At 40.8% G+C, this 72,089-nt stretch overlaps 2 protein-coding genes across 2 annotated transcripts; both read right to left on the minus strand.

Annotated features, from left to right (window-relative positions):
• Window positions 1-1,259: 1,259 nt before the first annotated feature.
• Window positions 1,260-4,947, minus strand: OLIG1 (oligodendrocyte transcription factor 1). Its single transcript, XM_039319173.1, has one exon. The coding sequence runs from the start codon at window positions 3,446-3,448 to the stop codon at window positions 2,744-2,746; it is 705 nt and encodes a 234-aa protein (XP_039175107.1). The 5' UTR covers window positions 3,449-4,947; the 3' UTR covers window positions 1,260-2,743.
• Window positions 4,948-28,141: 23,194 nt separating this feature from the next.
• OLIG2 (oligodendrocyte transcription factor 2) lies at window positions 28,142-33,537 on the minus strand. The gene is made up of 2 exons (XM_039319187.1): window positions 33,383-33,537; window positions 28,142-32,041 (listed from the first exon to the last, which is right to left on the minus strand). The coding sequence occupies exon 2, from the start codon at window positions 32,017-32,019 to the stop codon at window positions 31,072-31,074; it is 948 nt and encodes a 315-aa protein (XP_039175121.1). The 5' UTR covers window positions 32,020-32,041; window positions 33,383-33,537; the 3' UTR covers window positions 28,142-31,071.
• Window positions 33,538-72,089: the final 38,552 nt, after the last annotated feature.

Genomic DNA, 72,089 nt, shown 5'->3' on the forward strand with positions numbered 1-72,089 from the left:
CTGAATGAATGGTTGTAAATCATGCTCTCCCAGAAAAAAACAGATAAAGTAACTGATCCTGCCTTTCATCATAGAGATGTGTCAAATATCTATCTTCAATGTAATTTATCTCATTCATTGTGAACCTAATGAATGCTTTAGAGAAACTACATTGAAATGAATGGGAGGTAGTCTCTACAGCATTAACTATACAGCACCCACATCCTGCTTTTAATATAGTCTGTTCTAAAAATGATTTGATTAATTTTGCTCTGTATTACCTTTTCACCTAAGCATCAGCAATTCTTCAGATATCCAGTGTGATTTTCTGACTATGCAGTTTTTAGATATGATGCAATATTCTTATCTTATTGAAAAGCTTAAGTTGTATTATTATTGGGATTGCTATAGAGCAGGGGTAGCAAACTCGCAACGTCAGGTGACATGTTGCGACATATTGTAACTTTTTTGCCATTGCCGGCAATGGGGTGGGCGCAGTTTCACTATGATGCATCCAGCCCACAGGGCCGGCAGTTTGACACCCCTGCTATAGAGGTATATTCATTTTTGCTGTTACAGAAAAAATATTAAAAATCATTTATATTAATCCATTACATTAAGACAATAATAATGCATCAGAGTACTGTGCATGCAAATTGAAGACCACAATATTGGTAAGAAGCCTACAATCACTACACTCAAAGTTGTGAAGTCAGTACATTCATTTCTTTTTCTTTCTGAGTGCAGAAGCGTTCTGATAAATTCTGTTCCTGGTTCCCTAAAAGTAAGGCTCACTAATTCAATGGATCTTATTTCCTAAAGGGTGTGCTTAAGATTGAAACTCTAATGTTAAAAACGTTATTGCTATATAGATATTTCAGTTGCTGGCATATGAACAAAAGTATGTGAATAACATGGTGTTTAAACTAGTTTAAACAAAATCAGTGAAGAACCCATAACACTGGGATATTAGCTCATTAAATGAACTAACTAATCTATAAGATTTAACTTCTCCATAAACAGATAGGTTGTTTTAAGTAATTTTTGAAAACCAAATTGCATTATTTTCAAACAATGCAATAACTGTGGATTGTCACTGATAGACAATCTACAACTAATATAAGGAGGCAATAAATATACAAATGTCAGTTTCAAAGTTGCTAAGACTTTCACCAATACAAGAGAGACTAGTCATTGTATTGGACAATGGAACAGTAGGACTTAAGCATGGTTAAGTTTCACTGATTTCATGGGAAAAAAGCCTGAGTACACTGAGAAATTAGGAACACAGATGTGATCTTATACATTTTTACTGAAAGGAAATTCCACTACACTAGGAGCAACAAAATTTCAAAAAAATATTACATGATATTTTGATTAGCTAAATATTGGCTGGCTGGCATATATGTTGAAAACATTGCTCAAAGAATACTCATTGAATTGCAGTTAAGTTTCAAGTGGTGTGCCACAGGGATTTAGTCCTAGACTTGACTCATCATTATTTTCATTAACATGGATAAGTAGGTGGAAGCAGTGCTTAACAGATTTGCAAATTACACAACACTCAGTAGGACAGCTAATATATTAATATACAGGAAAAAAATCAAGACAATCTAAATAGATTGACTGAAAAAAAGAATGACATTTAATAGAAAGTTCTTCATGTAGAAAATCAAATACAAGATACTGAATAGGGGAATCAGTTGCTAAATATGAATCAGCTGGCATAGCTGCTGAAAAGGCAAATGCAGCTTAGTATATTTTTCAAATCCCTATAACATTCTTAATATCACACAGTTTCTGGGGACTTGAGAGAGAAAGAGAGAGAGAGACTCTGAAATATTGGAACAAGTGCCCACTATAAAGCCTTACCAAGATTATCCAAACACTGAATATTTAGTCAGGATCTTAACTAGAATCTTATGACATTTCTGAATGTCACTAAACCATCACTGAAGTTTGAAAACTTTTCTCCTTGCTGTATTAATGCCAAAAGTCACTGCTGTAGTGTGAATCCTGCTCGCCTTACAAGAAGAGCCCGAAAGAGTTGGGCATGTTTAAGCCTTCAGAAATAACTGAGGATAGTAAGACTCATAGTTTTCAAGTGCCTGAAGATGGTTCTTATAGAAGAATGGCTGGTTCTCTGCATCCCAGAGTGTGGGACACAGATTAAGATGTCCAATTACAGGAAGTTATTCCAACTGACAAAGCAGTTTAACAATGGAACCAATTGCCAAGGGCTGCGACTCTCCTCTGTTGAATGTGCTCAATGAGGCTGGACGGCCATTTGCCTGGAATGCTTTTTCATTTGGATTTTGCACCAAGAGGAAAGCTTCTTCCAATTCTGGGGTTCCATGATCCCTCTTTTACAAATCTTAACAGGCTTGGTATTGATTTCAGGTCCCGTGCACAGCTACATCATCACGTGGTAGGCTTGGGTTAGCGTTGGACTATTTAACCTCTTTAATACAATTGCCCCATTCTGACCCTCTTCTTCAAATTGTACCCGAGGGCCAAAATCAGACTTTTGTCCCAGCGATCGCGCACCCGATTTGAGGGGAAAACTTGCAAAACCGTCCCTTTCAGGGTCTTGAACATTCTCGCCTATCTGCCCCCAGCTGTCGCTCCGTGCAGACCGTGTAATAAAAAAGGAGAAGCCACCAGGCTCCTCGATCCTCCGGGCCCCCGCCGTCCCACCAGTTTCCATCGCCGCCTGCTGGGCCCCCTCCATCTCCATCCCCCCCTCAGCTCAGGAGGGCCAGGCTCATTTGGAAAACTGCGTCTGCACAGCGGCCACCCCGAAGCCGGAAGGAAACAAGTGAGGGAACTTGCAAGCGGCGCAGGAGCAAAGGGTAGCCCCATCGGGGACGGGCACGTGGCCGCACTGTTGCTCCTCCAGGGCCGCCGCCGAGGGGTATTTGCTGGCCTGTCGGAGCCTGTCCGGGTGGTGGTGGTGGGGCAGGTGGTGGTGGCTCCCGATCCCCGGCGTTAGCAGCACCGGGCCCGGGGCGACCGCGGCGGCGGCGGCGGCGAAGAGAGGCAGTCCAGCCAGTAGCAGCCTGGGACCCGAGGAGCCGCTAATCTCCCCTATGATTCTCCGGAGCTCTTGCAACGAGCTTCCCAACAAAAGAATGTAATTCCGCGCCAAGAGCAGCGTGGCGATTTTGGAAAGCTTCCGCCCGGGCGAGCTCTGGCAATGAGCCGTCGAGTAAGGCAGAATCACCTCTCGCAGCGCGTCCATGGCCAAGTTGAGGTCCTGCATCCGCTTCCGCTCGCGGCTGTTGATCTTTCTCCGCAGCAGCTGCTGCTCGCTCTTGCTCCCGCCCGCCCGGGTGGTCCCGGTTCCGGATCGCATCTGGAACTGCTCCGCCGCAAAGTCCGGCCTGCTCTCCTCAGCTTGTTTGGGAAGCAAGGCGGAGGGGGCCTGCGTGTAGCGAACCAGCTCGTACGAAAAGTGTTGCCTCAACATGATAATGGCCCTGCGGGGTTTTCAGATCAGGCAACGGGCTGTCATTGCGTTAAAAAGCTCGGGAGAAGAAAAGGCGGCAGGGAATTGGGAGCCGCTCGGATTTGCGGTCAGCTGGATAAGGAGAAATAGTTGAAAAATTAACTGTTTTAATCTCCCTGCTGTGATTAGCGCCGAGATGTGAGGAAACCGATTGTTGAACGCAGATCCTCTAACTCCAACCTTGTCTTAGACGAGCAAAAGAATGACAGGCTGCAACCAATGGGAGTGCAGATCTGGAGGAAAAGAGGCGCTCATTGGCTGCCACAAGATGCTCAGGGAAAACGTTACAGTAGACAAGACCTTTATTGTGAAGTTTGGTGCTCCATTTTTTCAGCGTTGAGTCTCCTGGTAGCTTAGTCCAAACTTCCAGACAAACCCGCCCTTCACCTGTGTTTTCTAATTATTGCTGATATTATTAATGCCCTTTTTTTTTGCAGGTCCAGAATTTATAAACGGGCATTTCAGATGACAATTTTAAAATAAAATAGGACCAAGATCACGTGCACTTCAAAGATAGGTTCACACATACTCTTATGTACTTTCCTGGATTAATGTCTGCCAGTTTTTGCTTCCTTCTGCCCCGTGGTTTTTTGTTTTTTTTGCATTCAGAATCTCTTTTTGTAGAGAAGACAGTTGTGAATAAAAGTTCTTCACATGTTACGTGACCCATTTGTGTAGGGTACAGAACTGGCAGAGTTGAATCTGCCAACCTCTTATTACATAAGATAGCAAGAAAGCAAGATATGTCTATCCAAGTCACCTGCTTTTCAGCAGTGGATAATATAATGCCATAGTAAGCGAAGTGTACAGATATTTTTTCCTTCTCTAGTCCTTCATAATTGGAATTAAGAAATATCCAGTTCTCTCTGGCCTCACTCCATGTTTATGTCCTTGCTTCTTGAGTCCCTGTCCTTCATAGTTGAATACAGTCAGAACTAGGAATAATTGGTAGAACCCTCCTGGATCAGATGTTAGGCCATCTAATTCAACATTCTTTGTCAAACAGTAGCAATTGGATGCGCACCTGGGAATATCTCAGATGTGGACCAGGGAGCAATAGCCCCCTAACAGCCATCAAAGAAGTAGCTACTCATAGCCTGATCTTCTATAAAAGTGTTCAGTCCCCTTTTAAAATCACTCATATAAACTATTTGCACACCTGCTACCAGTTTAACTATATGCTGTGTGGAAACAATTTCCTTCTGTCCACCATTAATCTTCTTTTCAGTTTCAGTGAGCTCTAACATTGAGGGAGGGAGGAAGATCTTACCTCATAAATCATAAAAACTAATAAGATGGGTGGCAAAGAAATGACTGATAAATAAATATATGCCATGGTTTTATGTGTCTTTATTATATGTCCTCTTATGTAACTTCCATTCCAAATTAAAGAATACTGCTACTTTAACTTTTATATAGGAACTGTTGTAGCTCCCTAATTGTTTTTGTTGTAATAGTTGCATAATCTTTAACAATATAATATGTCTAATATTCTGTGTGATGTATGGACAGTGTTATTTTGGCAGTTCAGTTTTCAATTTTCTTCCTAATGATTTTAAGCATGGAATTTGCCTTTTTTAAAGCAGTCGCAGGCTTGGTTGACATTTTATTGAGCTACTCACATGACTTCAAATCTGTGGTAAGTCCATACTAACTCAAATCCATTAATTAATTGATCTCATTAAATCCAGATGTTTTGTGTCAGCAATATCACTTGATACTAAAGTGCATTTGCCATGTAAAACCTGTTCCTTCAATTGGGAAAGGACCTATTGCAGTTTCTTACAGTCCCTTTTAACATGATCACCCTAAAGATTTTGATATAAACTGCTAATATGGCCTCTTCACTATCAGCCCTCTAGATCACTAGTACATCTGTTTTTTCTCCTAGTTTGTACCTAAATTTTAATCAGGAAGGTATACGGTCAATAGCAGATAATCAGTCCAAATAATTCTCTGCTGCTATTATAACTGAATTCCGTAGTGAAATAACCAACTGTTAGGTATATAGGAAAGCACAATAATCTAGCTGCAATACACATAGGGGGGAAAAAACTACAAAAGTTTACTCAGTGACTTTAAACAAAAACATTAAAACATACTAAAAAGATGTTTATAAATAAGTTTATAAAAAATGTGGATAACTGCTTACTGCAATTAAGAAAAGGAACAATATAATGAATCATGACAGATTTTCTAGTTTTAAAATTAAATGCCTTAATTTCTATATCTTCTGGCCAAGCCTGTTTTTTTTTCCAATGAGAAGAAAATTACAGTCTGTGTTGACACAGAAAAAAATGCCTCTGTATGTGTGTGTGTGTCTGTCTGGAAAGAGAGCGCGAAGTCTCTTTCCTTTTCCTTTGTAAATGAGTTTAAAATAGGCCATTAACATTGATTTTAAATTTTGGAATAGGTTTAAAAGTATCCCTGTGTATAGGACAGCTAAACAGTCTTAAAACAATGTGATTCAGTGTGCTGTGAAATTGCATCCACAGATCTATAAAGCTGATTTCAAAGAGTGAATTTCTTTGGAAATTAAAAAAAGACAAAACCCCAACTCAAACTCTTAAGCCATTCTGTAGTTAGCAGTTTAAGCCAATTCCTGTGCAAGCTTTCTCTGATGCAATAAAAGAGACAGTTTGCTTAGAAGGCGCTGACTGATTTACAGCACAATGACCAATGGCAGAGTCAGGGCTGTTTTTTCTGGGGGCGGGGGTATCCTTTTATATTTTGTTTTTGTTGCAACAACACCCTGCAAAAGTCTCAGGAGTCATCAAAAGATGTGAGCGATTCTGCTCGCTTCTGGGATGTTCCAAACGGTTCAAACAAACCCGTTCACTGGGAGGCAGGGCCAAGCGTGTTCCAAGGAATGAAAGGAAAAACAAAGATTGCTCTGAAGTAATTTCCCTGCACTGAATCCAGCCATCCGGTTTTACTCTTTCTTCATTGAACAGTCAGAATGCAACAGGAAGAGCAAGGCTGAAAGAGAACAACTGGCCAAATGTACTGGCAAAGGGAACGGCAACGGACGGCAGGGGCAGCTTGGTGCAAAATGACCATTCTTTGCTCTTGGAAAGGAATGAATGATCAATGTTCAAGTCCCCGAGGTAATAAATGTGTCTTGCTGCAGAGCCAGGGCCAAGTTCCTATGACACCTGCAAAGACAGGAGAAGCTTTATAGATCCAAGCAGCAATCTCTTTACTGGAAACAGACGGGAGGCAGGGGATAGAGAGGATACTGTTTGACATTCGCCTCATTCCTTTACTGCTCCTGGCTCAATCTTCCTATCTATTTATGCAGCAGCCATGCCTGCTGCCCTTCTGCATAAAGCACCATTGAGGGAGCTGGACTGGGGGGAGTGCACAATTGGCTGCAGAAAAGTAATACCAAATCTGCATTTCTCCCTGGCTGCCCCAGGATCAGTCTGTTGAAGACAGAAATAGGGGACCTGCAGCATTCCAGATGTTCCCGGATTATAACTCCAAGCTGCCCTGCCAACAAAGCTAATGAAAAAGGAGGCTCAGCTTGTAATAAAATCTGCTTGGGGGAAGAGAGTGCCCAAGTTTTCCGCCAGTAGTTTAAGGGTTACTGTACCCCATTATTAGAAAAATGTGAATGGAGGCCTAGCCTGAAATCCCCACCTTGGGTGCAGGCCTGTCATTCCTGATCCCTTAATAATGTTAGAGCCTGCAGTGGCACAAAGCATCCTGAAAGACCATATAGGACAGTGTTTCTCAACCTTGACAATTTTAAGGCACGTGGACTTCAGCTCCCAGAATTCCACAGCCAGCATTGCTGGCTGTGGAATTCTGGGAGTTGAAGTCCACATGCCTTAAAACTGTCAAGGTTGAGAAACACTGATATAGGATGACATGAGCACATGGCTAACTGTAGAGAGTAAGCCTGGTCTGCTTAGCGGGGTTGACACCAACCCTGCTGTCTTTGGTAGCTAGTTCCATCAAGCGCTTCTCTTTAGGATTCCAGCCAAAACCTCAATAACAAACCACAATTGGGGTCACCAGGATACAGCACTTCATGTAGGTGTTTCTACAGGATATGGTCAAAACATTCAAGATGATGGGCAACTGTGGCAGTGTGATTGAAACTGACTGCTCACGCAATCCTCCTAAAAGTCACACCATCATGGCAGCCCTCTTATGAACCACCCTACACATATCTCTGACTCTATGCATGAAAAAGGGGAAGATTTTGCAGTGGAATGGGATGGTTCCCAGTTAGATTGAACTCTGAGGAGCTCTTGGAGAACATGAGATAGATGAATTTGGAACATCAGGGATTTATTGGTTAGCCAACAGGGGTTGGAGACACAGGTTTGAGGAATATTAATGTTGGGAACTCTTCCCCATTGAAGAAATTATTTTTGCTACTTGTCTGCTAAACTGGCCTTGAGTAAGCTTGTCTTTGTAATAAATGGGGCTTATTGTTACTAAGTTGGCCTCATTTGTACTTGGGAATCTAATGGATGGCTGTTTAGTCAGAATGGAGTTAATCACTTTGGAGTATATGTCCTTAATTACCAATGTAAATAGTTTGGGGTTTTATAAATATTTTGATTTTTTTTAAATAGCATTTTGTTAGCAATACCTTGTTTTAGCTATAAATACAGTTTACAAATGGAGATCCATCTTTGTATTTGCCATTCCTCGAGAATCAAGGGAGTTGGAGAGGGATCCAAAAAAGCAAGAAGGGGGTTGCGACCATCTAGTCAAAGCCCTGCCTCTTTCTAGTGTGTGTGACATGTGTTATGCACCTAAAACAGGGGTAGTTTTCAATTATGTGGTGCGAACCCCCATCTTGACTTCTATGATCCCATTCCCACAGACATCTCTGTTGGGGATATGGCTTGGTCAAGCTTTCCAGACATCTTCAGTGCTTTGATATCACTTTAACTATCCGAGATTTGGAACAAAAGCAAGGAAGACTCTATTTGTTGGTATAAGGCACAGGTCGGCAACCTGCGGCTCCAGAGCCGCATGCGGCTCTTTGAGCCTTCCCCTGTGGCTCCCAGCCTCCTCTGCCTTTGCAGAGAGAGACAGAGACAGAGAGAGGCACTTGCGCTTCCCTGCTTCTCTCTCTCTCTCTCTGTGTTTGTGGTTTTTTTTTTTTTGTGTGTGTGTGTGTGTAAAAGAGAGTGCACTCACAGTGTTCTCCGAGGAGCTGAAAAGCTTTCTGAGCGGAGCTCTTCCCTTTGCTGCGTCTCTGCAGGAAGCAGGAAGCAGGAAGGGCAGGAGAGAGCTAGCTAGCCCAGCTAGGCTGACTCAGGAATTCTGGGAGTTGAAGTCCATGAGTCATAAAAGAGACGAGGTTGACTACCCCGGAGGTTGTTGGACAACAGCCTGAAGCTTGTCAGGTGAGCAGCAGATAGGAGAGGGGGGGGGAGAGAGAGAGAGAGAGAAAGAGAGAGAGGAAAGAGAGAGAGAGAAAGAGAGAGAGGAAAGAGAGAGAGAGAAAGAAAGAGAGTGGGGGAAGAGGAATGGCAGACCAAGGGCAGATAGAGAGGGAGGGAGGGAGAGAGACAGAGAGAGAGAGACCCTTTTGACATCTAAGATGAAGATAACACTGCATATATCCTTTTTTTACCTGTGTGTGTATGTAATTTTATTCTCTTAAAGCATTCTCTTGGTGATCATTGTTTTAATAGTATGGATATTCCCAAGAGTCATATTTTTACTTTTATTTTTAATGTGTATATGTGTAAGTGTGTGTGTGTGTGTGTGTGTGTGTATACATACACACACACACACACACACCTATAATAAAGGTAAAAAAGGATATATGCAGTGTTATCTTCATTTTAGATATCAAAAGGGTTTTGCGGCTCCCAGTGTTTTGTTTTTGGTGGGAAACGGGTCCAAGTGGCTCTTTGAGTGTTTTGGGTTGCCTACCCCTGGTATAAGGAAAGCTGTACTTATTCACGTGTTTATAATCTTCAGTATTTACATCTGAGAAATGATGGCAGCTACAAATAGTCCAAAAGCCCATACCCAGGTGCAAGTCAATTTTGTTAGCCTTCCAGTGACGGAGACTCACAAGGGGTCTGCTAGAAACCTGTCTCTCCTTTCTCTCTATTGGAAGTTGAAACCATTTTCTTCTAGCTCTCTTTGTCCACATTACTGAATATGGAAAAGGTGAGGTTTAATATTGGGATGCAAGAAAGATTGTCAGCTGACAATTGCTGAAGTTGTTGAAAAAGAATGTCACTTCTTCCAAAGTGACATTCCAAACTTCCCAACTTCTTCCAAAGGGCACAGATGATTGTTCAGGAATTCATGGTCTAGAATGGGTGTCAAACTGCCGGCCCGTGGGCCATTGCATCATATGGAGGCCACACCCACCTCAGCTCCGGCAATGCAAAAAAAGTCACGATATGTCATATGTCACGTGATGCGGCAAATTTGACACCTGTGGTTTGGAGTGTCCTTTCACCCAGATGTTTGGTAAGCATACACCATCTCTTTATCCTCTTCTGGAGGTGTTGCTTCTATTATTGTTACTACATTAACAGTGAAGAAAGATTTTATTTGTGGTGCAGATGAGAGAAAATCTGCTTTAAAATCTTGGCACTCTTTTATCTCCAGTTCCCATATGGACAAAAGTGACATGTAGATGAATCAGTATACAGAATCTTATATTGAAGAAGAAAGATATGTTATCTATGGTATCGCAAAAATATTGGACATTTTCGGAGTTGCTATTTCAGATACCTGACTCTGAGATCAAATCAGGCTGTTCTGAATTCCTGTTTTTCTTTCCTTAGAACATACTAGGAGAATCAAATACAGTACTGAGCAGAATGTCTATGGAGATTCTCAATCATCCAGGTCATAGTTATCCCAAAGGTACTTTTTCAAGAGGCAACTGGACTTTCTTGTTTTTCTTTGAAGATGTTTCGCTTCTCATCCAAGAAGCTTCTTCAGCTCTGACTGGATGGTGGGGAATGGAAGGATTTACGGAAGGAGTATAAACCCTTCCATTCCTCGCCATCCAGTCAGAGCTGAAGAAGCTTCTTGGATGAGAAGCAAAACGTCTTCAAAGAAAAACAAGAAATCCAGTTGCCTTGTGAAAAAGCACCGTTGGGATAACTATGACCTGGATGACTGAGAATCTCCATAGACATTCTGCTGAGTACTGTACTTGATTCCATGCCCCTCATTGCAGAGTTAATATGCAGAAGTCGAGGCTTGGTTTTTCTTCTTGAAGTCCTTTTGGCTTTTTTGTGAGGAGGGAGCTTGTCAGTTTTGAAGAAAATAACTTGTGAGTGGGGATAGAGGGATCAAGTTTTCCTCTCTGATTTAGTCTTAATAATCCTGGCTTCCTCTTATGTAAAGTAGGTCTTACCTAAAGCTTTTCAAAATGAATTATTTTGTACTTCCAGAAATGGTAAGTGTTGGAATTATTGGGTTATCTTGGCCTGTTAGGCTGAGTCATCAGCTGCAATAGGCCAAGATATGAGGAAGTCAGAAGTGAAAAAAGATTGGCGTAAACAAGATAGTGCCGTGCGGTGCAAAGGAATGTGTTTTGGTGTTTGTTGGTGCCGTGTGTAACAGCTGTATAGTAGCGTGTGCAAAACAAAGTTAGCACGTGTAATATGCTAATATGCTGTGTCATAACAAATGTGGTTGGTGTAAGGTGGTCACCAGGTGCTTATAAACCCGCCTTCTGATAACACAATAAAAGGGATGCTTCGTCTTTGTTCGAGGCTCCCATCCCGAGGAAACCACGTGTTCATGTCTGTTCTTCAACACCCATGGGAGACCGCTGGGCGCGTGAAAGAGAAATGGATGATACAGATCAGATGAATTCATAGATGAATTCATATTGTGCAAAATGATAAGTATATTCAATATTCACAAGAATTTGTTGCTTTTCAAAATCTCATTACTTAAGATATTAAGATCATACTTCATTTAAATTGAAACTTCCAGCCCTTCCTTACCACTGAATTAAAGTGCTGTCCAACATTCTTGAATTAGCACAAACAATGTGCTATTCCCAGTTGCCAGTTCCCATGTGTCTCTATTTCATCTCTTCTGAGTCACAATCAAATGGTGGTGCCTTGCTTTGTGAGTGTGCTATATATTGTTCATACATTCCCCTAACTACGATTGAAGCCACCTTATCATTATCAAGGACACATCCTAAGACCCTTCCTGTCCTATTCCTACCTCATAGTAAGGCTGACCAACTTGGTCTTTAGCTGCTCCAGTATCAAAGTGGTATTTTCTACCTTCTAACACAAATCTCCTTCTATGCATGATCTCTGGTGTTTCAGCAATGATGGTGACATGGTCAGGAGTCAAGATCTGGCCAGTTTCCATTGGTCAATTTGGCTGCAGTGCACTAGCACTCTCCCACTTAGCTGTTGAGTGTTGCCTTCTGTGGCCATTGAGGTCCATGTGGTTGAACTGACATGATACCTCGCTACTGCAAGCAGTTGCCCATATAACGGCTGACTGGCACTTTCTGAAGCACTGTCGGGTGTAAGGCAAGCTCCTCATGAATAATATTCACTGCTTTTGTGAAATAGCACTAGACCTCTTTCGAGCACCAGAGAGACTATTAAACTATTAGAAAACTACACCGTACAACACAAGATCTTTTTCAAAATTAACTCTCTGACAGGTCAGCTTTAGAAGATAGAGAAGTTCATGTTACCTGTTGCTGCTGTCGATGAAGGGGCATTCCTTTGACTGTTTTTAATGTGTTTAGAAACTGGATCATCCTTTTCTTGCTTGCCTGTCTTTCACAGCCAGCAAGATGGCTATAAGTACCATGGCAAGACTGCCATGAAGGCAGTTTCTACTGCTACTTTAGTTGCATGCCGGGCAATGGAAACAATTGTGGAAAGAAACCTTCACAGTGGCCTTGCTCTTAAACTTTCCAGCAATCTGTCAAAAGGGTATTCAGCTGTGCAATGAAGTGGGAGGCAGCTCAGCTGGAGGTCTTTTTGGGTTCCCTCCAACTTTATTCCATGCCCCTCATTGCACCCCTGACCCATTAACCTGAGGATCTTTTGAGATGTGTGTCTCCTGCTCTCCTGAATAAGCTAGATCCAAGTTTACAACTATTCCATGTGACAGCCCACCATCACAGAACATCCTCTTTTGGGAAACTTGAAAGCAGGTACATGACATGTGTTTTCTTTCAACCTGATAGTCAACAGAGCTGTATCACAACTTCTGGTAAAGAAAGAGGGCCAAGCCTCTGATAGGCTCTCATCACTCAGCCCACCCCACCACAGCATCAAGGAAGACAATTGGTGGGTTGTTTTCCCTGACTAACAAGTGCAAGGACGAACACTCATGAGAGGGGCAATGCAGCCACAGGCCCAACCCTTAACTTGTTTCTCCTAAAAACTATAAGGACAGTGCCATTCATCCAGTTTTCCACTGAGCCAGACTAGAGATTGGTCGTTGGCACAGCATGTTATATCAGCATATTTTGCACTGCTTCACAGAAAGGAGGAGAGCATATTAAGGCAACTGTGTGATTTAACCCATGGCCAAGCTCTTTTCTCGATGTTTTCCTGTGATTTCACTAATTAACTCATTTCAAAATGAGAGGGGCAGGGAAAGGGGAAACAGTGAAACTGGCAAATACAAACATGTCCTTTTTCTTTCACAAATAACATCATGGAGGGGTCTACTTTCCCTTCTCTAGCCTGTTGGAAGTATGAAGAGAAATTGATGCCAAGAACAGACCGAAGGGTAAACATAAAGTGCTAATGGAGATAGCAAACACAGGGAGAGAAATGGGTCTGATGGAAACTTGGCTAGTGACCAGAGGGGAGAGGGAGAGAGCCATGCTTTTCAGCACATCCAAAACATACTTCTGATCATCCCTAGTATTAAACAGTCTGACTTTATGTCTAAAGTAACGGCAAGTAGATTGAAGTTGCCCTTGGATGTAGCCAGAATAAGAGGGAAATAGGCCATACAGGTCATGAGGCCACGTGCACCTCTCATTGGCTGGGGATGACATAGAAGTAACATCGGCAAAGAGGCATCCTGGGATGCAAGAGAGGACAGTGTCTTTGATCGCCGTTATGTGCATCTCTGGCTCATGGCTTAGTATGCGTGAACAGTTATTACGATTTGATCAGCCAATTATGCTGGTCTAGTTCAGTGTGTGAACGTGAGGGGAACGGATCCAATTTCCAGCTAGGAAATGCCTTCTAAGAAAACTCCTTTTCTCTTCCTTTGCATTTCAGCACTTCTATAATGGATATAGACAGATAGGTCCTCGACTTACGAGCCCCAAACATCTGTTGCTAAGCAAGACATTTCTTAAGTGAGTTTTGCCCCATTTTATGACCTTTCCTGCCACAGCTGTTAAGTGAATTATGGCAGTAAAGTTAGTAACACGGTTCTTAAGTGAATCTGGCTTTCCCATTGATTCCGCTTGTCAGGTCACAAAAAAATGATCACCTGTTTCCAGGACACTGCAACCGTCATCATGAGTTAGTTGCCAAGCATCTAAATTTTGATCATGTGACCCTGGGGATGATGCAACGGTTGTAAGTGTGGAAAAACAGTTATGAGTCACTTTTTTCAGGGTCACTATAACTTCAAACAGTCACTAAATGCTGTAAGTCGAGGAGTAACTGCATTTACTACTCCGTACTTCAACAAGCTTCACTAACAGAGAGGAGGCATATCAGCATCCCATCCCCTTCTGTTAAATGGCTGCACTTGTTTGTCTGTTGCCTGAGTTAGTCAATGAGCAGAGAGATTTTAAAAAAAAAACAACCCAGATTTTTGGGAGGTAAAAGCCAGATTTTCCAGAGATTTTCCTATGCTAAGGTTGATATCCATGTGCTTCCATTTTCCTGTTAGCAAAGTTGCTCAAAATTCTTCATGGTGAACTTTTATTTTTTTAAAACAAAAGAGAGAAAACAGCTTAAAGAATTACTCTGTACAGCATTCTAGCATCACTTGCTCTAGCTGGATCCAAGAAACGCAAACGGGGGGGGGGGGAATGCTTCTTGACATGGTATTCTTGCAAATTATTTCTCACAGTTGCAGGTGACACTCTTAACAAATTCCCAGGAGCAGATGAGAAATGTATGGGCTGTTAATAAACTGTAACTAATCAATGAATGCTGCTGGATTGTACTCAAGCTGCTTGGGGCCATCCATTCTTGGGAGAAATAACATTCGTTCCCTACTTTATTTCAGGCCTGCAATGTGGCAGACCTCAGTGTCTGTTAAGTCTGCAGAGACATATGCCCCTCGCACTGCCATGTAGCATATTCAACTAAATCACACAATAATAGGTTTCAAATAAGACATTGTCATTCTTTAGTCACAAAACCACCAGCACCACCAAATTAAATGGGCTCTCTATGGATCTCGAACAATATATTCTCAAAACACTCATGAATAAATGCACACATAAATGTAAAAAGATCCCTCAGCTGTGCTGAGTTATTGTCTGTACTGCTTTTGATTATTAGGGTTAAGAAACTATACTCACTCATTTCTTTATTCTTTGTGACATGAGAATCAGATTAATGGCATAAATATATGCAACTGACTCCAGATCTGCTTTCTGCAGACAGAAGGCTTCTTCACTCTGAGTGTTTCTGATCTGAAAGAGGATTTCTACTCACTTGTTTCTCTACAGATTCTCTGCAGATTCAGTTTTCTTCCTTGGCCATAACTTCTGGCACATTGGAGAGATGGTGCTGAAGGCTGAAGGCCCAGTGCTTGCTCACTGTTGCATTCCTATTGGAGTAAACTATACAGAACCATGTGGTGGGAGGGTTTGGAGAAAGTACTGAGCACATTCAAAAATGGTAGGGCCACCTATTTTTTCCTTGTCTTTCCAGTGGAACAACCATGTTAGTCTTTCTAAAAATAAAGCTGCCAACTTTACTATCTCTCAAAATCCTTCATTGTTCTCCCTTCTCTATGCCCATCTTCCTGACATCACTTTTTCTCTCTTTCTGGTTCCTCAATTAAGATTCCTTCAATGGCTTTTCAAAATTAAATCAAACACCTGGTGACAGCAGGCTAACAGCCACTAATCGTTCTGAGGGGATAGCTTAGCCTTTTCTTTGCAGAAGAAAAGGGAAATGGCAAGAACATCACAATATCTTAGGGCAGTGTTTCCCAAACTTGACAATTTTAAGGCATGTGGACTTCAACTCCCAGAATTCCACAACCAGCATTCCTGGCTGTGGAATTCTGGGAGTTGAAGTCCACATGCCTTAAAATTGTCAAGTTTGGGAAACACTGTCTTAGGGCACTCTAAATATTAACTCATTTATTGCTTCATAAACTGGAATGTACAGCTGTTATAAAGTACCTTATGTTTGGTATAGATTGCTTTAAAAATAATAAATGATGCAAATATTTGGGGAACTATGCAAAGAAAGAATCACGTGTTCAAAAGTGTCCAGCTGATTTAATGAATCATTTGAGAGGACTGAGTCATCTGTTAAGTCTGAATGCATGTCACTGATATAATTTACATAAATCAATGCAAATAATCAAATCATAACAACTTTCCAGACTGCTTTTGGATTGTTGTTTGGACTGTGAAGTAAAACTTTTTTCTATTGATTCTATTGATTCCATTGATTCATCTATTGATTCTATTAATTGAATTATACTCTGGAAAATTGAAGTTTTACTGCTTTCCAGATTATTAAGACATAAGTTTTCTCTTGTAACCAAATAAAGAGACTGGCTGTCATTATTTTCAGTTAAAGATGCACATTTTACTGAAAATAGGAATGTAACAATTGGTGTTTTATTTGTCAAATCCCATACAATCCAGCACTGTAATCAATCTCCAATCTGGTGACATTGATGGATGGCCTTCTCATCTCAGAGGATCAACTCGGGGAATATATTAAAACCCAAAGGCACACTTCTTACTTTCAAGAAGCCCTCTTGTGCACTGGGCCTGATCCAATTGTATTGGTCTGGCAGGGGAATACTATGATTGATGATGGCTGGGCAGCAGAGATATGCTAGGAACACAGTCTGAGTCTCTTGCCTTAGAGCTCTTTCCAATGGCTCCCTGCTGGCATAAGAACATACATGAGAAGGAACAATGGAACCGGGTGGCCCATCTAGAAAGCCCCTTCAAATGCACATGGCCATTTCTGACCTACCAAATCAAAAAGAAAAAGAAAAAGGCCAATGGGAAATTAAGTTTGTTGAGGCATTTCCAAAAGGGAAAATAAATGGCAGGACAAAACTTCTAAAGATAAACCCAAATATAGAGACAAAGACAGGGAAGAGGAGAGCAGAAGAATCTTTTTGAAGAACAAGTCATGGACAGAAATAAAATTATGGAAATAACTTTGTTTCCAGTAAATACCAGTACTGATAAATAATATAATGTGGCTCAAGATCTTTTGATCTATAGCTATACAAATAGTTATTTGATTAATCAGCTTCAATATCTTTACTGACAAAATAGGAAAGCTTTTGCCTTTAAAGGTTTGGAGTGAGATGCCTTGTTGTCTATATAGTTAGCCATCATTATTTATTGTTATCTAAAAGTGTATCTAAACTTACACTCCACAAATTTGTTATTGTTTTCCTCTAGGGCAGTGGTTCTCAACCTTTCTAATGCCGTGACCCCATAATGCAGTTTCCCATGTTGTAGTGACCCCCAAGTGGGTGTGGCCACCAATAAGAGGGAGTAGGACAGCTGGGGAAAAGGGGAAAAAATGGCGGACAGCGTGGTTTGGCGACCCCCGTGAAATGGTCATTTGACCCCAAATGGGGTCCCGACCCACAGGTTGAGAACCACTGCTCTAGGGAAACTTATTGTTTCAATGTTCATTATAAATATTTCTGTCACAAACACAATTTCGTAACACGTCTTCAGATTACAATCCTGTGAAAAGCTTATACATATTAAGGAAACTGAGCATTTGTAAAATGGATGAATGGCTTACTGTTTTTTCTATTTGGGCAGAGATGCCAAGTTAGATGTCTTTAAGGTTCATCCTGGATTCATAAATAATCTTGCTGTAGAAGAAAGGTACCCACTCAAAAGTCTTGTCCTGTACAAAAAAAACCTGGGCACAATGTAGAATTAGAAAAATGGCAGAACCTGTGGGAAAGGAACTATAAAATAACAAGGGCAGCTAATTATAAAGAAAATCTATATAAAAGGTTTTACAGATGGTATTTACCACCTGAAAGATTAGCAAAAATGTTTAAAAACATGTCTAGTAATTGTTGGAAATGTAAGTAAAAACCTTTGGTGGACATGCCCTAAAGCAAAAATAAATTGGTCAAAAATACACATGGGGTTACAGAAAATGCTAAGAAAACATGTAGATTTTAAGCCAGAATGATTTCTTTTAGGTATAATTACAGGGAACTATAACAAAAAATGTATATATTTAGTATTACATGTATTAACAGCAATGAGAATTGCATTTGCACAGTATGGGAAAAACGAAGAAACACCATCGGAAGAAGATATAATCAGGAAAATTTTAGATTGTGCAGAAATGGATAGGCTTACATTGAAAATGAAAGGGAAAGAAGATACAGAATATTTCCAAACATGGGGTAATTTCTATAAATGGCTGGAAAAAATGGACTAGAGAGTAGAACTGGAAGTTGTATTACTATTAATGTTAAATATGTGAACCCAGACAACACTTGTTTATTAACCACTAAAGATTTGTAACTATAAAAACTTAGTAATATATATATATATAAAATCTTGCCTTGTAAATCATTCAAAGTAATTGGTGAATTTAAATATCCCTCCTCCCTCCTTGTTTGCTCTTAGATAAGCATCTCCATTATCCCTATTCCAACAGAAGCAAAATGTATGGTTTCCAGGCAGGAGCTTCATACTACTAACAAAGACTGGTTAACCAGCTACAATGAATTAATTTAGAAGGAAGATACTTGTGAGCAATTAACCTGGGATCGGGTGAGAGGCAGAAGCAGTAGAATCTCTAATTCCATGGTGATCTAAATGCCACAACCATCAGCAACTCCAGCAAGCATGGTCAATGATGCTACGAACGGTAATTAATTGCAATTAAAAATCTGTAGATTCCACATCCATGAAGTGATCTAGTGCTGAAATTCCAAACATAAGAATCTTCTAAATAAAACGCTGTCATGTCGTAAGTGATCTGCTTTCACATTCTCTGGCATTGGTGATCCAACCAAAAACAGAAAACATGTTAACATGATAAACATATTTCTATCCTGAAGGACAGAATAGGAGCTAATCAGTAGAAAGAACAATAAAGGAGAGAGAAATATAAGCTAGTATAAGCCTTAATTAGGACGTTTCCTTGTCCTTTAGGCAGAGAGCTGTAAATTAACTGCCACGTATATTCTATACCACGGGTGTCAAACTTGCCGTGTCACGTGACGTGTCATGACATATTGAGACTTTTTTTACATTGCCAGAGCTGAGGTGGGCACAGCCTCCGTATGATGCAACCAGCCCACGGGCCGGCATTTTGACACCCTTGTTCTACACTATCATTGCCTACAAATCTTCCTGATGCTACAGGCAGCATAGCAAAGAACTGGAAAAGAAAAAGACCAGTTTTCCCCAAATCTGGGAAAGTTATCTAAAAGACAGTTCCCTGCATCCATAATAATTGATTTGGCTGGCTTGGATTGAATAGAATAGCATTTTAAAGCAACTGGAGGGACTCAGCTTGGAGAAGGTTGCTCTAGAGCAGTGTTTCCCAAACTTGACAATTTTAAGGCATGGGAGTTGAAGTCCACATGCCTTAAAATTGTCAAGTTTGGGAAACACTGCTCTAGAGACTTTGAATGAGAATTCTTGGACAGGTGTCATGTTTGGCCAGCTGGCAAATTCTGGCCATGGACTAACACCAGAAATGAAGAGGGAAGGTTATTGATCAGCACTATAACACAACAGGTAGATTAAAAATGAGGGCAGTTAGAAGTAGAAAAGTATTTTAATTGCATAGTAATTCCTATTGTAATCAGTTTATAATTATATAAAACTCTCTAGGTATAGTCTTTCCTCCTTAACTAACATAAGGAGGAAAAACTATACCTAGAGTGTTTTATATAATTGTTTTAGTTAAGATTCAGGATGAGTTACAAGTTTATGTTAAGCCTAGCATAAAATTGTAACTCATCCTGAATTTTAACTAAAACAAAATAAAAATAGAACATTGTTCAATGTTTAGTTCTCTACTGAGTGTAAACTCTATTGAGTTTTAATCAGTTTCTGTTAACTTTAGATAATATTTGACACATAGTTTCTGCCATATTATTATATTGTCTGGATATCAGATGAAAGTCAACTGACATTAAATTGGCCCTTATTGGACAATGCTGCTCCATAAGGATCCTCAAAGGATCAGCTTTGTCAATTTAGGAATTGAGGCTTAATCCAGACAAAAAGAAAGAGATGGCTGAGAATGAGAAGCTGGAAACATCTGTTTTACTTGTTTTCAATGTCATTTCTTCTTTGGAGAAGTGTTATAAATGAAGTACTATATATGCAATCAGCACTCTTTGGGAAGATTCCAGAACATTTAGCATGATGCCATTCAAACTGCAGGTAATACAAGATTCTGTTAACCACATATAGGCAGATAAAATGTCTTCAGTTTTGGAGCACACTTCATGACTTACAGACGCATGTAAGCTGTTGCGTGACTTGACTGAAACTGCCTTACCTAAGATGAAGCAGGGATATAAGCAGGGTGGATAAAAGCCAGGAAACCTGTCTACAAGATCCTTTGGGGCGTTAAGAAGGAACCAAATTATTAAGGATACAAAGAAAAAAATGTCACCTGAATGAGACAAAAGGTGGGCCTCAGCTCATGGAACCATCCCCCCCCCAAGTCCCATCAGCAGCTACCAGACTTGAATATCAGCAAGGCAAGAGTAGCTGTCAGTCTTGTGAATCAATGAAGTAAAAAGATCCTGAAGTCCACCCACTCTTTGAGTTGCCTTTGGATCCAGACTTGGTGGCTTCCATCTCTCTGGCTAGTGCCTGTCAACTTAAAAGAGAAGAATGTATGTAAGCATGGATGAGTGAAAATGTGTGTGTGTGTGTGTGTGTGTGTAGGAAAGAGCAAATGTACATTGTCACCAGTAAATTTTTGCTGTCACTTTAAATTCACTAGATCTCCACATATTTCAAAAAAAAAAACTGTCATGCCTCAGGGTTCATCCTAAAGTGATTTGAAAATGTCCCTAATTATTTCCAACCTGTTGACCACAACTGTGAGAGTGTGAGTCAATGATCATAAGCCAAAACCAGGAGAGCAGGTAACAGTGTAATATGCTGGATCATTGTGAAGCATCTCAAGGATCAAGTTCTTTCTGAGCACTCTTTTCTATGCATACTGTACTAAAGTTTTTCATGTAAAGATACCTGAACTGGGGTACATATATCTGAACAACCAATAGATGGCAGCAAAGAGTGCTCATCCAAATTCTTGCTGATAAGATCTGATATCCCATCAAGATTCCTACTCTTTCTTTGGAAGATTGAATAAGATTAAATAATCACACTCCATTAACTCTCTACTACAGTGTCTTCAAACCATCAGGGATGTGACTATAGATGAGGACGAAATCACGGTCTCATTTGATGTCATAGCCCTGTTCACATCTATAGATCCAGAATTAGCCAAAGAATCCACGACTGCATTGCTCCATAGCACACCTGACTTAACCGAATACATGAAGATCGAAACACTCAGGATTATGGATCTCATAAACCTCTGATGGACAAGTTTACCAACAAATCAAAGGGACACCTACAGCATCACCGCTTTCAGGACATATAGAAGAGGTCAACATGCAACATCTAGAAGCCACAGCACTTCCACAAATACAACTGAAAATATGGATCAGATATGTAGATGACACCTTCACCATAATAAAAAAGGACCAATTAGAGAACATGCACAGAACCATCAATAACATTTTTAAAGGAATCCAGTTTACTAGAGAAGAAGGAAACAACTCGCTACCCTTCCTGGACATCCCGATCAGCAGAGACCACAATGGCAAACTAGAAATGCAAGTCTACAGAAAAACCACCCCTACTAATGAGGTGCTCCACTACCAAAGCAACAGCCCAACATCCCGCAAGAGAAACTATGTAAGGACTCTATTTAGATGAGCCCAAACACGCTGCAGTAATCCAGAACAGCAGAAAAAGGAAATAGAGTACCTGTACAACACATTCCAACAAAATGGATATCCATGCAATTTTAACAAAAAAGTCCCTGCCCATTCAACAATACAGTACAACCCACACAAACCCTAAAAAGAATTACGCTGCCATACATCAAGAATATCTCAGAAACCGCAAACAGACTACTAAAACCACATGGAATCAGCATAGCACACAAGCCAACTAAAGCCCTTCAAAACATCCTAAGCAGATTAAAACACCCAACAACCCCAGAAATAACATACAGTGTAAGGACTGCAACAAGCACTATGTAGATACATCTGAATTGATTGTATCTAATTTAAATAAGACCTACACCATGTCATTTTAGTGCCAATTAAGCTTCCTGCAGAACCTGCTGAATCTACCTGCCCAGTTCCATTTTGTAGCCCTTGGAATTCCATCATAGTTCAGGTAGGTTAGTTTTTCTTTCTTCTGCCCCATTCACTTGCATCATGGGTTTGTAACAGCATTCACTGCAGTAACCCAGATCTTTTTAAATGGTTAGCCAATTAGATAGCTTAGAAAAACAGAACCTTTTTAACAGATTCCACAAATCAGATAATTAAGGGGTCTGAAAAAGATATCTACTTTAAGTGAAACTGATTTACTTTTGACAAGAGCCCATAATTATTTTAGTTTTCTGGAACTTTTAACCTGAGAAACACGGCTCTCCCCTCTCTGCTTATATACATCAAGTAAAGTGAAACTCATCACTCTTCAGACATTCTGCTCAGTTAACTCACTCACACAGAAAGTCTCACATTTCACTTTGAGTAAAGAAGTCATCCACACCACCCTTGACGAGAGTTCATTTTTCAAAACAAGTCTATCATTGAAATCTTGCATTTACTAGGATTTAAATGGAAGCATTATTAGGGTTAAAGGTGCTAAGAGCATAATTATTACAAGTTAACAGCATCCTGCTATATATGTTTATAGGATATGTTTATGAATAATCAGTGCATTCTCAAAAAAGCTTGTCTAGGCCTCCTAATCATATCCAGAAAATCTGAAATGAAAGTGACTTAGTGAAACATGAAGCATACAGAAAATCTCCATGACTTCATATTCTGTAATTTCAGATGAACTGATTGGAAGGAAGTACCACAGCTACCCAAAATATAATAAACAGGATCTTCTGGGGACCTCCTTGGGCAAAGCCAAATGATAAACATATGGGAACAACACAGTGATGATAATATTGGTCAATGATACTTCCCCAAAGGCCATCATATTCATCTGTTGTAGCAAAAGCAGAGTTTTGCAGATTTTTTTTAAAAAATGATCCTATTCATTATGGCACTGATGTGAGCTTCCCTTCTTCAGATGCATGAAAGACTGATCTCAGGACAGTTACTGTATATACGCACATATTTTGGAATAAAACTATAATTGCTAAGGTCACAGAAATGAAATAAAAACTACATAAGATGTGTGCACATGCACACACACACATACACACACACACACACACACAAAACTCAACTAAGAAGCATTTTAATATTTTCTTCCAACTATACATTGTCTAAGAAAAGTACCAACTCCACTGAATTAAAATGTTGCTTGAAATAAAAAGCTGCCTTTTCCACCTTCTCTCTGTACTTTTTGGACTTCTGATTTAAGCAACTGTACAATACACATCATCTTGTCTGTGTGTGTGCGTGCACACACAATAAATGCTTTCAAGTGCACCAGAGGAAAATTTTAGCATCTGTCTGCTGCACCTTAAATAGAGATGTGCAGAGGTTCAGATTCAATGCCAAAAGGTGCTTCAGAGCAAGTGCGCTATGCACACAGCATCAGATTGTCCCAAGAAGACACAGATGCTTTAAGTAGTTGCAGACAGATCTTACTGGTATCTTCAGAAAAAGAATATTTTGGCATTAAATCTGGGTATTGGGTGGGTCCCGCAAAAGCCTGGTAGCTCTCAGGATCAGTTCTAGTCCTTTAGGTGCCTTATGGCCTATGGGACTCTTGAGTTCCATTTCTTGCAACCCCACTGATGAAAAACTTCCTCTTTACATTTTCAAGCTGAATAAACAGAAATCCTTCAGTTCCCTCATCAGAAGCATTATAGAAACTCCTCCCCATCCAAAATCCAGTCACTTTTTACAAACTGGGATCTCACACCATCAGGCTGAAGCACAGGTATCTTGGCCAAAACCAGATAAATCAGATGAGAAGGCTGTGCATTGTATGGCCTCAGTTTATAAGAGGGAGAGACATGAAGGAAGCAGGTCCTGTGGAGGTCCTTTTGGAAAATAAGTTTCAGTTGAGAATTCTCATTCCACCTCCCTCATTTGTCAAAATATGGGAAAAAATGTTCAGGCCAATGCATGGGAACAAGGGCTTTTGAACTCAATTAGTGCCTTTTAAAACAGAATTTAGAGGAGCATGGCAAAATACCTCTGGCAGGTGAAATCTACATGGGTGGGCTATGATCAGAACGTTTAGAATAATTGGTAAATAGATAAAAATCATCTCAAAAGACAGAGCTTTGGGGGAATCTTTAGGGGCTGCTCCAGAAAGCCCATGGGAGTAGCACCAGCCTTTTTTGCCTAGAAATACTGCCAGCCTTGGCTGTGTCTTTCTGGGTTCCGCACCGGGCCATCACATTCTGCTATCACGTGGTTTGGTGTTTTGGCCTAGTGTGGGGCCAAAGCGAATACTTATTCTCTATAGTACTCTGCACCGCTACAGTTATCTTAAGGCCTGGTAGTTGCTGTGTTGTCTTTTATCTCTCTGAAAGCAACAGCGCAGTTCTTTCCACACCAGAGTTTGCTGCTTCGTAGCTGGCCCAAAGCCGGTTCAAACCCTTGGAACTTGGCAAGCTTTTTGATCCAGGAATCCAAACTTAAACCGGGAATCATCGACCTGGAGGAAATCCTCGATCCGTTCTCCTTCGGTTTACTTACTGTACCATTTTAGGCCTGGGGAAGAGGGAAAAACTCAACGTATTACTATCGAAAGACATTTCTTTCTACAATTTTGATCCGGAGAAAGGGTCAAAACGACCGCGTCCCCGGAAACGTCTGGAGTTCAGGCGTTTGTTTTTTTGCTGTCGAAATATACCAGCCCACGGGAGGAAATGGGTGTCAGATGTTCAATTTTGATGAGATTTCCTGCCAAATAATTGAGCGGGGAATCCAGTCTCAGTCGATCCCGTTTCCTTGGACGTAAGGAGCAATGAATTCGGCGGGATGATTTGCCTTGGAGTAAGAATGGGGAGAACGGTTTACCAGCGTCAGGGGCGAAAACTGCGTAAGTCTACTCCATGGAAGTTTACTCCTAATGCTGCCTCCTCCGACAGCTCCCAACATTCGGGGCTGGGGACGATGGGACACGTACTCCACATGTAGCCGGCAGCATTGAGTGAAGAGGTTGCAGCCTCCCTTGGAAATCACTAATTACAGAGCGCGCGATTCTCGCACCGTCTTCCCAAAGCGAGGTTAACTTGGCGGCTAGATTTAGCTGCTACGTTGGTTGATGAGTGCGATTTGCTGTTCAACGATGATTTTCTCTATTTTGCGCTTCGGCAGGTTACCTTGTTGTGTGAAGTCAGGTCGTTTGATTAGTTTAAGATTCATCGTATTGTGCGGTCCAAGACATGATTTAACTCTCGTCTACCTAAACTGAGGCGAAAATGGCCTCTGCCTTTCTCCCCGTTAGCTCCCCAAGATGGAGAGGCGAAGTTTGCAGAAGTGAAAAACTCAGAGGCCAATGCCCTTGCAAGATATCCCGTCCCTAGACATCGCTTCCAATTAGTTGTCTGGTCAAGGCAGAAAACTTTCCTATTGAGCTTCTCGCTGCCATGGTCGCAGCACTAACAGGGTTTTTTTTAAAAAACAAAAAAACAAAACTCAAAGCTGTAGATCAGGGCTCGGGAACTATGGCCCTTTTATGACTTTTAGACTTCAACTCCCAGAATTCCTGGCTGGCTCAGGAATTCTGGAAGTTCAAGTGTACAAGTCATAAAATGGTTCCCCACCCCATCTACAAAAAGCCTTGAGGGTTTTTTTTTTTTTTAAATCTAGCTCCTGATTGGAGAACCAGCAGGAATTAAAATGGCTGCCGCGACGCCCGTAAAAAGCAGAAGTTTCGACCTCACACTGCGGCACTGCGGTCGCTGTCTTTGACTTTTGGCCTCTCCCTTCGGACACCCCTGAGGCTGCTTTTTCTCCTAGAGGTCCAGGAAGCGTCCCAAACTTGTAACCGGTGGTCCGAGGCAGCTCTGGTCTAATCCCGGTTTACCACATTCAGTCGAAACCCAAATAGGCCTTGTTCACTCTTAAATGGCGCCAATCGCGCTTCGTAAATCACGGGTTTGGTTAACTCGACGTGAGAAAGAGGTCACAAGCCAGAGGCCCGACTTACAATGCAATTGTAGTATTCTGTGATTATTTCGGACTAAGAGGAAATCATATTTTTTAAAGCTTTTATCAGAAAAGGCTGTTCCTTCTTTTTCCCAGAAAAACAAGAAAGAGCCGGGCTGAAATCTCACCCGGGAGAGAATCTCTTTATTTTCCCTCCCGTTCCCACCGCGGGCTATTCGAGACTTGAGCAGCTTCTCCGTTTTTTCCTTCCATTCTCTGTAAGACCAGGAGCCTCCCAACTTCTGCCTAGTCTTTTGGCGAGTTTGGGCGGGGTGCCTTTTTCAATGACCCTCCCCACACTCCTTTAACACATAGGCATCTATAGTTGCGTGCCTACACTAAAATAAATCCTACTCCCAAGTGGGTAAAGAGTATACACTTATATGTTCCAAGTGACAGGTGCTCCCCACGCACCCCGGTATAGAAAGAAAGGCCGAGAACGAACTCCAGAGGGGCGCTTTTCGCTGCAATCCGCACAGTGAGCCGCCCCAGAGGAGTGTATGGCGGGATGAATACGGCCAGGGCTGCGCTTTAGCCGCAGGGTGATGGTCCTGCAGAGATGAGGACCCCTACTTTTCTGAAAAAAAGGGGAGGATGGCAAGGTGGAATCATCCCGAGAAGAGAATTTCTTTGGAAAACGGGACGAACTGCGTGCAAAACGATTCCTATTAACTTCAGATAAGAATGTTGTAGATAAAATCTACAATACCTAGAAACCCTGGTCTATCTACTACTTCCGGTACAGAAATTTTTCTCTGAAGGAAGGGATGTGTGTTTTCTATCCTGGGTTGCCTATAAGCAGGGAATCTGGAGTTGGTCTCCTGGGCGAGTTGAAAGAAGAGGGCGCCGCTTCCCTCCCCGATCCAAGCTGGTGGGAACCTGGCAGCAGTCTACGGAGGTAGATCTAACGAGTCCTTCCGTTAAAGCAAGTTGGAGGCAGCGGGCCCCATTAGTCCACCTCTCGGGATTAGAGCTCCGACAGTTGAGCACCCGGATACTTGATCTGCGGGATCTGATTTCGGCAATGACAGATGTTCGAGCCTGCCTGCTTACCTGCTTTCGACTTACATGGTTAGAGATCCCAGAAATCAGATAATCATTTTATTTCAAATAATAAGAGACACTTTGATAAAATCCCCTTTCCTTCCTTCTCTCTGCCTCTTTCCTACAAACTTTCCTTGTCTCTTGAAAATTAGGGAGAGCTTGAAGTGATTGGCCTTCCTTCCATACCAGAGAGGTTATTCCCTTATTTTCTCTCTCAAACAAACAAAAACAAAAATTGGAAGGCATTGGCTCAATGGCTGAAGCAGTGAATAATGGTGAATAGGTGGTCAATCAAATACAAACCTCTTTGGAAGTTAAATAGAGTAGTTTGTATTTTAATTTATACTTATTTATTTCACTCAATTTATACTTATATTTTAATTGTTGAACTAGATCTGTAGTTTATGGGCTGGGCTGCACATTCTCTCCATCACATTTGCCCTAGCCCTAACTATTTAATTCCTTAGTGTACATCTAAGCTTCTTTCAGCTCCAATTTTTTTCCCTTAGATTTTTATCTCCCAGGAATGCAAGACAGACGGGGATCTCTCTATCTCTCTTCCTTTTATTTGATAACAATCCTCAGAGGTTGAAAGAGGGAGAGAGTGACAGGCCTCTGGTGAATTTTTGTGACTGAGTGGGAAGTCTCCAAACTTTGGGTGGTCTTGGCTGGGCTGGAATAGATTTACCTAAAATTTGTCCAGATGCGATTCTAGCTATAAACCTACTAAGGCTTGCTTTGAGAAGGGCATGTTCCAGGAGACAGCCAGTTTGGTCTAGAGACTGTGGGTTCTTGTCCTGCCTTAGGCACAAAGGATGACCTTGGGCCAGCCCCTCTCTCTCAGCCCTAGGAAGTAGGCAGTGGCAAAGCATTCTAAAATTTTGCCAAGAAAACTGCAGAGACTAGTCCAGGCAGAAGAAAAACAAAGCAAAATCATTCCAAGAAGTGAATTTAAAAACCTTTCCCTTTTTTTTGTAAAATGATGTTCCTTTGTCACCACATAAGTTGTCTAACATGTATAAAGGTACTTCTAAATGATGTTGGAAACAATAGGTGCATTTTATTAAGTTTGGTGGGCTTGTAAAAAAGCCAGAAAGTTTTGGATGCAGATATAGTCATTAATACAGAATAAAAGGTAATATATACAATTGAAACCAGAGACTTTTCTTTTGGGATTGATGGATAGAGAGTTGGAATAAAAGTCATAGAACTTTGTTTTTATATATGATAACTGCAGTGATATTATTATATACTCAAAAGTGGAAATATTTAGCACTACCTGCTGAAAGTGGAATGGTTGGACAAGATGGTAGAAGTTGCAGAGATAGCCAAAAGGGCTCCCATGATTAGAAAAAAGACAACATATATGTTTATTGCTGAACTGGAAATCCCTTATAGACTTTTTCATGGAACAGAAAAACATGATCATATGATTTACAACTTTGATGATTAGAAAAATACATGATAGGGGAAAAGGGAAAATAGGTAACCATAGAGAAAAAGGTAATTTTGTAGTTGTACTTATATTTACTGCAAAAAATACTTTCTTTTTCATTCTTTCTATTTCTGTCTTTCTTTCTTTGTTCTTGTTAGGTTTGATTTTTTCCCTCCAAAACTCTTAATAAAGAAAAAATACAGTAATATAAAATAAAATCCTTTGCCTCCTGCCTGGTCGGAGCATCCTGAGGAAAGGAATGACGTCAAAAGGGGTTTTCCAGCCTGGCCGACATCTAGGCTGAGCAAGATTAAGGTGAGGGCAGAAAAACCCCTGCCCTCATCCCCTCACTGGCTGCCCTCCGCCCCACCTTTGGAAAGTGTGGCAATTTTCCATCAGCTGCATCCCCTTGTTGGGTTGGGCAAAAGTCCTGTGTAAATAAATGCCCTCGCTCAATGAAAGAGCTGGTTTGGTTAGAAAACAGGTGATAGGAAATTAGAACCTCAATTTGCTGACCCCACCCATCATTTCTCAATCTCTCCCCTAGAACAATTATTCGGCTGATTGGATATATTATCAACACATCTGTAACACAGGTAACCCAAGTATCATTGGGGGGGGGGCGTTGAGCGGAGAGAGAAGGCTTGTTGAGTGTCCACGAAAGAAGCAGCCCGTAAGGTACCTAGGATCGTGGAGAAATAAAGTGTTACCCGTGCAAGCTTTAGAGTCACCAAGTAGCCATAACAGACTGGTTGCCAGCAATTCCAACAGCGTGGGAAAAGTACTAATATGGCCCCAACCTTGGACTCAGGCTGTGTCCCTTTGAATTTAGGTGTCTGTGGCATGTTAGTTCTTGCAGCTGGAGGTAACCCGTGTTTATTTGGCAGCGGGTCTTTATACTGCGGAATGTAGTGATCTTTTGGAGGGAGTTAGAAAAGACTGTCAGTTGTTGAAGGGGCATCAATCAAGTACACCCAACTGCTGAAGTTAAGGAGTTAGTGGGCTGCGCTGTGGTGCAAGGAGGGGCTTGGGCCCCTATTTTTGAAGACAGAGAGAGCACTTCGATGGAAATGAAGGGACAACACACCAGACGTCCTTCTTCTATCTCTTTCTTTTAATTATTCTCATTATTTAAAAACAGTGGGTCACTTCTTTTTTTTCTTTTTTGCAACCAAATAATAAATATTATTTAGGAACTTTTCCATTTCTTTATTTTATAGATATATATAAAAATAAACAGGTGATTAAAAAAAATCTCTCGAAGGTGACCGAGCTAAGACGAAGAGGGGGGGAAGGGGGGGAAGACCTCATTCAGAAACAAGCCCTGAAGGGTGGGAGGGAGGGTCTAAATATTGCAGCGCAAGTCAATCTTAATGTCTCCCTCCCCCTCCCCTTTTTTTTCTTTTAACCTTTATGCTCGAGCAAGAAAAGGAAGTCTTGTGGCTTCTAAAAGGGGTGGGTGGGGGAGGAAAGATCTTAATCCGTAGGCCCACACACTCAGGAAACTCTAAAGGACCCCCTTCGCTGCTGTCCGGAGAATGCATCGAGGAATGCCACCCTTAACTCCCCCCCCCCCAGGCAACAGCAGATGCGGGGACTTCGCTTTATTTTGGTCTCCTCGTATTTGCTGCTCCAAATACAAAACACTGCGATCCTAAAGGCCCGGGCCTCGATCCAGCCAGAGCTTCTAGGCAACCGCCGCGACCACCTACCCAGCGTCAGACTCACTTTGGGATAAACTTCCGAAAGTCGGGATTGGAGATCGGTGGCACCTAAAACTGCTTAAACTTCGGTTGGATCGCGCCCAAGACCAGTCGCCTTTCTTCTGAGTTAGGGTAACTGGATCGTTTTTGTTCTTGAAAGTCCTACAAATCGCTACTGGATGTAGGCTGGAAGCCAATTACTCTGAAATCCATATAACCAGCGCTACGTTTACATTGTTAACGAGCGCCACTCGCTCGGGGACGTCCAGAGAGGAGCCTAGGGACGATCCCCTCCGCCAACTCTGGCCCTGAAGCTTTCCCAGTTTCAACGAAATTGTAGATCAAGTAGCTTTAAGTCGGCCTGCAAATCCGACCCCTCCCCCCTCTACTTTTTAAAAGAGGGGGGGGAAACCCCTCAAGGTGGGAAGAAACGCTGGGCATTTGGGCCCCTCTCTTTGAAGGCGAGCGTCTAACCCAGGCCGGGGTCCTTCCCGGCTTTATACAACGAGAAAGAAAAGAAACCCGGCTCTCAGCTTCCGGCAGCCGCGCCTGCTGCGTTTCCACCCAGACCGGGGCTGGCAGCGGAGCGGAGCGAAGACGGCAGCCGCAGTTCCGCGAAGGTCGGACTCCTTTTCCGAGGGCCTCCTTTAAGCGTCCGGGGCTTTGGAATCCGCGCTCTCGGAAAGTCCTTGGAGGAACCCTCCTTACCTTGGGCTGCTGGGCGTGCGCGCAAGTCCGGGCGGGCGATTTCCTCTGCCCAAGGGGGGTGGGTGGGTGGCTCATCCCCGCTCCCGGTTGCTCGCCCTCCCCTCCCTCCGTCCCGCCCTTTATTTGGCGTCGCCGGTCAGTCTGGGCAGGTTGGGCGCACTCAGCCCGGAGACGTGGTGGTGCGAGGGGGCCGGCACCTGGCACATGCTGCAGGGACACGGCATCCCGCCCCAGTGCTGGAAGCTGCTGCTTAGCGGAGCCGCGGCGGCGGCGGCTGCAGCGGCGGCTGCAGCGGCGGCGGCGGCCGCAGCGCTCGGCGGAGACTTGAGCAAGCCGTGCGAGGGTCGGATGGAGCTGACGGCCGACAGCCCCGCGGAGCCGGGCAGGGAAGCGCTGGAGACGGCGGCGGGGGGCAGGATGGGGTGGTGCACGGCGTGGGAAGCCGGGTGAGTGGGCAGAGGCGCGGCGTGGCCCACCAGGCCCCCCGAGCAGGCGGCGGCGGCGGCGGCCGGGTGAAAGCCGGCGGCGTGGTGGCCGCCGTAGATCTCGCTGAGCAGGCGCTTCATCTCCTCCAGCGAGTTGGTGAGCATCAGGATGTAGTTGCGCGCCAGCAGGAGGGTGGCGATCTTGGAGAGCTTGCGCACCGAGGGCCCGTGCGCGTAGGGCATCACCTCCCGCAGCCCGTCCATGGCGATGTTGAGGTCGTGCATCCGCTTGCGCTCCCGGCTGTTGATCTTCAGGCGCAGCTGCTGCAGCTCCGGCTCCGACATTTGCTTCTTGTCCTTCTTGGACGTCGAAGAAGAGGAGGAGGAGGAGGAGGAAGAAGAGGAGGACGAAGGAGACTTGAAGGCCAGCTTGTCCACCACCACCACCCCGGCGGCGCTCATGGCGCTGCGCAGCTCGGCGCTCAGCTCCGCGGTGGAGTCGCTGGGCGTCGAACTGGACACGGCGCCGCCGCCGCCGCCCGCCGAGAAGCCCCCGCCGCTCTTGCTCCTGGCCGAAACGAAGAGCTCATCGGGCTCCGGAGACGAAGGGCGGCTCGACACCAGGCTCGCGTCCGAGTCCATGCTGGCCCGCCGCCCCGGCCGCCTGCGGAGGAAAGAGAGACAAGCGGCGTCAGGCAACGGAGCAGCCCCGCCGGCTGGCGGCAAAGCTTGCAAAGGGTCGCGGTCGGGGCTTTGGGCCGAGCGTCGGCGAAGCCCCGAACCAGAACCCACAGTTTTTCTCTCGCGCTCCGCCAAACGCGGAAAAAGCCCGGCGCCGGTACTCAAAATGTGCAGCACGTCTGAAAGCCCGGGGGTTCCGAGAGGATTTAGAGTTCATATTTGTTAATTTAATTGGCTTGTGGCCAATATGTTGAATAAAACCTTTTCTTAAAAAAAAAAAAACACCGTTATTTACTTGTAAGCCTGAAAGAACGACCTCTAGCCTCAGATCTGTGTGTCTAAATCATTAACCATAAATATCCAAAATAACCTGCTTTTCTCCTCCCCGTTTCCAGCATTATGGAAAAACCTAATTTAAAAAATAAAATAAAATTGAGAAACCGGGCCCCTCGTCGTAGACTCTGCTGCGGTTTAATCGCTGGTTGCAAGAAACGGCTGAAACTGTTTTGAGGATCACGCAACAGCGTCCTGTTCCAAAGCTCAGCCCATCTTCTCGTTTTCTTTCTTACCTCCAGCAGAAACTGAACATTCTGGCCTTGCCTTGCCTTTCTCCCGCCAAACACCCCGAGCGCCACCCCTACCCGAAATGAGATGTGAAAGGGACAGCCTGAAAACAAACTTTTGACAACTTTTTTTGCTTGTTTGGCCAAAGTGTGCTGGACTTTTCTATTTGAACTACATTTATGTCCCATTTAAATCTGCTCTCTGCGGTTTGCATCGATTTAGGCCCACCCACTTTCACACATCGCCTCAAAGTATTTTTTTTTAAAAAGCCTACCCAAATAAATCGCAGGGCGATTTAGGATTAATCTTTGTTCTGATGCTAGAGGAGTTTTATAACCGGCCAGCTCTCCTCAGCCAACTACCCCGGCGCCCTCTCTACTCGTCTCTAGTCAGAAATGACTCCATGCAAAACAAAACAAAACAAAAAAAAAAACAATCCACCCCTTCTCCTTAATATATCGACCAAATAAGATTTCTTCTCCAAAAAATTCACTAGAACAAGATAAATATTTCCTCGCTACATCAGATCTACTTTGAATGCCTGTTTTTCCTCAATCCCCTGAATCAAATCACTACAGTGTCCATAATATTTCTTGGAGGAACGCTAAAAGGAAGTTTGGCGAGGGAAAAAAAAAAAAAAAGCCACCCACCGCTCCCGCCTGGAACTGGGACGGGCTGATCGGTGCAGTCTGGGGAATGAGTTTTCAGCGGGCTGTACGAAAGCGAACCTGCCGGCTAGGGAACGGGACGGAAGACTTACAGTTCGGAGCGGGTCTCCCTGGCCAGCCGGATCCGCTCTAGCTGAGCTGCGGGCTGCCCCCAGATTCCAGTTAATAAGAAGCACCTTTCCTCCTTCGGCGCGCGTTTTTATAGCCACGTTGCTCGGCCGAGCCGCTAAAGAACAATGAATATTGTCCTGGACGGGCGGCTGCGCCAATGAGCGAACTGCTGCGGGGCTGGGGAGGGGGGGAAGGCGCGCGCGGGGGGGGAGGGAACGGCAGACTGACGTCACGCCGCCGAATTCCGCTCAGTGAAACGGGTTCGGACACACGCCTTCCTCGCCTCCCAGCCAATAGGGAGAAGGAGGGGAGCCTGGAGACAGAAGGAGAGTTTTGTGGCTTCTCGAATAAAACGCTGCAATGACAGCACCCGCAACAGCTGGCGGGGGGGGGGGCGGGGCGGGCGGGAGAGGAGTCCAAACACCGCCTCGGACCTGAGGAAACAATAACATTTGGGGAGCAGTAGGGAGCCTGGCTCTCCACCTGGGCCGGAGAATTTGAATAGGGTTCACAGCCACTTGGGAAGCCCGCCCCTCTCCCCGCCCGCCCGCCCGCCCGCCCGCCCAATGTAAACACTCACGGGGCCACAATGCGGCACTATCCCGCACTTACCGAGGCACTTATCTCCGGCCCGGGGGAGCCCCCTTTGCCCTGGAGGCCCATCCATATCTCTTGCAGACAGCGAGGTGTAACTTCCGCGCTCAAAGGGCGCCCTGCCCAACCCCCGCGCCCCCTGCTCTGTCGGCAGTGAATGGGAGTTTTGCCTAAGTAAAAAAGGCTTTCTTCTAGCTGCTCTGGGCCAAACCGAGAGAGGAAAAGAAAAAAGGGAAAAAAAAAGGAAAAGGAAAGAGTTCGAGAAAACCCTAAGGAGACCAGCTACCGTGTTTCAAGATCGGGAGAGGAGAAGCGTGGAAAACTGCAACGTTTCCCCCCTCAGGAATCGTGAAGTCCTTCCAACTGGAATGGCTTTTGAAAGGATCCCTAATTGCGAACGGTTGTCCGTTGCAGTCAGTCTCAAAGCCTTGTCTTAAAAACGAATCGCATGGGGAGGAAGGGAAGAAATATATATACACCATACACACACACACACACACACATACATATATAAATACATATATATTCATACACACACACACACTATATATATGTATGTATGTATGTATGTATGTATGTATATGTTCAAAATTTTGTGGCTGGCAAAGAGTTAGTGGGAGACTAGTATAGCTATTTCTCCCACTCTTTGCTAGCCACAAACATTTGAATTTATAGTGTTCACGGTATGTGAGGTCTGCCTGCAAAACATGCTCCTAGACTGGAGCGAAACGCGGAACAGACTGATTTATATTTGGTAGACCGGGTGCCTCACCCATCACCCAACAAATATATATATATATATATTTGAAACGATTTAAATCCATTTCACAGAGCAGAAACTTGGGAACGTTGCCTTAAGCTGGAGCTTCTGATTAAAAAAAAAAAAAATACGCTGAGCTACGAAGCGCTTTTGCCCTTTTGCCCTTTTTCAGATTTAGGCAGGGGCAGAGAGATTTCGGCGCGCTCAGTCGGAATCCAGGCACGGTGGTCCATTTCTTCCGACGCCTCTGCGCCTGGAAGAAATTGGCTTTCTGCAACTTGCTGCCCAGGCAAAATAAATTCCTTCCGTGGTGGGCGGCCTTGGGAGAAGAGCAGAGACAGTTACCGGGCTGAGTGTTCACACTCTTTTCAGCAAACGGCGGTCCTCGGCTCACCCAAAGCCTGCCTCTCCTTTTTTGTTACAGCACTCTACCGGCTTTTTTCCAGCTGGCTCGGGAAGTCCCACCAATTTGCTTAAATGTCTTTTTTTTTTTCAACCGTTTGAAGTGAGGCGTGAAGAATGTTTATTTTTTAACGGTGTTTATGATGATCCGTGACAATTAGACGGCAATCTGGAGGTAACAGGTGTATTCTGGGCTCCCGTTGGCAAGCGGAGAAAGGGAGGGGATCCCCCATTTTGCCAGTTCTCGCCAAGAACTTTGAGCCAAAGTAGTTGGAGAAAAGGGGGCTTAAACTATGGCGGCGGACAAGCATTTGTCCCCTGAAAACCTTCCAGAATCCCAAAACGGTTCTACGGAGATCCTGAGGACACTGTTCAGTCAATGGGCACGACCCTGCTAGCGTGGAGCACTTTAGCCACATGGTGGGGAGAGGGGAGGAAACTGAGGCTGCCTCGCGTGACTCTTTTAAATTTCTATTACGTCCATCGGCAATGAGATTTAGGACAAGTAAAGGTAGTCTTGCAGTTCAGCCTACCTCCTCTTACACCTTCGCTTGCAACTACCCTCTGGGATGGGAAGGAGCTGCTGAAAGGCAAGCTTTTTCTTGCCTTGCTTAAAAGGTCGGAGCCCAGAGGCTTTCCCGGGCTTAATTTTGCATCTGAATCAGGCTGTCCTCAGGACACCGTGTAAAAACCCATTACACAGAAGAATTGAGATTACATGGCTTTAAGATCCTAGCCTTTGTTTAATTGGATTATGAATCGTTTTACCCAATCCTTTCTCACACACATTCTTCAGTTCCTCACTAAATTCTACAGACACACATTGGCCCTGCACGCTGATAGGGCTGAAGCATTAATTGGCACCAGATCATCACTAGAGGAATCCAGTTTGTAAAAATACAAGGCTATGTAAAGATCCATCAGTCTTTTCCTCTCGATGGCCAGCCTTTCACTATGGGAAATCCACACCGTCCTCATGTTCATTGACAACTGAATGGAGAGGCTTGTTGCTGCAAACCCTGGAATTAATATATGGCCATCACAACCATTATCAATAGCCTGATTTTCCATGAGTCTGTCTTACTTCCTGGTAAAGTTGCCCAAATATCTGACCTCTTCTGCTAGCATACTCCATAAATTGCAAATCACTAAATGTTCATTTCTTAATTGTGAGAAGCAGAGAACAATTCTCTCTCATCCTTTTCATCACAACCTGCGCCACTCATAAAAACATAAATAAATACAGCACTACACTACATTACAGTAATACTATAGTTATACATCCAGTAAATCCCTTCCCACTAACCTTTTTTTTTCTTTGTAACTGCTACTCACTTGCCCTCTTAATCAATTTGTTCCTTTTCTGATTGATTCCCACTTCTACAATATCCTTCTGGAGATATGGTGGTCAGATCTATATACAGTGTAAACAAGTAGCTACAGCACAGGTATAACGGCAAGGTTTTCACTGAATTGTCTCATAACCAATTAAATATCTATTTCCTGATCACATTTTCTTGGCAAGATATTTTGGAAGAGGTTTGCCATTGCCTGCTTCCTAGGACTGGAAGAGAGGGACTGTCCTAAGGTCACACAGCTGGCTCTGTGCCTAAGGTGGGTCTAGAACTCAGCCTGGTGCCTTAGCCATTACACCAAACGTGCTCTTAATCAATCTAAAACAGAAATTAAGATTTCACAGAGATTTCCATCTCAGATCACATCAGCATATATGTTATGAGCAACAACTTCTTTGTGCATGCGTTGAAGTATATATTCCATTTTAGTCCCCATTCCTCTATGTAACAGGCATTCAGTTGTTTAAAATCAAAAGTCATGCTTTATGAGATATACAGTTCTCCTAGTAGATTAAAAAAATAGAGGGTAGATAAGTTGGGCACTTTTTAGATGAACAAATGCAGAGTTTGTACTGAAGCCAAATTAGGGAAAATACTCTTATAAGAGGTCTTATAAAACCCTCCTTCTTTAGTGTAAAAGGGTTATTGTTACGTAAAAATGGGCTATCAACTATTTTTCCCACTTCTTCTCAAGTCTGAGGAGAAGCTGTAGTGTAATTTAACATTATTTCTATACATTCAAAAAATAAATTTATTTACAGTATTTAATTTGTATCTTGCTGGATTCCCAGCAACCCTGGTGGCATACAAATTTAATTAGTAAACAATCCACTTATCATGCCTAGAGTATCTTTTTTATTCTACCTGAAACTGAATTACATACATTTTCAGCCAGCTTGCCTGCTGAAGATTCCTTAAATATTCCAAAGTTTGTGACTTTACAAATCTTGTTGATCTAAGAGGAAAGTATTCCTTAATAGGGATATGAGAGTGGATGGTTGATGGTGTTCAGTCTTGTCATAGGAGATGGCAACCCCAGGATAACCTTGCCTTTTCTTGGAAGCTAAGTAAAGTCAACTGGATGGGTGGGACTTTTCTAGAACATCACAGAGCTATGAAGTGGAATGAGTCAATTTCAAAACAGTCCTGAGGCTTACTTGTTTCTGGGTAGACGTGCAATGCTGGTCTCACAGATGAAGTCTTAATTTTTCATGATTGAAATTAAGCATGGGGAGAGAGGGAAAGGGGGGAGACCAATAGCCTGTGCTCTTTATGAACACAGCTAGTGTATTTAACCACATCATGACTGGAAAAAATTAATTTAGACCCTAAACCTAGCTGCTAAAAGAGGGCCTGGCTACATTGCTGCCTACCACTGACCCTCCAAGGCTCCAAACCCCTGTCAAAAAGGAAGGGAAGATTGGAGATGGTGTGAAGCTAACTGGCCTATAATTAAAATGCCCACGAACTAGTCCCCTTTTATAATTACAATTGTTTAATCAATCCTAGTGAAGCAAAATAATTTTGCATAATGCTTGAATTCTTCTTCATTTCAATGAATTTAGTGCTTTCTTCTTTTCTTTTAAAAGAAACGTTGATCAGTGGCCAGTTATGGTGAATTCAGACACCCCACATCTAAGTGATGTATTTGTCACTCTGGGATCCCTAGCTAGGAGGGCCCAGATCGATTCACAGAAGTCTCTATTCGGCTAGGTCCTTTTACACAGAAATGATGTTGTGGATGGTGCAATGGAGGAAGACTGCTGACACGTCTTTAATAAGCCCAACTCCATTTGCAGTTGAAGTTGGAAAGCCCTGCAGACCCCAATGCCCACCGTCGGGCTCCTGCTGGCCCAGGGACTCTGCGCAGCCCAACACCGGCTCTTCTTCTTCCTCCTCCTCCTCCTCCTTCCCCCCTCCTCTCCTTAAGGAACATCTCTTTCCCGAGGGAAGTGCTTGATCTTGGCCTCTCGCCCTTCCCTTCCGGCATCTGTTGAGGATCAGCGTCCCCCGTGGGGTTCAAACGCGGCGGGGGGGGGGTACTGAATGAAGGAGGCGTTGGGGAGGAGGGCAGCGTCGCGAGAAAGGTGTGGAGACGGAGACGAGAGACACGTGTCACCGGGGGGTAACAGAATTGTCGTTTGAATAGCGGTAGACGTATCCGGGCTTCAAGGGGATGGATTTAGGAAGGGGGGGGGCTGCCGGTGGCTCAGCGACCTCTGATCTAACGGCTGGAGAAGGCGTTGGCTTCTGGCTACCGACCCTCGGGCTCCAGCGCGCTTCTTCCAGACGGGGTCCTTTTTGACCTGCGGCGGCTTTGGGGGATCCCCGCAGCCTTCCCCGTCCATCCACAGTGCAGGGAAGGGGGAACGGTGGCCGTAGCAGTTGCAATTCAATAGCCTGGAGGGCGACAGTGGGGGGAAAAGGCTGACTTCCCAACCAGTGTTTCTCAACCTTGACAATTTTAAGGCACGTGGACTTCATCTCCCAGAATTCCACAGCCAGCAATGCTGGCTGTGGAATTCTGGGAGCTGAAGTCCACATGCCTTAAAATTGTCAAGGTTGAGAAACAATGAGCTGCTATACTTTTGCTTGGCAAGTCCTGAGGAGTCTGGGCTCAATCGCCCCACTGGGGCTGGGCCTTTGCTTTCTCGGCAGGGCCTCCTCTTCCTCTCTGCCCCGTTGCCTGGTAGCCAGAGAAAGAGCCCCGTGAATCTGGAAAGCCCCCTGGGGAGGGCGGGGAGGGGGGGAGGAAGAGGTGCTGCTTCATTGTTCGCTGGTTTGGCAAACGAGAGTGTCTCCTCCCTGATCAGTCTTTCCCAGGGTTTAGATTTCACTTTTTTTTTTTTTTTTATAGTCATCAGCTGGTTCCCTGGGATTTGATCCCTGGGAACCCGCTGGATAAGATGGTGCCCCTGCACTTCCCCTCAGAAAGACAAAGCTGAGGGAAGAGTATGGTTGACATCTTCTTGCCAGTTTAAAGGCATTCCTTTTTGTTAAATTGCTAGCCCACTCTTTGGAAAAGAGAGATGTGGCTGCAAAAGGCAGGAATGCAACAGAAACCATAGAACAGGGGTCCTCAACCTTGGCAACTTTAAGACTTGTGGACTTCAACTCCCAGAATTCCTCAGCCAGCTTTGCACATAGAACATCAAAAGAAATCGCAGAAGAGGCCATGCCATCCAGAGCTAGAGAGAAGCCAGTGTTGGTGTCTGCCCGGCTCTTCCAAATAAAGGCCCTCACCTTATTAAGGGGCTTCGTTAAGCTGTCAAATTCTCATTGCCCTCATTGCACTGACTTTGTAGCTGATCTTTTTGCCTCCAAAGAGTCTGGTGGTTTCTCTGGCTGTTCTATTCCCATTTTGGGGGGAGCTGCCGGCATCTCTATCTCTTCTCAGCCTTCCAGAAATTGCATATCTTCTGTGCTCAGAAGCAGCAGCAAGTCCAGCTGATGGAACAGCAAAATCCTGAGGACCTCCTGTGTATCCATTAAAATTAGTTCCTCTGAACACCCATAACATTACAGGGCCTATCAGCCACTCTTGGGAATTGAGGAGCAGCTAGACCAGTGGTTCTCAACCTGTGGGTCGGGACCCCATTTGGGGTCGAACGACCATTTCACGGGGGTCGCCAAACAACGCAGTCCACCACTTTTTTCCCCCTTTTCCTTAGCTGTGCTACTCCCTTTTATTCTATTGGCTTTTGAAAGCCAATAGAATAGACTCTCTTGAATCGAGTCTAATTCTATTGGCTTTCAAAAGCCAGTAGGAATTGTCCGGGCTGTCTCTGCCCTGCTGAGCCTGCCAAAAGTCCCATTCTGCAAACGGTGCTGCACCAGTTGAGTAGTCCTCGACTTACGACCGGTTGAGTAGTCCTCGACTTACGACCGGTTGGGGGTCGCGGCATTAAAAAGATTGAGAACCACTGAGCTAGATCTTCACAGCCTTATTCCCTATACCCAAGTAAACATATCTTAAATATCTTCCATGACTTTCGTTTGAGCGTCACAACAAACCTGTTCAGCAATTTCTTCAGTTAGGCCTAATAGTCATTGGCCTGTTTTGATCCTGGAAAATGACAGTTACATAAAAAAGGATAGGGAAGGGTGCATCCAAAAATAAATACTGGACAATCCTTCATCATAGGGACCGCACTTCTGGGAGGTTACCTATGTTAAATTATTTACATCACATCTTTGCCTTGCTAGAATCTTTAAAAAATAAATTCTTGGCTTGCTCTTTTTTTCTAAAGAAGACAACCTTTATATGAGGTATACAGAAATGTTACCTTCCTATTAGTTATTTCCAGTCAGAAACATGATCTTGTAATAGTATACTCTAGATAGCAATGCACATATATGCAATTCTTTTCTTATGGACAAAGCACCAGTGCCAACTGGAGAAGAAGAGAGGGGAATTTATAGTGTTCCCAGAAAGACCTTATTTCCTTTCCTCATGCTTTTTTAATGGCTTAGGACAGTGTCAAACATGTAAATTAATTAATACAGGCCTGCTGTTAGTATCATCCACATCAGATCACATAGAATTGTATATAGACGTTCCCTCAGATTATATCAAGCAACTCTCTGGGTCCAGTAAAGATGAATAATTCCTGGGCAATTACCATTTCTACTTCATTGTAAAGGACTGTAGGAGTGTGACTGAAACTGACAAATGTAGGGAAACTGGCAAAGAAATAATAGAAGTCGAGTTCTACACCTTTGGTTATTTCCCAGACAGTGAATTTTTTTTTTTTTTTTTGCTATCGCTCAAGTTAGAGATTTCCATTGGAAATATTTCAATGTTAAAACAGAATTTCACAAATATTCCCTCTATTTTTCTCCAGACCAAGTATTGGATGACTGGTAATTTCAAACCATGTAACCATTAACCCCACATAGATCATGGGTGACAAAGCGCTATGGATTTTACACACCTTGAAGTTGGGTATTCAGTAGTGTTGGCTTAAGGAGGAAAGACCTACTCTTAATAATAATTTAAGGTTATTTCATTCATGGGAGGAGGATGAGATGAGACTAATTGCATAACCGTAGAGTAATATTAGCAAATCATTATATGATAGTATTGTGCTAAACTACAAGTGAGCACAGGGCCATTGCATTGCACACATGTCTTGCTTGTAGACATATCTGGTTGGCTGCTATGATTAAAATTACAATTAAATTATAAATTCTAACATGACTATTTTAAAAGTTTTTTTATTGTGTCCCTGGAAATATTTTGTGATTAAGGAATTAAGTCTGCTAAGTTTGAACTGAATAAATTTCTGATATCTTGCAAAAAAAAATCTGAGTGTGTGTGTTTTCTGTGGAGAGTTATTATAAATGTGTAATACAAATGTTTCCTTTTGTTTTGATAAACACAAACAAATACAAATTTAAGGCTGTTGGTTTTCTCCTCAATTGGCATCAGCATCACAAAAAGTGAAATAAAGTGGACGACGGTTGTATGGAACATATAAGGAAGGAAGACATGAACATCTGGCATTTTCCAAGCAGGAACTGAATTCTATGGAATTCTTCAGTAGAGCTCATCACTTTAATATTTCTGCTTCTAAGAGACATAACAAGCAAACAGTATTCAAGGCTAGAGTCATGAAATGTATATATATGTATTAGCTCTATCACCAAAATAATTGGGAATTCCTCTCTGGAGAAGCCACTCAGAATAACAGAATAGAATAATAAAATAACTGATTGGAAGGAACCTTGGAGGATTTCTAGTCCAACCCTGTAACTATCAGATTCTGATTAAAATTGCTCTGGATTTATCTTATTCCAAAATAGTTGTTATTTTAATGTCTCAAAGTTAGTTTTGGATTTGCAATTCAGCCAAATCTGATGCTGAACTTTAGTTCTTATGATGATTCCGAAGGCATTTGATCATATGGTTAAATATTTCATAGGACTTAATAATCAGTTGCCACAAGATTAAAACTGATAACTTTCAAAGCAGCAACCAAGTTATCTATTCACTCAGCCAAGTTGAGTGAATAGAGAAACAGAAGAAAATTCTTCAGGTGACTGCACATTGCCCCTAAGTATCTGCACGAGTGCTTTCCATTGGCAAAATATCATATTCCTCCCTTCTACTAACTAAATGGTGAGGATGGACCACATAGCCTGTTTGGTGCTCTTTAGCCAGACTTTTGCTGGTGGAAGTCATGATCTCTTTACAAGGTATGAAATATAAAAATTAATCTAGGTAGCTTTTGTATATGGAACAAATGAACTTCGTCCATTGGAAGAAACAAAAATGTTTTGGGTCAGTCACATCTTTGTATATTGCAAGAACAAATAAGTAACTTTTTTTTCCCTGAAGGAAAGCAGCCTTTCCCAACCCGAGGACTTCCAGGCACACTCTTTTAAATCTTCAGTCATTCCCAGATAATTAAAGGAATTAGGGGTTATAATCAATGTATCTGAAATGTATGAGACTGGGAGAGCTGATGTAACATAGGCATTGGGCACACTATAACAATGCTCAATCAATAGTCCCAAAGGTGCTTTTTCAGGAGGTAACTGGACTTTCTTGTTTTTCTTTGAAGACGTTTCGCTTCTCATCCAAGAGGTTTCTTCAGCTCTGACTGGAGGTGGGGAATGGAAGGATTTATACTCCTTGCAGACATCTTCCTGCAAGGAGCACAAATCCTTCCATTCCCCACCATCCAGTCAGAGCTGAAGAAGCTTCTTGGGCGAGAAGCAAAAGGTCTTCAAAGAAAGACAAGAAAGTCCAGTTGCCTCATGAAAAAGCACCTTTGGGACAACCATGACTTGGAGGACTGAGAATTTCCATAGACAATCAATAGGCTGTTATTCAATCTCTTAATTAATTGCCCCCCTCTTTCTTTATATTGCTTCAGTTTTAGGGAGAAGGAGGACAATTAAAAGGTACACCAAAAGCTCACTCCTCCATTGTTATATTCCTCTTCCTCCTCATGATCTACTCCTTCGATGGTAGTACTAGTATTATCTCCTGCACCTCCCAAGATCTGGTATGACCCAGTTGTGGTACCCAAGAATTGAAGACACTCCTCTGAAAAGGTAAGTGCCTGCTCAGATAAATGTATAATTTGAATTTTCTTGGTTTTCAGTGTTATTTTAATTTTTATTAATGTCTTGATTTTAAGAATTTTTATTGTAAACCACTAAATAGTTTGTGGTATTCTAAGTTAAATAAAAGCATCATCAAAGTTGTTCAGATTGGAGTGGTTTCTAGGTAGTGTTCAGTAAAGGATGTATCATCACATGTATCCTTTATTCTAACCTAGTATTGCATTTATATTTTGATTATGTTAAAACATTTACAGATGGATTCTCATTTTCAGTTTATTTAGAATTAATCTTATTCAATCTTATTTGCTAAAGTTAATTCCAGATCTATTTTTATTTTGTAGAATGTGGGAGCCTTCTATCCTACAAGAATTTTTCTTCTGTATTTGCTTTATCCTACAATTCCCTCCCCCCTCCTAAATTTGCTAGATGTTTACTAGTCCAAAAGATTTGCCTTGTTATGGTGATCACCGGTCATGGAAAGACATGAACAGAAGTCAATCTCTCTACCACCATTTTCTTAACCTGGTCACCATCAGCTGCCTGACCACAGTTTCAGCTATCACAATCTGTTATATGTAGGTCAGGTTTGTGGAGAGTTGAGCCTCAGGCTGCAAGTAAGTGGCTTACCACTTATATAAAGGAACAATTTAACTCATCCTATTCATATATCCTAAAACAAAGAAACATGCAAAAGTTCTATAGTGCAACCTTAATCATATTTTTAAAAACCTATTAATGGTTTAAGGGGGAAATTAGTGGTATTTGGAACTTGAATGTGGGCCAAGATGACACTGAATGCATTAAGGGAGTAACAACTGAATTAAAGGTTGAGAAGGAACATATCAAAGGCCATCATTGTTGTCTTTGCCTATGTCCCATAATGTCAAAGGTTGCTGCAAATATATCCCTGGCTTTCTGGGTGGCATCATTTTGGATATTGGCCTCAGCAGATGGCCCTCAGCACACCTCGGCCCAGCAAAGGGGACCACATATGCTGGAGGAGAGATGCCTCATTAGGAAGTAGAGGGTGAGATGAGGGAAGAGAAAAAGAATACCCACAGACATTTACATATTTACATAGTTTCTGTTGCCTCATTTCAAATTCTCCTTTAGCTGAAGTGTCAACGTGCTTGCTTTTCTCCTTCTGTTTGTATGTTTACTTGGGCTAAATAGATTATGATAATCAGCCACATAAATGCATGCAACTGTTATTATGGCATTTAATCACAGAGTTTTTTTCCACTGGAAGCCTTCATTAGAATTCTCGTAATCTCACTTATTAGTGTAACAAACAATAATAAATGCCAAGGAACTTGGATTAAGTCAGAGACATTCAGACTTTAAAGGAGGAATATGGAAATGATATCAGATCTATGCATTTGTTTATCAAAATGTCACACAAATAGTTTAAGACTTAAACAGACTTGTGCATGTGTATTCAGACATAATCCTGATTAGATTTGGCATGCCTTATTTTGGGAGGGGGTTTGTATAAGATTGATATTTCTGTCCCTTATTTATAATAGACAGTGAGCATTACAAATACCTGAAAAATCTAATTATATTTCGTATGATGAACTACAACCATATGCTTCCTATATATTCTTTACAACTTTGTTGAACTATTGAATCTTTTAAAATTTATCTGTTTGCAAAATTCCAATTTAGGTAGTATGTCCACTTGCATTTAACCACAACAGAATCATGCCCACTATGGACATCACATATATTTTCTCCCTAGTTCACAAATGATTTGCTATTTGTTATATTAGAACGTAATAGTTCCCCTTTGTCCACCACTATACAATTAGAACTTCACAATATGTATTTTCTTCCAAATAACCTAAAGGGAAAGTCAGCTGATCTTTTGTGGGTGCGATTGAGGTGTGTATTTGGATGTTTAGTAAAGGGAAAGGATTGGTATTTTAATTATGTTTTCTAGAAATTATTAATGCTATGATGATATTTGCTTTTCATTTTTCCTTTCAGCTCTAAAAATACTTTGCATTTTCTACATTAATTATCAAGCTTTATTATTATCTTTTTGAGTTAACTGTTTTGAGTTTCTCTTGGTGGAGCTTTCAGATTTATTTTAGAGTTGGTAATGTTCAGGGTGCTACTACTATTACTAGTTTCTTTTGTATAGCTTTAAATCACTGATGAATCTTCTCTTGGGACTTCATTGAAGAATAGTAAGCCAAGGAAAATACTGTTCAATTATCCAATGAAATGAGGACATTCTTACACACCTCTTGGTCGCCTTACAATGAAGAAAGTACAAGAAGACCATGTTCCACCCATGCGGATTTCAGTATAGTTACATGGCCTTTTAAAAGCAATTTTCAAAACAAATTATCTTTCATCCAGTCAAATGACCATGTAGGAGAACTATTCAGTGCTCCGCTCAAATGATTAAATAGCCACATTTGGAAAACGTCTTGGCTATTCTATTTCAAGAAGATTATGAAACTCAAAACAAACAAAAGTTGAAAAAAAGCAATGTTCTGTCAGGAGCCTAAGAGGAAAGTTTAAGTATTTGAGAACATTTAATTTAGGAAGACAGAAAACCCAGGGAAGCTGAGTCCTATAACTTTCCTGTTCTGGCCTTTGGCAGGCTACAGGTGCTCTTCTCTAAGGACTTCACAAGAGCCCATTGCTCGCAAAGCCTACTAGTTCAGCTTAATTGTCATAAGTGGAATGACTTCTTTATGAATAAAGAATTTTCTCCCTACAAGGCAGAACAGGCTATGCCAGCATTGGAACTAGGATTTGGTTTTCTCTCTTGTTTAGATCAGTGAAAAGAATGCATGAAAAACAAATCAGGATATACTAAAAAAGAGAGAAACCCCAACCCTTGAGGTCTGCCAAATAGTGTCTTCTCAGCTACTGATTCCAAAGTTAGAACAGATTTTCCAACCATGAACAATAGAGGGAAGGGGAGGAACCTGGGAAATTCATGGAAGATTATATAAAACAGCCACATGAAGGGATATAATAGACAATTGAGATTATAGATTTGAGGCAATTGAGATTACAGATGCATCTAATTCCAACATTTTCTCAATAGAAAACTGATAGTTATTTTACCCAAAAGAATGCATCCAGTCTTTTGCCTTGGTAAGACAACACTTGGAATACTGCATTCAGTTTTGGTCACCGCGATGCAAAAAAGATGCTGATACTCTAGAAAGAGTACAGAGAAGAGCAACAAAGATGATTAGGGGACTGGAGGCTAAAGCATATAAGGAATGGCTGCTGGAATTGGGTATGTCTAGTTTAGTGAAGAGAAGAACAAGGGGGGACATGATAGCAGTGTTCCAATATCTCAGGGGTTGCCACAAAGAAGAGGGAGTCAAGCTATTCTCCAAAGCATCTGAAGGTAGGACAAGAAGCAACGGATGGAAACTAACCAAAGAGAGAAGCAACCTAGAAGTAAGAGAAATTTCCTGACAATTAGAACAATTAATCAGTGGAACAACCTGCCTCCAGAAGTTGTGAATGCTCCAAGACTGGGAATTTTTAAGAAAAGATTGGACAACCGTTTGTCTGAAATGGTGTAGGGTTTCCTGCCTGAGCAGGGGGCTGGACTAGAAGACTTCCAATGTCCCTTCCAACTCTATTATTATTCTGTTAAATAGATAAAACAAGAGTTGGAAAGCAGAGGGAGAAAAGAAATCAGAAGTGCCTAGCAGGAATTTTAAGGATGGAATGACAGATCAAGGAAATGATTTTAGAGTAGTATGATATTCCCATAGGGAGTTTGCTCAGAGTAAGGCTACTGAGAAATTTGAAACAGACCAGAAAAGTTGATAATGTATTTGCAGAAATGTGCAGCTGATTGTATAGATCAAGATCCTGAGACTTGCTGCATTTTGAGGAAAGCCTTGGGCGCAATTTCCTATGCTAAGTAGGACTTCAGAGCATTTATTTCAAAGGATTCTGATTCTAGGATCCAAAATTTCTCAAGAAACAATTGCCATGCAAGAAAGAGGGAGAGAGAGAGAGAAGGGGATTTCCATAATAAAAAGCAAAACAAAACAAAGCTTTCCTGAACTGGTTGCTCATAAACGTGTGAGAACTAGAACTGTCATTTTCCAGAAGACACTGCTGACTCTCAAAATTAGAGTGAGGATAAAGTAAAATGGGATTTATTTATCTTCCTTCATTCATTCCTTTGGGGGATGATTTCTGCAATTTTTGTTTTTGTAGAACCAAAGGAGATGGAATTATAAATCTGAAAAAAAAAAAAGGAAATAAGGAGATGGGATCTGTGAATATTGTTAAAATTTAAACATTGCCACATGTAGCCTTCTAGAATCCTGAGAGGCTCAGGAATGGAATTTTTTTTTGAGACCCTCCTAAACTTTTAAATATTACTATTTATGTCATAACCTTCAACAACTGCCCCCATTTACCTGCTGATCACCACTTAATAATCACCATTTTACCTCTGTCGAGGAAGGAAGGCATCTGATTTGATCCCCTGTGTTAAGAAAATTCAGTTGATGTACTTTGAATACATTAAAATGTAAGTGAATATTGCAAAAGCATTTCTACTAAATAGCTTCTAAGAAATATCCAACATATTTTGCCTTTGTTCAAATATTAGTTTTTTTATTTCTAAAACAATGGAATAGATCCAAGTTCAGTCATGCTTAATGTATAACTATTTAAATTAATGCATTTGAGGTTAGTCATGATTAAATTATATTCCATTGTTTTTAATGGGTCATAATTAATCTGTTTCCAATTCAAAATATACAAAAAACTTTTATCTCCTCAAATGTTTATGATAGATGATGAAAGTGTTTAATAAAAAATTAATGCCATGAATCTCATGGATTTACTGTTATGTTAAATTTGGGGGGGGGGAATTCACTTCAGTTTTGACTGCCAGAAATGCTGGGGGGAGGGAGCACCAATATTCTCAGCAAGAGAATATTTTCATATATATATATATCTTTTAAAAACATCTGTCAGGCTGATGTGTGTTCCCTGCAATGTCAACTAAGCTAAACAAAAAATAAAGTTTAACATCCAGCAATGTCAAATGTATAGATTTTCTTATACACACAATAATGAGACTCATGTACATACATGCACACACCTAAATTTGACAATCTGTTGTCAAACAGAATGGTTATGTTGCTACAAAATTGTAAGATAGTGTACTTTGATCTTTCTTTCTTTCTTTCTTTCTTTCTTTCTTTCTTTCTTTCTTTCTTTCCTCATTTTTCTTGAGCTGCCTGGGTGGTGGGGCAGTTTTGATGTCTTGAATACCAATAGTGAAGTTGAACATATGTGAACCTTTCCTAATCCTGCTAATCTTGCTTCAAAAACCTTTCTAAAAGTGTAGGCAACAACCAGATTTGAAGGCAGGAAAACTACTGAGCATTTTAATGACAAATAATCTTTGTAAAGGGAGAAAAGATCTGCTGCTTCAGCTGGAGATGGAGCTTATGAACTACAGCAGGTAGAAATAACCACCGTTATTACCTCATGTAATCTCCACCATTCAGGGTCAGATTAGGTCTGAATGCCAGATAAAGTAGACTTCTTTTTTTCAAATAGGAGATTTTGTCCCTTCAACAGTTATTAGGCAGTAATTAGTTGTGACACAGAATTACCAGCCACACAATGATAACAAGAGCTCTACAAGTCCTTTGAAATTGATTAGAAAAATGGCACAGATGTGACTAAATTTGGTCCCATGGTGTGAAATCACTCCCGTTTCCAGTTTTTCACCAGTCTTGATTACAAAAAGATGATATTAGAGAGAATAAAGATTTAAACTCTCTCCCAGTCCACTTCTATGGCTCCAAAGCCCCTTGTGGGAAGATTGCCCTGCCTATAGCTGATGTATAAAGGCATTCATTTCCACTAGCCAGAATGCTGATGATAGGATGAGTTTGACAATACACAGAAATGGTAACTAGCACATGCAAAGGAAACAGAAAAGCTAGTAGATTCAACTCCAGAGCTACTCTCTGGACTAGACAATTTTAACTAAAGATTGGCCATCAAAATGGAAACAGAAAAAGAATTTGGAATTCTCTGCATATTATCTTATGACCTGGTGTTTTCTTTACTATTAACAAGTTGGAAAATGTGTTAAGAACTAACTAAATCTGTACAGGATAAAAATACATTTTGTGAATGTTAATTACAATTGGGGGTGCACAACTTTAACCATTTCATTGTAATGATTGATACACACTTCTGGAGGATGGGGTAGCATTTCAATTGTATATAGCAAATGAGGCCTAAGTATTCATTTATGCATACTTAAAACAACCAGCAAGAGAATCCTTAGATTAGCATGGCAAAACAACATTTCTTTAAAAAAAAATAGAAACAGATTTTATTTGAAGTTACAAAAAGAAGGAAGCATAAGCTTTAAAAGATCAGTGTGTTTCAGAATATGACTTTAGTAAACAAAACCAAACTTTCCTGAAGAAGTTTTGCATTTCTTAAACAGCAGAATCTCTTTGATGAAAAACAATTTGTATCTTGAAACATATTGAATGGGAAGTAGACTTAAACATACTCAGAGTATATTTAGTGAAGGCATACATCATTCCTGATTAATCCAGGTTCTTTGCATTTCAGTGGATCTACTCTGCCCAAATCTGATCTCAACTTATTAGATCATTGTGAGCTGCATAGTGCTCTTTTTTTTTGCCTGTTTCATTTTTTTTTCATTCTTTTACAGATTACTTTTATCTGTACACAAAGCATGATGAATTAATCTTGATAAATCTCCACGATAATCATGAGAATACCTAGTACTCTTGATAAAGTTAATATTTGAAATAACTTTTAAAACTTCAAAACCAAACTAAACTACTATCACGCTTTAAGCTAAGTGTCTAATTTTTATTCAAAGTTATCTGAGGGTAACTTTTGTGGAATAATTTCTGACTGACATGTATATAATTATGGTATAAAATACAATCACTCTTTCTTGATCAGTAAGAGTTTTCCCATGTTAGATTTAATACCTTAAGATAGACTGCTTCTTCTGAAATCAATGAGAGAATTGTTTTTTAGACATGTCATTTTCTGGCATAGGCAGAATTTTTGGTTTCACTGAATCAGTTTATTCTACTTCAATATCCACTTATTGGAGCACTTCCAGACTCTCAGCTTTTTTCACATTGTGGGTAGCCCTTTGAGCAATGCTTGACCTCTTTTGAACCTTTTGCCTTGACTTCCCGACATAAATCTTTAAATCTTTTTGTATTGGAAACTCATTTTATATAGCTTTTAAAGCTTCTTTGACACAACAATCTGGACAATAATATTTTGTATTTTCTCCCTCCAGAACTCTATCACATTACTTCCAAAGGCACCTAAAACCTCTGAATATAGTTTGACAATAAATGCAATCTGGCCACTATGACCATAATGCAAAATAAGTTACTCTCACACTTTCTTCTGAAATACTCAAAAATTTCTCTTACTGGTAGGACCATGTTTTTAGAATACTTTGGTCAAATTGATGGTTTCAAATATATTTCAGAACTGATTGCCATTGTTCCAGGGAGCAGGAACAAATAACTAGAATATAGCAGTTTATGAGTGACAGTCTGAATTGTGCTAATAAATTATATCAATGTTTTTTATAATGTGGACTTCCCCATCCTGGTGCCCTCCAGATGTGTTGGACTAGAATTCTCAGAATTCCAAGGCACGCTGTTTGGAATTCTACAAATTGTAGTCTAAGATTTTGGATAACACACAATTGTGGAAAGCTTTTATAGTGTAATATTTATGATCCTTGTATACCTTAAGGCTTGATTACAAGCAAATCAAAATAAAATAGAATACGCAGTATACATTTTCAAATAGTACTCAGATTGGGACTCCCACTAGCAAAATGCTTGTTCAGTTACAGAAATTGAGATGAATTTTTCAGACCATGGTATATACGACAGAGAATGTGTGCCATAAAAGCACACAATACCCAAATGTGTTGTGCTCCTTTAGCTTTTAAATTTATTTATTTATTTATTTATGGGACTTATATACCGCTTTAAGTGCGAGCACTCTCTAAGCGGTGTACACCAGTAAGCAATGTATATATATATATTTACATTGCCCCCAACAATCTGGGTCCTCATTTTACCTACCCCGGAAGGATGGAAGGTTGAGTCAACCTTGAGCCGATGAGATTTGAACCGCTGACCTGCTGAACACAGTCAGCTAAAGTGGCCTGCAGTACTGCACCCTAACTGCTGCGCCACCTCGGCTCTTATAGGTATACTAGTAAAAAGAACATAAATCTCTATAAAAACTGATGATGATAATAATAATTATAACAACACCACCACCACAATAATAATAATAATAATAATAATAATAATAAAGTTGGAAGAGACCTTGTAGGTCATCTAGTCCAACCCCCTGCTCAGACAGGAAACCCTATATCATTTCAGACAAATGGTTGTCCAGTCTCTTCTTAAACACGTCCAGTGTTGGAGCATTCACAGCTTCTGGAGGCAGGTTGTTCCACTGATTAATTGTTCTATCAGGAAATTTCTCCTTAGTTCTAGGTTGCTTCTCTCTTTGGTTAGTTTCCATCCATTGCTTCTTGTCCTGCCTTCAGGTGCTTTGGAGAATAGCTTGACTCGTCCCTCTTTGTGGCAAGCCCTGAGATATTGGAACACTGCTATCATGTCACCCCTAGTCAAGTGAATAAAATAACTCCTATTCCTAAGAGAGACACTATAACACAAGGGTACATTATGTAAGCCAAAATAGCATTTTGAGCATGATATCGCCAACAATCTCTTCCTTCCTCTATTGAAGGACTTTCAAAACATATTTGACTTAATTTGTCACTAATTCTGGAATGGTTGTAAGAACTATGTTGTGTACTGTGGTAATGACAAAAGTAATGATTAATATAACATTTTCAACAAATTGATAAAAGTTGGACATGTCCTCATAGAGAAATACTATGGGTCTAAAAACCATACAATTAAAACATCTTTGAAATATAATAGAAATATTTCTACTATTGATAGAATAATTAAAGACTCTGGAGAAGTAATGATGCTTAGAGATAACTTAATGATGCTAGAGATTCCTCAGATGGCATGCTAGGTTTTGATATCGAAGTATCAAACCTAATCTGAAACTCACATTAATTCTCAACCTTCCATAATGAGCAATGTCAACAACAGAAATGATAGTCATAGGAGCAATGACAGAAAACAATTCTCCACTGAAGTCCAGAAAAGACAATATCACATTCTTGATTGTTTGAAATCTCCTTTCTTCTACTCTGTAAATAATGTTGTCTATACATGAAAAACTTGTTGAGATACAAGAAAAAGTACATGTTTATTATAAAATTGTTTCCTCACAAGCAAAAGATTCCTGGGATAACAATTCTATGGGGAAGCCTCCATACTTGACTTTGTAACAACTCATCTCCTGCAACACAGTGGCTGCTGGACAGCTCCCAGCTAGTGCAGGCCTTCAAGCTGAACTTTTGAGCTTGTTGTCTAGACATTGTTGGACAGTTCCCGGTTATGGTAGCACACTGAATTATTTTTTAAGAATACTAATAAACACATTCAAATGTTGGGGGAAATCAAAGAAATCTATGAGAGTTGAAAGTGTTTCCCTGAATTTCTCCAACATTTTAATGTCAATCTCATTTTGAAAAAGGTCACTTTTTTCCATAAATAGGGACCATATCTTTTAAAACCTGCATAAAGCATGTATTAAATATAGCAGGTGGAAGGAGGCAAGGAGAATCCACAGTGTATCACGCATCAAATACTATGGTATGCAACCATCTTTCTACGTGAAGATTTATTATTGGATTAATACCCAGTTCAAATATTTGAAATCTAGTGTTATTCTCCATAGTTTATCAACGTTTACACAAAAAATGTGGTTTGGTATATTGGAACACCACTTCAAATTGTTAAAATTCTTTTAAAGCTATGGTTTAGAGCTATGGTCACTAGAGTGAAATGCTACTTTCTAAAATACATTTTAATATTTCAACAATTCCAATATAATTTTATAGTGATAATTTGGGGTGACAAGTACTGATATGTCACTGATCTAATATGTTCTTGGTCCTTTACATTCAAAGCTTCTCAATTCTATGAGCCAATGGAAGCCAAAGGGCCTGATTTATTGGGCAGGGGGGGGTGCTTGCTGCTGTTTTCGTATTAGTAGTAATTTACAATGCTCAATGCCCTCATAGTCACCTTTCTCCGGTCTCGAGTAGGTGAATACAATGCAATTGTCTTGGTTTCAGAAAAAGGGATGCTTTCTCCAAGGCTCCATTAATTGGAAAACAGTACACCACTGACAGGAGTGCCATAAGCATGATTATCAGCACCAGATGAGAGCTATTAAGAAAATGGAGAGTGTCATCTTCAGAGCACAAATATTTCCCCTTTCTATAATACCCTCTTAAGGGGACCTGAAGTGGATAGGCATTGTCACATGCTCCCCAGTCAGCACTGCCAAGGGTGTATTTTTTAAAAAAATCACTGCTGCAATTTTCAGAGGAAAAAGTTAGCAAACCAAGCAATTTTATCACTTAGGGCCTATTGTGCTTTATCTTTTAGTCCAAGATTCTGCAAGAACAAACTCTCTGAATATCTACGGAAGCAAAAGGATGAGATTTTACCTTCAGCTAGGCATCTGGGAGAAGCATTCCCAAAAAGTTGTGAGCATGCAATTATTTTATTCCCAATAGATTTTAAAAGTTTCTTCATTTTCTTGTTTTCCCCCATTTTTTTGTGGTTCAAAAACCATGTGGAACAGAAGATGAGTTTGTAGGCCTGAATTGGAAGAATTGTTTCACATCATAAGCCTATTCATGCAATCTACTCCCCTGTTGTAAAACACAAGACATTGCCAACAGAACAGTGGCAGCATTGTGCTGCAGCACGATACCACCCAGATTTTACCTCAGCGCTCTCTGATCCCTTTTTTTGTTTTCAGTCAAAAGAGCGCATTTGCTGAAGGGAGGTGAACGGGGTGTTCCTATTGCTTCCACTAACATGGAGGTTAAAAGAAAGATTGATGGGAGAAAGTTCACCTAGAAAACCAGGATAAATTTCTTGCTCGCCAAGGCCAGTTGTTCCATTGTCTAGAGGCCATGTTTTTTGTTAATTATCTCTCACTCTCTCCTTTTATCAAGGGAACTGGCAGCAAAGGACAGAGAAAGGAACAGGATATAGGGGTCAGAGGTTCCTTTTGGGCCACCTAGGTATTCTGCTTGAAATGCTGGCTTAGGCACCACTAGCTTGAGGGAGGCGGGTAGAATTCACCAAGCTCAAAAAAAAAACAACAATCAATACTATATTTTTATAGGAATATTGATGCCCCAAATGGCAGATTTTCTCTCTACTGCAAGCAGAGTTCACACACACATACACACACACACACAAAGAAGTTGCTTCCACCAAGTATGTGTTGTCTAGGAAATAAACCTTAGCGAGGGCAGGCATTAAACACACAGCTGCTGGATTTGGCTAGCCCAGAGACATTGGTTGCAATGACAATGATGCTCAATGGCAGCAGACCAGAGCTAAACATAAATAGGACTGCATAAAGGAGAGGAAATGGAACAAAACCATTCCTTAGGTGCCACTGGCAGAGGAATAACATCAATTCTGGAGGCAAAGCAAAAAGATCCTTCTGTTTCCACACATTTGTTAAGGCATGTAAATTCATAATTCACTCACAATGTACCTTTGAGATGCAGCTGCACTCGACCAATAGGCCTTTTTAAAAAAGTCGTTCAGAGAAACTGCCCTGTTTCAAGGAAGAAAAACAACTATTGAGAGCCCACAAGAAACTATAGAAGCGAGGAGGGATATTTTGTTAGGGATGGGGATGGAGGAAGAAATGTGCTCTTTTTGGCAGATGTCACAGAGATTCACATTCCTAATATAATGAAGCCTTCTTTTTAAAGTCTGGCTGAGATGAATGGTTATTGGATCACTCTGAGGTTGCTCTGGCCAGTCATACTTAGGCAGCTGTTTGTGATGTTAAGAATGAACTAGAACTGCTTTTGTGCTGTTCACACAACAGGACTTTCTCTACACTCCAACCTAAGCTATCCTTGGGGTACAGTCATGGCCTTGAAGATCTCACATTCTTGGCCACTGCTCCATATTTCTAAGTAGCATGAGAGAGATGGCAAAATCATTTTCCCCAATTTCAAGTTAACTAGTGAAAAACAGGGCATTGTTACACAGGCAGTTGTTTTGCATTATAGCTCCTATAATCCTTTGGCCTTGTTCATGCTGGCTTTGGCTAACAGAAACTCAAAAATCTAAAGGGCACCAAGTTTCTTATTTATTTTTATTATTATTTATTAAATGTATAGGCCACCCTTCTTACTGTCATGTGATTCTGGCTGGCTTATCTCTGAATTCTGACAAACAACACTGAAACTAATGAAATAGTGTTAATTTATGCAGTGATTTGGGAAACAGCTTATGTATTTGATGCAAAATAGATTATCCGTTGCTTTTGCAAATATAATGAAAATATTACATTTGAAACATATGTAACAATGAAAAGGAATGTCCACATACTGTATGTAGAAGTCCACACAAAAGCAGTTCCACTCACTCATCACTTGTTTATTTATATAATACTGTGCATAAAGACAAGCACCTTTGTGTAAAGGAGGGTGAAACCTTGGGAGATTCAACTGCAATTTCAATATGTAATATAAATAATATAATGAAATGCAGGAGAACTGTTGCTACTTATGGCATTTACAACTTGAAGCTTTTAGACATTTCCAATCTAATCCATTTCCAAACACAATCTATGTGTTTTCTAGAGCTTGCTAGCAATGTTTGTGTTTTGCTCATCAAATGTTTTGCGATGACACTTTGTTTTTGCTAAATGATGTTGTACTTCATTTGTTACCATTATTATTCACATATTCACAAAACAACTCTTTGAAAAGGAGTAGCTTCTGCTCAGCTGAATTTATAATTTGAAAATTCTTGGTTTTCTAAGTTTTAGGACATTTGCTCATATACTGTATATTTAAATAGATGTTCCCTGATAAAAATGGTCTTGACAAAAGGTATTTACAAAACAAATATTGCATAATAGTTAAAGAAATATGAAACAATGTAGATGACTAAAATAAAAACTTCAAAAATATATATTGAAAATTAAAAATGCAAGTGGCCTAAAAAGCCTAAGTAAAAAACAAAATATTCTGCTGCTCAAAAGAATGAAATTGTGACACCAGTCAGTGTTCTGTATAAGTGGATGTTAGTGTCAAAAGGTTTCCAAAGCTGAAGCTTTGGAAACAATCACAGTACAAGACTACTCTTGGTCATTCCTGGATGCCTTGATGTTGCTAATCAAGCCATAATCTTGCCAATTTGAGGCCTTCTTGAGAATAACTACAACTCTGAATTCCTAGCCAAGAGAGTTGATAGTTTATTGGGAATTTTGCCATTATTATCCATCATAATCTGAAGGCATCAGTGTAGACAAACCTGTCCTAAAAAGATACAGTAAATAAGTTTTAAAAAACTTCTAATACTATCAACATTTCTCACAAAAATAAAACTGCACAATTCCCATGCAGCTTTTCAATTAAACACTTATTGTTTAAAAGGAAGACCTCAATGTCTTATGAAAGATCAGTTCCATGTGTTCTCTTATAGCAGAGAATATTTTAATGGTTAGTTTTTTTCAAAAAGTTAATGAAGTCCAACTGTTGTTAGAGAAGAAATCAACAGGACTAATATAGAGGGCAGAAGAATTATTCCCTTTAAGATGCCTTAAAATCTGAGGCCAACTTAAACATTTTTAATGGTGGGAACTAAGCCTAAAATATTATTCAGTTCATAAAAAGATTAACAATGAATTTTAGTGCCTATTGTTTCCAACTCTGACTTTTAATCAAGAAATGCAAATTATGACAAAGTACATCACATAAAGTTCTACCTGCTCAATCTTTCTGTAAAATAAATTCTACATGCAAGAAAATATTTGAAATTCCATTTTTGTTTTGTTTTGAGTGTCTTATTTCTTCTGTCACTACCAAATTAAGCTGTTATTCTTCAAAGATTTTTTCTATATTCTTTGTTTACCAATTCTTTCTTAACATGCAATTATAATATGGATTCCCAAGATAATATGAAAATACTAAAATATGTTTTTTTAAGTTCTTAAAGCTTTCTACGTTTTCCTTTTCTGAGAACAGATTAAGAACATTTTTAAGATTGTAGAAAAATGTATCAAAATGTGTGCTCATGCATGTATGAGACCAAAAGAGAAGCTGCTAAATCATTTTTTTCAAGCTACCATATATTCATAAAGCTTCCAAAATAAAAGAGAAATTGTTTTTGTTTTGTTTCTTGAAAAGTCAGCCTTTGGTTGCCTGTTGTGAAGAAAGAACCTGGAGAAAAGATGCAGAATTAAAATGTTCAAAAAACTTGTACATGTCTAATGAGATTTTTTTTTTTTTGCAAAAGTTCAACTTCTTCCAAGAACAAGAGTTGGTTACAGTTCATTGTCCAAACAAAATGGTTCCAAAGTTTCATCAGAGCATGAGTTTTCAGTAGCAATAGTAGTATAGTCATTTGACAATTGTAGTCCCATGTTTTACTTGGGCAGAGCGCACAGAACTCTATTTTTGTTCATATTTCTTTCAGGAAAGTTGTGAATTCCTGAGAGTACACAATTGCCAGTATTGCAGAAATAGGAGATAGGATCTGTCCAAATGACCAGGTTCTTCTCTAGTCCCCTGTTGTGTGCTACAGGAGAACCTGGAGCAGAAATTGCAGAACTATTCCTTGCTTTTCTTCAAGTACTGTATTTTCTGGCGTATAAGACGATTTTCTAAACCATGAAAATCTTCTCAAAAGTTGGGGGTCGTCTTATACGCCCAATTGTCTTATACGCTGAAAAATATGGTACATCAAAGCAAGCTCCCCCGTATCCTGTGCCCCATGCTCCTCACCCCTTGGCATGGAAATTGGCTGTTTGGATGAGAGTTTAAGTGTCCCACGCAGCCAAATAGCCCTAGAAAAGTATCCCTCCAAGAAACAGCCAGAAGGAAGGGGCGAGGTTGGAGCGTTGGCGAACCAATGGTTGGAGAGGAGCGCTGGTGGAGAGCCAGCCGAATAAGAATGCCCGTGTTGGGTCAGTGGCGGAGGTTTCCCGAGAAGTGCCCTCACCCCCTTGCTGCTGAAGTGCTGCTTAGTGCTTGCAGAAGGCCAGCGATTTCGCAGAAGTGTCTGCCCTTCGGGCGAGGATCCTGCCCCTCCCAGTCTAGCATGGTGGAGGGAGGCGGTATGAGTGGGGCTTTTCCTCCCCTGGGGAAACCCCCCTGCCACCAGCCTCTGCTCGGGTGGGCGGTAGGAGCAGCTGATGGGAGCTGGCAGGCTGTGCAGAGGGTGCTGCTTCCTCGGGGTTGACTGCACCTGGTGCCATCACGCTGAGCGCCAGAAGCCCTGGGACCCCGACAGACGGACGTTCAGCGTTTCCTCCTCCGTGCTCGGCTGCTTCTTTTGCAACCTGCCACCGTGACTGGTGCTCTTGCTGTGCAGATGACAGAGCGATCCACCTGCGGGGTGTCGTCCCGGAAGCAGTCTGGCAGGCGCCTCCACCTTTGCCAGCCCCTCCTGGCGTGGGCAGCCTTGGGGGTCAGGAAGTGGGAGTAGAGGGTGTTTTCAGATTTCACAGAGAAAATGGATCCAAAGTCTCTACCTGTTGGACAGCTGGGCTTGGCTTTCCTCCCCCCTCCCGCTCTCCTTTAGTCTCCCTGATCGGCACCTGGAAGAATGACCTCAACTCCACCATGGAGATCAATAGCGTCAGTAACACGGGGGTGTTCAGTGGCCTCTAGAAAACAGCAGTCTTGGCCTCCGACAATCCCATCGGGCCATCCCCGCTGCAGGGCATCCAGCACCAGGGGCCCCAGCCCACCTTTGGCTTCACCGTCAACTGGAACTTCTGGCTCTGCCAGAAGGCCAGGATTGTGTTTCTTGTGTCTGACGGGGGGGGGGGAATCTCACCTCTGATGGTAATATATTCGGGGGGGGGGGCACAGCAGAAATCATCTCCTGGAGCCCAGCAGCAGAAATTATTTGGCCAATTGGATCCAAATTAGGCTGCTTCCACTGGAACGAGAGGGGCCAGCTAGTCCCATTGGGGTGAGGCAGTTCCTCATATACTGCAAAGCTTCACAAGTGCACCCCCATGCTTATTATGGGATGTTACCCAGCTACATTTGTCTTCAACAGATCAGGAACAAGCGATGAAATATAATGAAATGCTAATGTGTTTAGGACTTACATTACTTTTATTAGAAAGTTAAAGTACCCATATTTTCCGGCGTATAAGACAACTTGCTAAACCATGAAAATCTTCTCAAAAGTTGGGGGGTCATTTTATACGCCCAGTCGTCTTATACGCTGGAAAATACGGTAAGAGTAAAGAGCAAGGTATTTCTGGAGGAATGTTTCTTGTTGGTGCTCCCAGATGTGTAGGATTTCAGAGGAGATATGATGTGTTTGAAGTCAAAAGGGACAAACTGGTTGGCTCAACAAACTTACAGCTGAAGGTTCCTCATCTTTGCTCCATAGGGATCCAATGCTTGGATCTGAATCTAGACAATGGTTGGTTAGAAGGAGATCTTTGTATACAAGATTTTTCATTAGGGTGTACATATGTAATTTAACAATATTCTTAGCTTGCTCCTAAGTCTAATGTTCAAGTCATAGAAGTAATTATGACCCTTCGACTGTTTTACTTCATTAAGAATACTCTTATTCCTAGAAAATATTTGTGTTTCACTAGCTTACTAAATCTGAATATTTTCCACAGCTCATAAATTTATTGTAAAACTGGAGAGGGAAGGAAACAAAACTGAAAGATTTGGCAGCAGTCACGGTACGGTCCCTCTACAACTTATTCCACTGAATAGATTCAAAGGGACAACTCATATATCAGCTGCTTACATTGGATAGCTCCTTGCAGTCCCATCCATTGACAGTGGTTGGAAGAAAGAGACAACCAAGTCGGAGAAGGAAGGAAATTGGAAAAGCATAAACCCAAAGGAGATTCTCTTCAAAAGAGGCTGTTTTTTCTGTGATATTAGTGTTACCTACGAGAGAGAGAGAGAGAGAGAGAGAGAGAGAGAGAGAGAGAGAGAGAGAGAGAATCTCCCACAGATAGTATTTCTTCTCCTCTCTGAAATTTCAATATTGTATACTATAATATTTATTTATTTGATTTTTATCCCTTTATTACTTTATAATCAATTCAGAGTGGTGAACATACATCATATTTCTTCCTCCTCCTATTTTCTCCATAACAGCAACTCTGTGATGTGGGTTGGGCTGACAGAGTGACGGGCATACAGGAGGTTCAAAAGACCTTTTTAATATTTTGTTTTTCCTTGGCCATTTTCTCCCCTTCCTAAGACCCCTGCTTTTTCTGAGAAGCACATTTCAGTTTAGACTTCTTCTTTCCACCTCCCCAAATCAGGGTCCATATATCTTAGGTTGGTTTTAATATGATACTTGTACTTTCTAAATTTTAGAGAATTATATGAATAATATGAATCATCAAATACCAAGAGATGAATGGAAAGTCTGTAGGCAAATCAAAAAATTGTCTGTGATTGAAATACAACCTACTGAATGGGTACATCATGAATTATTAAGAAAGTGTAAATTCCTGGCCTCCCAAATATTTTTATAGTGCAACACTACAATTAGTTCTATATATATTATAAGCAGAGAAAAAAATGGATTTTACTGAGGTGGCAAGAAAAGATGGTGTTTTAGGAACCATGCCAAATAGTAAATTATAATTTTGCAAGAACTAACATTACAAGAGTCATGCAAGGGTGATAGGTGCTTTAAAAATTTGATAATAAATAAACACACACATATTTACAGTGTTCAAAATAATGAGCACAGTTATTGATTGTCCTTTCTTCAGCTATAATCTACTATTAATTTACTCTATAATAACTCATCAAAGTCAATGGCATTGGCCTAACAAAACAAGGTTATTCACTGGTTTCAAAATAGATACTTTTTTAACATAAATTACCACATCAGTTTAAAGCAGTGGTTCTCAACCTTTTTAATGCCGCAACCCCCAACCGGTCGTAAGTCGAGGACTACTCAACCAGTCGTAAGTCGAGGACTACTCAACTGGTGCAGCACCGTTTGCAGAATGGGACTTTTGGCAGGCTCAGCAGGGCAGAGACAGCCTGGACAATTCCTATTGGATTTTGAAAGCCAATAGAATTAGACTCTATTCAAGAGAGTCTATTCTATTGGCTTTCAAAAGCCAATAGAATAAAAGGGAGTAGCATAGCTAAGGAAAAGGGGAAAAAATGGTGGACTGCATTGTTTGGCGACCCCCGTGAAATGGTCGTTCGACCCCAAATGGGGACCCGACCCACAGGTTGAGAACCACTGATTTAAAGTGAAATTGACAAATATAGTATCTTTTCCATGTGCAAATTTGTAATTTTGCCTTGTGCAATATTTAAAGGCATATATATATATATATAATCGATTCCATACGTATTTCTTTAGCAGTAAATCAAATTAAACTATATTTTTAAGAATCTATTTGTATCAGAAATATGAATATTTTTAAGAAAAACATGTCACAACTGAGTCATAGATTTTTTTGTTCGTTTGTTTGATTCTGTTTTGTCATCAACCCTCCTGGAAGAGAGAGTTACCAATATCTTTTTATCTCTATTCATGCCTGGCAGAAATCAAATCAGTTGCTCATGTGTTACTCTTCTGTCCCTTTTATACAGCTTGGTTTGAGATAAACAAATAACAGAAGCTGAGAAGAAAATATTCTTCCCTTAGACAATAGGTCAACTGCAATTTCTCAAAGAGCTGCAATGGGATAGTCTAATATTACTGTGGTACTTTTTTCTTTCCCCCACTCTCAGTGGATCTATAGATAAGGATGTGTTTTGGCCTTTCCCTGCATACAAATAAGATTAGATAACCTACTTTTATTCTAAACTTATATAAATTAAGATAATTATTCTCAGAGAAATCCAAAGTCTTGTGGTCTTAGAATCAGAGATGTATAAAAAATAATGGTAGTTTCTTTAATATGGCACCTTTTACTCAGCATTTACAATTGCTATCAGGACTGCATTGCAATGCAGTCTGTTCCTTCCATTTTGCTAGTACCTCATCCTGCCATTCTAGAGATGGTAGCTTGTAATGTAAAGAGGTGATGTTGTTATTTAACAGTCAAGTGACAAATTATGTAATTAGAACATATGCCATTTGCCTCACAGCTGTATTCATATCCCTCTATTTCCATCATAACCTTAAATCTGTGGTGATATAGGGCTCCCTGTTTCCAAAACTGCTGTTATTTCTATCTCATGCATTTATAAAAAATAATAAATTCCTCTACACTGCAATATACACTTAAGAAACAATGCATCTGCAGTGGCATCCATACTCTGAGTGAAATCTCTTGTCTTTCCCCAAATAGGTATTAGTGCTTATTTCAAAACCTGACATTGCTGATAGCTCATTCAGTGTGATAAAAGAGAAATACCTAAGCATCAGTGGGAACATATAGTCCTCTGTAGACATCTTTAGCTTGAAAGTCTCATACTTCCTCAATACATTTAGCTAAATGTCTACTCATAACTACACTTTATTGAATTCTATCGGACTTACTCTAAATATGTTCATACTTATATAGGGGGAAAAAAGATCAAACTCAGTTGGAATTATTGGTGAACAGACAGGAATTCTATTGTGCTAATTTACTTGGACTTCAGTAAGGCATTTGATAAAGTAGATCACAACCTACTACTTGATAAGATAGAAAAATGTGGGTTTGACAGCATCACCACCAGATGGATCCGTAGCTGGCTGACCGGCCATACTCAGCGTGTGGTCCTCAGTGGAACCATGTCTACATGGAGGGAAGTGTGTAGTGGGGTGCCCCAAGGCTCTGTTCTGGGCCCAGTGCTCTTCAACATCTTCATCAACGACTTGGACGAGGGGATAGATGGAGAAATCATCAAATTTGCAGATGACACTAAGCTGGCAGGAATAGACAACACTCCAGAAGACAGGCTTAGGATATAGGAGGATCTGGACAGACTTGAACACTGGGCGCTATCTAACAAAATGAAATTCAATGGTGAAAAAAGTAAGGTTCTACATTTAGGCAAGAAAAAACAAACATACAGATATAGTATATGGGGGTGCCTTGCTCAATAATAGTAACTGTGAGAGGGACCTCGGAGTCCTAGTGGACAATCACTTACAGTAAATATGAGCCAGCAGTGTGCTGCAGCTGCCAAAAAGGCCAACACAGTTCTGGGCTGCATTAACAGAGGGATAGAATCAAGATCACGTGAAGTATTAATACCACTTTACAATGCCCTGGTAAGGCCATACTTGGAATACTGCATCCAGTTTTGGTCGCCATGATGTAAAAAAGATGTTGAGACTCTAGAAAGAGTACAGAGAAGAGCAACAAAGATGATTAGGGGACTGGAGGCTAAAGCATATAAGGAAAGGCTCCTGGAATTGGGTATGTCTAGTTTAATGAAGAGAAGGATGAGGGGTAACATGATAGCAATATTCCAATATCTCAGGGGCTGCCATAAAGAAGAGCGAGACAAGCTATTTTCCAAGGCGCCTGAAGGCAGGACAAGAAGCAACAGATGGAAACTAATCAAGGAGAGAAGCAACCTAGAACTTTCCTGACAGTTAGAACAATTAACCAGTGGAACAACCTGCCTCCAGAAGTGGTGAATGCTCCAACACTGGAAGTTTTTAAGAAGAGACTGGACAGCCATTTGTCTGAAATGGTATAGGGTTTCCTGCCTGAGCAGGGGGTTGGACTAGATGACCTCCAAGGTCCCTTCCAACTTTATTATTATTATTATTATTATTATTATTATAGTATTCTTAAGGCATGTACACATTTCTGTAACAAAAAGACTATTTTTTTATTTAGTTTATTGTTTCATAATTTTTTTGCTCTCAGTACCCCTTCCCACTCTTAAAAATTACAGAGGAACTCCAAAAGATTTTGTTTGTCCTCATAGGTTATATTTATCAATATTTACCATATTAAAAATTAAAATGGACACATTTGTAAAACAAGTTTATCCATTGAATATTAACATGAATAAAACGTTTTTCATAAAAAAACATTTTAACAAGTAAAAAATAATAAGGAAAAGAGTGGTGTTGTTTTATTTTTTTGCAATTATCTTCAATATTTGGCTAAACATTTGATTTTGCAGACCCCTGAGAATGTCTTGGTGGATGCCCAGGGTCTTTGGACCACACTAAGAAATGAATTCAGTTTGTGCCAAGCTGATTAACTAACTCTCAAAACAGAATAGCATAAGTCATAATGGGTTCCAGGGATGCTCTTTCTGCTAATTCAGACCATGCAAAATAGAATCTGTTTCACTGTCAGTCACAAATATCCCCATTTTATAAATGGGCAATGTGTCTGAGAGGAAAACAAGTTTTTGAAAGTCACTTATGATTCTATGGTAAAAGACCGTTGGTCTCTCAGATTCAGTCACTAAATAGCCAACAATGTCTCTATGTGTTTATGTGTAGGTGTGTTTGTGCGCACATGTGCACATGTCTTTGAACCAATGTTGACTCCTGGCAACTGGCTGGACATACTTTTTCTACAGTATTATCTTTTTCCCAAAGTTAAGTCTGATACAATAGGGATGTATTTTATAATTATGCAAGTCCATCCATTTTTAAGTTGACATTATATATACATGACTTGCATTCCTATTGGATGTTTCTGTTTCTTCAAAACCCTTCTAAGCTTCATTATTTTTCCCAGAGAAGGAATCAGGTCTCTGAGTAAACAAATGGCAAAGTGTCTCCTGAATGCATGTTTTTCCTCCAGATGAATTCCATGGTAGACTCTCCTCTGAAGTGAATGTGGCTGTAGCAATTAGATGGATCCAGAAATATGGGCCATGTCTCTATTTTCTGCTGACAGACCCTCAAGACCTCTTCAACTGTGCCTCCTTGCCAGATGCCACACTCAAAATAGCAAATGTAGCTGTATTCTCCATCCTCCTAGCCCCACTTTTTTTCAACACGGAATATAAGGCCATTGCCAAAAACATATCCAGCACAATCAAACATCAGATGGTGACTCCTTTCCCACAGCTTGTGTGAGTGAAAACAGTGAAATTATACCCATGTTTGAGTAGTGAATCCCCTAGTGTTTAAGCGAGGCAGGCCCAGCACAGGCCCTTGTTCTACTGCTTTTTGTTCCTGGACTTGCGCTGTTTTTAGCACTGGACACCATTCAGTCCCCATTCAGTATTGTATGTCACTTCACATATGGTTCATCCGTTCCAAATGTGTGCATGTACCCAGAAAATGCAGCTTTTCATTATGTATTCTCTATGTAACAGAAAAGATTAAGATGTAAGCCTGGTGAATGCAGCAGGAATTAGTTGGACAGATGAATAAGGGAAAAATGAATCTGGAATGATGGCGGATTTAGTCTAATGATTGTGGGAGGGCGTTAAGAACTTGGTGGTAGGTTTGGCCCTTTTAATCCTAGACCCGGTGTGTATTTTGGCAGGATAGACATTTCTTCAGGGCAGTAATCTGAGGGTTAGAGTAAAAATGCTGTAATATTTTCAACTTTTACTTGTTTGTACTATTAAAATTAAATACATTTATATATTCTAAAATTTAGAATCGAAAAGTACAATGAAACAAAGTACCGCTTCTGAAATAGGCACTACAATATTGCATTGCCCTTCAAGTAAAGGTGGTGGACTTTTTTCCTATTATGTAAAACAACAAATAGCATAAATAGATATTTAAAGTTTCAGTCCTATATAGATGAATGGGAAACAAGCCTTATGGTGTTCGGTGAGATTTACTTTATAATAGATATGCCCCAAATTGCTACAAAATGACTTCAATTTGAATAGTTACCAAAATACCTCTAGATATTTTGTTAGGCTCAGAAATGTTGTAGAACAGTATATAAATGTGCTATTAAAACAGAGAGAATATTTAAGATTCTAAACTCAGTTGCTTCAACTTAATACATTGCTGCATATAAAACAAGGAAAAGAAATTAAAATATCTTTTAGTAAGAAAAAAAGAATGAAGCGTATTTACTTTCTACAACCATTTTTGCAGGGACCCGTTTCCCCCCTCCCGACACACACACACACACACACACACACACACACACACACACACAAAGTTCAGTTTGGATTGAAAAATGAACATTTGCATCAGAATAGAAGTAGAAATACTTCAGTAGCATAAACACAAAGCTTCGGAAAGTAGTCAGCTGTGTTCAGCTGCTTCTTTTTCAGCTTGCAAGAGTATCATGAAAGAAATATTTACATGCATATACTTATCCATATCAAAATATCAGGAGGGAGTCTGTCAAATGAGATGATAAAAATATAAACTTTTGTGAGGGGAAAACAGGCATTGTAATTTTTCCTCTGTATAGTTTAAGCTATAGACAGGCTTTATTGCTATCACTTGGAATATATTGTTTTAAAATATTATATTTCATGTTCTTCAGCAATACTTACAGACAACACTAAAAATATAAGCCCAAATGGTGCAGTGCTAGGTACTGGAATTCACAATTTCTCAGGAATGGATGGGTTCTACACAAAATATCCTTCAAGATAGTCAAGCCAATTTGGTGTAGTGTTTCTGGCCTAGAAACCAGGAAGCTGTGAATTCTAGTACCACCTCAGGCATGAAAGCCAGTTGGGTGACCTTGGCCCAATCACTCTCTCTCAGCCCAACTCACCTCTCAGGATTGTTGTTGTGGAAAATAGGAGAGAAAGGAGTATTATATGTGGTCACTGCCTTGAATTACATATAAAATAATAAAGGCGAGATAAAATCCAATAAATAAATAAAAACAACCCAAGTGAAAATACTTACAATATTAAAAAATTAAAATTTGTAACATGTATGCTTATTAAGCATTAATCCAGCTAAACCTAAATCTCCCTAAGTCCCACTTAAAGCATTGGGATTTAAGTCAGTTATAACAAATGAGCTAGGCATTTGGCAACATATGCAGATGCTACATAATCAACCCTAGCACTGGCCATCAAACTGTGGTTTGTCTCTCCTGATTATCAGACAAAGAATTTTCTAGAACTACCTGGAAATGGCAGACCTGAGATTCTTTGCATGCAATCCATGCACCCTGATTTGGATGAGACTTAGTCGTGATAAACTTTGGCTGAGTTAAAGTCCTAAATATTTAAACTGTCACATAATTCATTCAAACATAGCACATTCCTCAGAGGTTTCCCCTTCATGTTATACTTCATAAATTGAATTAAATTCTCTGAGCTGATTTACCCTTGTTAATTATTCCAGAACGTTACTATCTTTCAAAATATTTTAGAAGCCTTCCGTAAATTAACAGAAGGAGAGATAGCTGCTGGGAGTAGAGAACAATTTCCTCCTCAAAGCATCTAAACTTGTTGTGGCTACTTTACTTGCCTCTGGGGGGCAAAAATTCACTGAATGCCAAATGGCAACACAGATAACGCTGTTGCTATCTAATGATTTGGTGGTTTTGAAGCTCAGTTCTCTGAACTCTACCTCCACCCAGTCCTCAGGACACCAGTATGTATCTAAAGCAGTGGTTCTCAACCTTTTTAATGCCGCGACCCCAACCGGTCATAAGTCGAGGACTAAACCGGTTGTAAATCAAGGACTAAACTGGTCGTAAGTCGAGGACTACCCAACCGGTCGTACGTTGAGGACTTTCCATGCATGTGTGGTGCCACCCCCTGCGCCGGCCGAGCCGTAGCTGGCAAGCGGCAGAGACGGAGCAGGCCGACCACCGGCTGGGCCACCAGCTGGCCCAGCCCAAGGGAGGTAAGGCACCCGCCGGAAAAGGGGAAAAAAATGGTGGACAGCCTTGCTTGGCGACCCCCGTGAAATGGTCGATTGACCCCAAATGGGGTCGCGACCCATAGGTTGAGAACCACTAATCTAAAGAAAGACCATCAAAAGGCAGAGAGTTGTATAAGTTCTTGACTAGAGCAAAGGACAGCTATACCTGGTATCCAGGAATAATGTGCTGGTGTAAACCAGAACCAGAATTGGGGTGAGCTGTACTTGCATACAGTTAATGATCATTTATAATTATTCAACAACCTGGACTTAGTAATGTTTCTAGAATAATGTTACAATGTTTTCATAATTCTATGATTCTTGCCATAGAACTTCTAGCTATAAAGATCCTAGTAACTGAGGCTTAACAAGGGTTCATCTTTGAATTCTCTTGAAGCTTCTACAGATATAGACTGCTGATGTGCCTACTTAAACTGCAGAATATAAGTCCACTGGATAATTCTGATAAGCGCAACCATTGGTTGTATTTTGATTGTATGCTCTTTTAGGATGGGATACCATATTTGAAAAAGTTTCATAAAGTGTCCATTGATGATACAAAGAAAACTGTATCAGATTTAGCATTTTTAGTAAATGGGCCATCATAATCATCACTACTACAACTCATAAATAGAAAAAGAGGTCCTTAGCTTTTGTCTATTCCAAATTTTACCATGTTATACTGTTCTAGGATCAACTGTCATCAAATTATTTCTGACTAATGCATAGGATTGGACTATGATTAATTTATTTACTGGTTTTAAATTGTAGTTCATACATGTTCATTAAAAAAAATCCGCATTTCATTCAAATGTAAATCAATCAGCTTGTCTCCCTGGATGATCATGTATCTGCTTCACAGAGGGTAAATACAAATCTTTTCATTAAAACTGATAATCTGTGGTTAATTTTCTCCAATTCCTTTACTGCTTTCCCAACAGGTGTTCTGATTTATTTTGAAATCCTAAATTGAATTTCACTAATATTCTGCTCTTTTTACCTTCAGTGGATTTAATTGCACAGTATAGTGTAAATAACTATTACAAAATCACAATAAGAAAACCAGTGTAGTGTAGCGTTTAAAGTGCTGGGCTAGAAACCAGAAGCCCGTAAATTCTAGGCCTCCCTTAGGCAAGAAAGCTGGATGGGTGACTTCGGGCAGTTACTCTCTCTCAGTCCAACCCACCTCACAGGGAGGCTATTGTGAGGAAAATTAGAGGCAGGAATATTAGGTATGTTCATTGCCTTGAGATATGTACACATACACACACACACACATACATATGGATATACATTCAGGGTAAAATATAAGTATTCTAAGTAAAATATAAGAATAATAAGTACTATTAATATTACATAAATAAAGTGCAAAGTCTGGATAGTGGACATTGCAATATCTGGTGACAGCAGAATAAAAGAGAAAGAACTGGAGAAAGTAACAAAATATAAAGACCTGCAAATAGAAGTAGTATGACTGTAGCAAAAGAAAGCAAAGATAGAACTAATAGTAATAGATGTTTTGGCCCAATCTCAAAACATTTGGACCACCATCACCACTGACAAATCATCAGCAGTCACTTGCAAAACACTTAGAAGAGTTAACAACTTACAACCTGTGATGATACCTTTAACACCATCAAACAACCACATCTGCCTATCCCAAATCCTTAAGAAGGACTGGATAGGTGGATAAAAATGTCAAATCCACCTGCTGACTGTGTGACCAATGAGAATAATAAGCAAAAATACAATATATAGATCTTAATTTGTCTATAGCAACTGAAGAGGCCTGCTTTAACCCTTGTTGGTATGCATAGTTAGGCTAATTATCACTGTTTGGGCTTATAAAGTATCTTTCTATTCTAATCCTGAACAGGACTATGGCATTTGTTGGAGCAATAACTTTAAAGAGAGAGAGAGAGAGAGAGAGAGAGAGAGAGAGAGAGGGAGGGAGGGAGGGAGGGAGGGAGAGAGAGAGAGAGAGAGAGAGAGAGAGAGAGAGAGAGAGAGAGAGAGAGAGAGAGAGAGAGAGAGAGAGAGAGAAGGGGACTGAGTTTTTCCCCTATTATCTTGGATTTAATTCTGGGTCTGTCCATCTTCCAAGGGAACAAGCAGGGAAGGAATACTCTCATTCCACATTACGCAGGTGGATCACCCACATTACCTTAAATCTTTTGAAAAGCAAAGGACAGAGACACCTTTTAGAAGCAACACAATGTGTGTTCTGTATGTTCTGTAGATAAGTTAGTGGCTAACTGAAGACAAAAACCTATTTTAAACTCAGATTTTGTGAAGTTAAAAGCTTATTCTGGAATCTTTCCATTCAGAATTATTTCAATAATAATTTAATTAATAGATATGGAACTAAAATGGCAAAGCAAACTTGTGGATAGATAGTTGTTGGAAACAGTCCCTAAATCATCATCTAATCAAACTTAAGTTTAAATAGAGTCACAGAGCTTTCAAGAGGCTATTTCATGAAACAGGAATCTAAGTAATCTATGTATAATGTACTATAGAATCTAATTGCCTTCAGAGTCATCTTTATGGCTATGTAATTTTATTTATTTTAGTTGAAGTGTGAGCAATGTTTTCTGGACTGAATGGGTGCCTTGACTTTTCAGTGATTGGCAGGAGAACTGTACTGTAAAACATAGTGGGTGGGGCTAAACAAAATGAAGTGATACATTTAGTAGGTTTTCCCCTTCTGTCGTATTAAAAATGAGAATTCTCTAATAAGTTTTGAAAATCTCTGCAGAATGCCTAAGCCTTAGATTACACACCTCTATTGCAATTGATTGGTTCTTCAATGAAATAATAAACCTCATAGATGAACTTCTGTTAAACAGTAAACACCATAGAACAGAATGAAGCATATAGCAAAATAAGCAATATATATATTATATATACATACATACATATATACACACATACTGTATAATTTATAGCAGGGGGCCCCAACCCCCGGGCTGTGGACCAGTACCGGGCCATGGCATGCCAGCAACCGGTCCGCACAAATAAGCAAAGCTCCATCTGCGGGATGCAGGCAGCACACAAAACCACGCCCCTCTGGTCTGCGGAAAAACCTCTCTCCACAGAACCGGTCCCTGGTGCCCAAAAAATTGGGGACCTCTGATTTATACTACATAATTTATTGGCTGCCATTTTACCATTAGGTATATTAAAACATAAATAAATTAAAACCAGACATCATGGGCGATGTATAGTTGATAGAGATAATATTGGAAGTATTTGTTTAAATAATACTAAAGCCATGTAAGAGTGTTGAAACATTTCCGAACTTATATTTGACTTCAGTGATACAATCAGTGCAAACCACTGGTCAACCAGTAGATGGCAATAAGGAGTTAATGATTTATGTGGTTTTTTACTGTCATCATGATCATCCAGACTTTTGCAACATAGATATGATAGTTCTAGTTCAGACCTGCATAACATTTATATGGCCAGCATTTTTGAAAAATCATTGATCCACTGATGCCAAATGTCACCACCCCTAAGAAGGATTTGGCACCACTGCTGTTTAGTTTTTTGCAGC

This window comes from Crotalus tigris, unplaced genomic scaffold (genome assembly GCF_016545835.1).
Source record: "Crotalus tigris isolate CLP2741 ecotype Arizona unplaced genomic scaffold, ASM1654583v1 scf7180000017601.7605149639:7615979, whole genome shotgun sequence".
Classification (NCBI taxonomy): Eukaryota; Metazoa; Chordata; class Lepidosauria; order Squamata; family Viperidae; genus Crotalus; species Crotalus tigris.

Bases quoted from the DNA above. Each gene is read 5' to 3' on its own strand.
- OLIG1 (XM_039319173.1), bottom strand. From the start codon at position 3,448: ATGTTGAGGCAACACTTTTCGTACGAGCTGGTTCGCTACACGCAGGCC.
- OLIG2 (XM_039319187.1), bottom strand. From the start codon at position 32,019: ATGGACTCGGACGCGAGCCTGGTGTCGAGCCGCCCTTCGTCTCCGGAG.